Source organism: Epinephelus moara, chromosome 2 (assembly GCF_006386435.1).
Source record: "Epinephelus moara isolate mb chromosome 2, YSFRI_EMoa_1.0, whole genome shotgun sequence".
NCBI classification, from domain to species: Eukaryota; Metazoa; Chordata; class Actinopteri; order Perciformes; family Serranidae; genus Epinephelus; species Epinephelus moara.
The window spans coordinates 26,479,672-26,550,910 of NC_065507.1; the positions used below are offsets into that span (position 1 = coordinate 26,479,672).

The 71,239-nt window shown below is 39.1% G+C and overlaps 5 protein-coding genes across 8 annotated transcripts in view; 4 read left to right on the forward strand and 1 right to left on the reverse strand.

Annotated features, from left to right (window-relative positions):
- Positions 1 to 11,094, forward strand: part of zbtb16b (zinc finger and BTB domain containing 16b) — a 22,402-nt gene extending 11,308 nt beyond the window's left edge. For both annotated transcript variants that reach the window (XM_050063672.1, XM_050063680.1), the window contains 3 exons: positions 5,681 to 5,851; positions 6,940 to 7,107; positions 8,806 to 11,094. In XM_050063672.1, the coding sequence (XP_049919629.1) occupies positions 5,681 to 5,851; positions 6,940 to 7,107; positions 8,806 to 9,035 (569 nt within the window). In that variant the 3' untranslated portion in view covers positions 9,036 to 11,094. The remainder of the gene's footprint in view (positions 1 to 5,680; positions 5,852 to 6,939; positions 7,108 to 8,805) is intronic.
- A 15,027-nt stretch (positions 11,095 to 26,121) lies between these two features.
- On the forward strand, positions 26,122 to 33,296 carry tmprss5 (transmembrane serine protease 5). The gene is made up of 13 exons (XM_050068864.1): positions 26,122 to 26,246; positions 27,035 to 27,173; positions 27,568 to 27,648; positions 28,210 to 28,323; positions 28,698 to 28,839; positions 29,062 to 29,175; positions 29,283 to 29,326; positions 29,502 to 29,664; positions 29,816 to 30,000; positions 31,314 to 31,412; positions 31,536 to 31,678; positions 31,821 to 31,973; positions 33,095 to 33,296. Exons 1-13 carry the CDS (start codon positions 26,244 to 26,246, stop codon positions 33,101 to 33,103), a joined length of 1,389 nt encoding a protein of 462 aa, XP_049924821.1. The 5' UTR covers positions 26,122 to 26,243; the 3' UTR covers positions 33,104 to 33,296.
- Positions 33,297 to 33,388: 92 nt separating this feature from the next.
- Positions 33,389 to 37,587, forward strand: pih1d2 (PIH1 domain containing 2). 2 transcript variants are annotated; one of them, XM_050063896.1, is made up of 5 exons: positions 33,389 to 33,846; positions 34,802 to 34,931; positions 35,020 to 35,250; positions 35,379 to 35,653; positions 35,794 to 37,587. In XM_050063896.1, the coding sequence occupies exons 1-5, from the start codon at positions 33,664 to 33,666 to the stop codon at positions 35,926 to 35,928; spliced, it is 954 nt and encodes a 317-aa protein (XP_049919853.1). In that variant the 5' UTR covers positions 33,389 to 33,663; the 3' UTR covers positions 35,929 to 37,587. The 2 variants fall into 2 exon arrangements, with proteins under 2 accessions (XP_049919853.1, XP_049919861.1); XM_050063904.1 differs by having other exon boundaries at positions 34,805 to 34,931.
- Positions 36,401 to 52,504, reverse strand: dixdc1a (DIX domain containing 1a). Of its 2 annotated transcripts, none has more exons than XM_050063872.1 (16): positions 52,161 to 52,504; positions 51,869 to 52,048; positions 45,694 to 45,851; positions 45,432 to 45,577; positions 42,613 to 42,702; positions 42,310 to 42,363; positions 42,160 to 42,210; positions 41,791 to 41,895; positions 41,615 to 41,668; positions 41,427 to 41,516; positions 39,496 to 39,573; positions 38,941 to 39,102; positions 38,696 to 38,762; positions 38,399 to 38,507; positions 38,054 to 38,162; positions 36,401 to 37,823 (listed from the first exon to the last, which is right to left on the reverse strand). In XM_050063872.1, the coding sequence occupies exons 2-16, from the start codon at positions 51,889 to 51,891 to the stop codon at positions 37,740 to 37,742; spliced, it is 1,380 nt and encodes a 459-aa protein (XP_049919829.1). In that variant the 5' UTR covers positions 51,892 to 52,048; positions 52,161 to 52,504; the 3' UTR covers positions 36,401 to 37,739. The 2 variants fall into 2 exon arrangements, with proteins under 2 accessions (XP_049919829.1, XP_049919821.1); XM_050063864.1 differs by having other exon boundaries at positions 41,427 to 41,519; positions 52,161 to 52,503.
- A 10,527-nt stretch (positions 52,505 to 63,031) lies between these two features.
- Positions 63,032 to 66,636, forward strand: nkapd1 (NKAP domain containing 1). The gene is made up of 6 exons (XM_050063917.1): positions 63,032 to 63,119; positions 63,402 to 63,478; positions 64,399 to 64,484; positions 64,638 to 64,778; positions 65,006 to 65,059; positions 65,639 to 66,636. Exons 2-6 carry the CDS (start codon positions 63,410 to 63,412, stop codon positions 66,096 to 66,098), a joined length of 810 nt encoding a protein of 269 aa, XP_049919874.1. The 5' UTR covers positions 63,032 to 63,119; positions 63,402 to 63,409; the 3' UTR covers positions 66,099 to 66,636.
- The last annotated feature ends 4,603 nt before the right edge of the window (positions 66,637 to 71,239 follow it).

A 71,239-nucleotide genomic window follows, 5' to 3' on the forward strand; every position in this document is an offset into this window, starting at 1 on the left:
CATTTTTCCACAATAATAATGATCAGTCAGATATGAAGCTGGCGAGTTGTAAAGCATTGATAACTGGTTTATTGCCATTATACACAACCTATAAAGCCTTTACAAGAGTGCCTTGTAGCAAAGTGGCACTCTACTCTCGAATATTATCCCATTAGCTTGAAGTGAGAAATACTTAACAACACTTGTTTGACTCAAAACTCTCAAACTGAGAAAAAAAAAGCGACATTGTTGTCAGGCAATACATATGCCCGGTAGTGTCTAAATCCACACCTTTTCTGCTACTGTCAGAGAAAGGTGATAACCCTCTCAGGAGCATTGGCATGTAACTGTAACTCCAGGTGGCACACACAGTATGAATACTTAATGGATGTGGACATGGAGGGGTGTTAACGATGCCCAGAAGTTTCTACCCTCATCTCCCCAAGTTGTAAACATCCACAGCTCGGTTTCAGCTTGGCAGTGTATCCAGAGCAGGGTACGGGAGGGCATTACTCTCTCATTTTGTCGTGATCTCAGCTCGGTCTGCTGTGACGCATGGCCCTTTTTTTACTGACTCTTATTGTAGCTCTCGTAGCCGACGCTGACATGAGCTACAGGTAATTTAATCAGCTGTGTTGAGGATATGCCTCGTGAAAAACTGCATTTAGTACATATAACCTGGGTTTTATTCCTGGTAAAACACTGTATCTTTCCGTGCCGATTGTGCCGCCTGTGCCTTAATTTGCCATGTGGCATAACCAGTGAGCCAAATGAGTTTCCTCTTAGCAGATTAACACTTGTCAGACCTCAGCAGCTGCAACACTGCTGTCCACCTCCTCTGGAAGGGAAATAATACTACTTTTGGGAGACCTTGCTCTGAAGCAATTTGGCAACACTGGCTACAGTGAGAGTCTCTTAAGCTATTTTGATATGTCAGAGGTGAATGGCCGTGGGTTGCTGAAGTTAGAGATCAAAGAGGGGGTGGGGGTTGGGGGCGGAGTGGACTGTGGGAAGGGAAGGGGGTAGGGGGCATGTGAGGACTTCCTGAGGGCAAGAGGATTGCTGCTGGTGTTGGATGCCAGGACTGAGAGGAAAACAACATCATGTGCTGCTGTTTACTCCTCACCACAGCACTGTCATAGTCTCCTCTGACCTACTTGTCAGTGCCCAAAATAAAAGAATGGATCTGTCTCCGAATTGCTCTCACAACAAAGGGGTTTGTTTCATCAGAGCAAGTCAAGGGCTCTGGGGCACCGAGCTCTCAATTTTGGAAAACCCAAGACTGTAGCTTATCTGCAGCACGCACAGAAATTGACTGTATATGCTGCAAGCCATGCTGGCTGACCATTTTGCCACCTTGGCTTCAAGGCAAAGGCCATAAGAGTGCTGCCTTTGTGTACTCACAGCAGCTGCACTGTTTCCACACATTACAGGCTGCTTCATCAAGTGAATAATATTACCTTCTGTCCGAGCCCTAATTAAACAGTCCTGTGGTTCATTCAGATACAGCCCAGGCTTTATAATGCAGACCTTTTAGCTCGCCTAATTGTGTATCCGTCATCATACTGCACCCTCCTGTTAATACCCAGTTGAAATTCATACAAGCCTTAAACTGAATTGAACTCTTGCTCTGTTTGGCCACTCTGCCCCCAGTATTTATTTGCACTGACTGTCATGATACGAAAAGCCCCGGGATGCCCTGTCATTTCACATAAAGCGAAATGTAGTCAATAGAGACAATATTGTAAACGTTCTAGGAATTGAGGCGAATGAAACCGCGTGTGACCTTAATGAACCGATCCATGGAATGGTGGTTAAACACGAGCAACGTATCTCTTGTTGCATTAATTATTAAGTCGGTTGTTCCTCACTCGGGTAGATTAGCAGTCTGCTGATGAGCGCCCGGGGTTGTTTAAGGTAGTGTAGCATTTGTGCATGTGCTTCTCGAGCTGCCACAGCTACAGGGAGCTGTCTGCATGAACGCGTACAGTAGCGTGTCACGTGAGGTCTAGCACATAATGTAGCCTGCCTGTAGCCTGACTGTGTATGTTTAACTGGATGATATCAGTGAGCCAGCAGACGGTGAGCACACTGTATATACACTGAGCAGGGCCTGAGGACATAGTTTATGGTGGACATGATCAGTCATGATGTAATAATGTAAATTGTGAAATCTGTGTGGAATTCTTTGGCCTTTTGGTGGCAGCAGGAGATTTGTTTAGCTTTGACTTGGCTGTCATTCACAATTTACCCAAACAAATAACATTAATAGATGCAATTCTGCAGGCATTTAATAAAATAATGCAGCTCAAATTAAATGTCTTGTAGCCATATATTTTAGCAAATATAAAAGACAAATTATCCACAAATCAATCAGTTTAATTGCTGGGCTCCGGACACTGAAGTTAAGATTAACACTGAAGAAATTATACAGATTTGCGGTCGTCACTGAATACAATCTCTTGTTCAATTTGCAGTGGGTTTACTCCCAGATTCTCAGGGTGGGAAAACTTTTGTTTGCCGCTTGAAAAGAAACAGGCTGCGCTTATTTGTGAATGAAGGGATTAGCTTGAACACTTCACCCCAACAAGGACCATGATCCTATCTGGTTGCCTAGACACATGGTTTTGTTTCTTAGGCAGCGTGAGAGCGTGGCTGGCTCCCACCTCGCTTGGACTGAATAAGTGGCAGATGTATGAAGGCAGACCATGTTAAATCACATGAGCATACACATGGTCTTAGTGGAGATATGCTGAAATAGCATAGCAACCTCAAACCGGCCTGAATTACTAACTGAATTGTGCATTAGACAAGCAGCTCAGTGATATAATGCATACAGTAAATGTTTATATTTTCTGCCTTGTACCAGACTGGCTTAAAGGTAAATCATTATTCCCACTGTTGAGGCTTCCTCCCACTAAACACAATGCTCAGTCAACTCTCCAGCCTTTGAGGGAATACCATTGATTACATGGTATTTACCCCATTGAGGGCCAAGGGTCAGGGGTCATCCTGTGCCTTAAAGCCCAAATCCTGAGCCCATTGTCTGGTTAAGGGTGAGAAAGCAGGGGGCAATGACAGCCAACTTTAGGGCTTATTCTCTCATAAAGAAGCTCCTCTGCACTTATTACCAAAGCTTACTGGAAAAACTCTACAACTGCAAATCCTTTTTCTTTGAAAAGTTAACAGAGCGCAGCGAGGCGAAATGCCACCACTAACGCATACAAACACTTCCTTGCCTCCGAAAGGTTTTTGTTTACACTTCAAGATATTATTTGTTATTTTTATTTTCAGCGTCGCTTGCGCAGAATCAAACCGAAAGCGACTGCTGAGCTGTTGTCACCGCGTGTCAGCCTGAGATCAAGAGTGAGATTCCTGTGACAGATTATTTGTCATATTTCTTTACTCAAGTTTCAGTATTGTTGGTGACAGAAGGATCAGGATATACATCTGTGAGAGTCTGCGAGTGTGTCAGGGAGTAACGGTTTAACCTCCACAAAGAAAGTGGGATGTTAAACTTTCAGAGCAGGCGGAACAAAGTACACACGGCTGCAATGAAACACGCATTTACAATATATGATAGTTAATAAAGAGAGAGGGGAGAGAGGATGATTAAAGTAGCTTTGAAGTATCTACAAGGTGGTTAATATGTTATTCAGCTGGTTGAGGGCTCTGCTGTGCTCAGCCTGCAGCGAAACTATCCTGGACCCATAGGAACAGAAAGCACTCCCCCTGCTGACTAAAGCAAATACTACGAGACAAACTGGTGAAAGTGGATCAAGGCTTCACATCACAGGTCACGCAGAGACTGCATTTTGTGCTTTTTAAATGCCTTTAGCTGTTTTTACATAGATCATTATCCCGACTCGGCTGTAACACAGTGCAAAGTGAACTGGTAATAGTTAGGTATGACTCAGGCAGAAAGTGAAGCTGGTTAGACAGTCAAAGGATTTCCTGTATGGTCAGCGGATAAGGGGAGTGAGGAAGGCACAGAGGCGTTGAGAATGGAGGGTCTTTTGTCTTCAACAAAAATATTGTGATCCGTGGGTGAGAAAGGGCCTTGGTCATTAGGCGACAGCCTAAAGACAGGGATTGTAGGAGTTGCGTGAGGAGCCTATGACTAATGGGCTTGGTCAATGAGGGCCTGAACCTCATTGTGTGCCCTTTGTGCTACAGTCCACAGGCTAAAGCCTCTGAACAGGTGCAGTTCATTCCACTGGATCGCCTCCCTGCAGGATAGTTAAGATCAGGGAATGTCTTTCATCCTGTCTTCTTTCTGTTAATGATTACGAATGATCAGTTCTATTAGTGCTGTTTTTTCGGGGAGGGGGGGATTTCAAAACAAGGTTCAAAAAGAAGCAGCATTAATTTCAAAGTCGAGGCTTTGTGCTTCTCTGCCAAATTATACTTATCCGTGAAATGTGAAGTCAAAAAAAAGCGTCTTGCTTTGTTTGAGCAAATTGTGATACGTGGATTAGTAAACAATACACGGTGAATGTTTCTGATTTATCCCAGAAAATGTGAATTTGCTTGATTTGTTTCCTTTTTCTTTCTACTTTGAACAGGCTTGCCTGTTAACTTGATTGAACCTAAAGCAAGTGTCTGACACTCTTCCCTCTTAGTATGAGTGTGCTGTATCCCTTTCCCTGCGTTAATTCCAATTTAATTGCCAGTTGCCTCAAGGCACTTCAATAACAGTAACAAATGATTTGATTTAGTGGACCTCATCAGACTGCATTTTAAATGCGACACAGCAACCCCACTTGAATTCCAATGAAGTGCTGGCACAGTCCTCTGTTTACTAATGATCCTCCGCTGGAGATGTCTGATTGAATCTGAGTCAGGAGCAATGGGACCTGCTCGCATTGTAAATGATCTGCAACCTGAGCAGACAGAGAAATAAGGACCTCATAATCTCACATTAAAGCCTCACTCTCCAGGACATGCACATTATGTCCAATGCAGCTGATTAACCAGTCCCTCAGTCTTACCGCATATATGAATTTGCATCGGTTCGAATGCCAGAACGGATTTGAGTGCTGGCGTACACAGCCTGTAGATCAAGTGTTGACTGTATGACAGCCAATGGATCTTCTTCACATAGCCATTTTGACTTGAGCTACCCTGCCAGCGACTCCCTATCTGTATTCCTCTCCACACTCTGTGCAACAGGAAAGCAGCCCCAAAGAGATGCCAGGTCACACACAGGATTAAACTGGATTGTGTTTTTTCCTGCAGTCCTGCCTTTAATGGCTTGATATCACTACTTAACATTCTGCACAGAGCGCATAGTGTAGGCATCATTTAGGGTGGAGCTACTATCAGCCGCTCTTTGAGCACAGAGACAGAGGACTTCACAGGCTGGAGCTGACTCCTGATGGGGAATGAAGAGAATAATTACACATCTAACACACCAGGAAGGAGCCATTGATTGTGTGATTGGCATGCTGTGCATTGTGTGGGAAATTCTTAAAGAAAACAATGACTTTCATGGTTTAAAATAGAACGTATAAAGACTCGCAGTTGAAAGTGCCTCTGGGCTTTTAGGGGAGTTAGTTTAGGTAGAGGCACTTGCTCTTTGAAAGAAGCTTTTCCCTCTGAGGACTCACACAAAGTTGAAGTGACCCAGTTTCCCCACTTAAGGCCCTGTCTGTGTATGGTACTGAAATAACTGTGTGTCTGTGTCTTGTGCGTTCTCCAGGGACTGACATGGCGGTGTTCTGTCTGCTGTGTGCAAAGCGCTTCCAGACCCAGAAGGCCCTGCAGCAGCACATGGAGGTCCATGCAGGCATGCACAGCTACATCTGTAGCCACTGTGAGCGCCCCTTCCCCAGCCACACTACCCTCAAAAGACACTTGCGCTCGCACACTGGTAAGAGACGGATCGCTGTCTGTAGTGTTATCTCCTGTGGTAAAACATAAGCACGGGGTGTCAAATGCATGCATATGTTGAAAGGCAGACAAAGACGGCTGTATTTATTTCTGTATATGGGTTAATTTCCTTAGGTTACTGGCTTTAAGGTTTTAGTCAATTTGCATGCATCCTCTCCCACCCTCCTTTTCACTTCTCTATAAGATGACTCACCTCTCTGATGACAGCACTGTACCGTTATGGCCGGTGCATATTTTGGGCAATTTCATCCTGTTTATATTTTGGGTTCTTAGACAGCCTTTGGGCTTCTGCAATTCACGGCTGTCAGTTCTAGTGTGGTTCACCCAAAATGATAGAGGAAACCCAAATATATATTGAAGGAAAAGCAAATGGAAATGACTTGTCTGTGTGTTCTACCGAGGGTGAGTCTTAGTGCCGCAGGAGACGGAGAGATATTTACTGAAAAGATGTCCCCCTTTCTTCTTTTACCTTAAATAACACTCCCAGCTGTCAGGATGGCTTGATGTCTAGACAGGAGAAATACATAATTGATGTGAAGAGACAGAAGTGAAGGGAGATTTGGCCATGGCAGCGTATCTTGTTTGTATGCCATTCTGCTTGGAAGTAACATTTTGTAAATGTCATCTGCTCCACAGTGGGGTGGGGGATTGGGGAGAATCGGCCTGTAATGAGGAGAGCAATGTATCCTCTGACTTGGCTGTTGCTGTGGACACTGAGATAATGAGGCACATAGGTCATTGGAGATGAGTCAAACCCTCAGCCTAGGAGAGAAATAGATTAACTACAGTATAGAGAACAGAGCAGTACATGCCTGGAGGACTTTTATTAGCTATTAGCAGACAGCCAAGAGGAGTGTCCTCATGTCATAACATTAGCAACGTCTGAAAGCACATTATTTCCCTGCTTGATATGCATGTGCAGCGAGGGCTCTGTGACTATTTGACCTACACAGCTACATATGCACCCATAGCATGTCGTGCCAAGGATAAAGTTAGCCTTTAATGCTTCGCACGGTAATGGGCTGTGTTGGTGTTGTGGCCGCTGTTGTGACATGACTGTGCTTTCAGGCGATCACCCGTTTGAGTGTGAATTCTGCGGGAGCTGTTTCAGAGACGACGGCACGCTGAGGGGCCATAAACGCATCCACACAGGAGAGAAGCCTTACGAGTGCAACGGCTGTGGGAAGAGGTTCAGCCTCAAACACCAGCTAGAAACACACTACCGTGTACATACAGGTGAGAGTTCAGAGACGAAAACACGATCGTACAGGCAGGAGCGCTGGGCCTTCAGGGTATTTTAGTTCAGCTAGGGGGGATTTTTTACTGTTACTTAATATCTTTAAATTCAAAAGGATAAGCCTTGTGATATTTTTTTGTGTAAAAAAAATCCCATAAATAGACCAAAACCAACAAGAAATTGATCTTACTGTCAAGAGTGTGTAGCTTATTCCTCCAAAACACATAAGGAAGCCACACTGTTGCACTGCGTGACATGTTGCCTTCATTATGATGAACACAGCCACTGAAGTTTTTTTGACTCAATGCCACATACACCGTCCTGCTGTGTAAGTCACTGTGACATAGCACTAACAACAACATTTATTTCCAGGTTAACCCCTGGCATTTGATTTGAATTGCGGAAATATGTGATATCAGCAAACTTGTTTATTTCTGTTATCATTTTCAGTCGTAACTGTAACATTTAAAGATATATAGTTAAACACAGTGGTCCGACCTGACATTTCTGCTGTGATTATTTAATGTACTATGTTGCTTTGTTAGCGTCAGAAGTTAAGTAGTGTCCTGCTGTGGACGGGCTGCAGCAAAACGTATTTTAGCCACCTAAAAAAATCAATATCAGTTTTAGTGTACGCTATATTTGGAATATTTTTATCACTGTTTAAGGCAGCGGTAGACCAGAAACTTGTGTGTTCTTGTGTATTCAAAGTAAAATGACTGTCTGGTTGGTTTGAGATAACAGCTTTCATTTCCCATTGTAGAGGGCTGTCTGATGCCAAGGAAAAGCGGTGAAAATTGTCAAAAAATGAGCCAACTTTGCTCAACTCTGTTTCATTTTATTTAAGTGTATGTTAATGTACATTACAATTTGGTCTATACTCACATAATGTGAATTAATAGGCAGCTGAAAATGTGTTTTTCCTTTTTGAGTAAAGTTTGCAAAAAACTATAGGATCCAGCTGTTACAGAAAATTACATAGGTTTTTTGAAAAATTTGTAATAATATATTTTTGACCTGTTTTTAAAGATTAATGTCATCTCTCAGAACAAACTGGCTGTGGGCTGATTGCCACAGACAGGGCAGAGAAGTCAGAAAATATTGAGCATTTATGGTTTGGGGTCTTTTGACAATAAGAAAAATACAGAATAATGCTAGTTTTTGTTTTGTTGTTTTACAATTCTTATAGCTAAAATGAGTGTGTATTGCAGAAGTAAAATATGGCATTGAAAAATTCTTTAGAAATTGTGACACATAACAGAAAATCCTAACCACTAAATTTTGATGGTTTAGCAGCTTGTAAATCAATTTAATGGAAGAGGAAACTTACTCAGAGCCTTAAAACTGAATTACTTTATATTAAAAAAACACTGTAGCACTATTGAATGGCATCATTAAGATGTGCAACAGGTTTAAATTTAATTTCAGGTTACATTTTACTGACTGCTACCTGACTCCTCGCTGAGGTCAAAAAGAAACCTCTGTCGTATTTGCAGTGGATGACGCTGACTGGCCAATATCTAATAGGCAAACCGATATAGGTCTAATCCTAGAGCACAGACACACAGCACGCACACAAACACCACACAATACCACGTCAGGTACAGTGGACTGAAATAGAGGTGAGTCCCATTTCACCTGGCAGGCCCTCTGGCTCCAGGTCTACAAGGTTAATGCTGTATTCTTGAATTTTTCAGGTGAGAAGCCATTCGAGTGTAAGCTGTGTCACCAACGGTCCAGAGACTACTCAGCTATGATCAAGCACCTGCGCACTCACAACGGAGCGTCTCCGTACCAGTGCACCATCTGCCAGGACTTCTGCCCGAGCCTGGCCGCCATGCAGAAGCACATGAAGGGCCACAAACCGGAGGATGTGCCGGCGGACTGGAGGATAGAAAAGACTTACCTGTACGTCTGTTACGTCTGAGCAGGACTTGGACCCCCACGCACACACACTGTCACTGTTGGGTGAAAATCTCGTAACTCCAGTGTTGCTGTTTTTTCATGCTGAAAGATTACATGTCTCTCTATGGGTTTAAAAAAAAAAAAAAAGAAAAAAAAAGTCAGACTCTTTTTGGATAAACTGAAAAAAGCATTGTGGGAAGTTGTCATTCTGGGAGATACAAGGTTTTTACCTGACAACAGAGACATGCAAGCACGAATACAAATTTGTGGTCACACTAGGGCTGCAACTCGTGATGAGTTTCAATATCAATTAGATTATTTTTACTACTAAGTGAGAAAATATTAAGCCTGAAAAATGTCAGAAAAGTTTTCACATGTAGTTACAGCCAGTAACTAACAATCCAGTCGGAAAAGATTCAGTTTACAACAATATAAAACTGAGAAAAGCAGCAAATTCTCACATTTTGAATATTTAGCATTTTGCCCCTGAAAAACAAGTAAAACCTTGTTTGCATGGGACTAGTGTTACCTGAGGACCTCATGTGACTGAGAAATTACCCGCCTACATCTGTGTTTCCTGCAGCACGTTCACACGGGATAAGCAAAGTCTGTATTTAACCTGAATTTACCGACATAATCCCACGGTTATGATGCGCACAGTCATTTGTAACTCCACTCTACACTACACAGAAACACCACACAGCACCAGTCGTGTTAAACTCCCTTTTTTGTAATGTAGGTCAGACAAACCGAACCGATACTGCCACACATTATCACAAGTCATCCATCTCATCATCTTTTCAGATTTGGCTCTAATGATAGATTTGAGCTTTCTTCAAACGGGTCTCCATGCTGTAGCGAGATGAGCCTGATGCACCTAAATGCCGTCAAGACTTTCATTTGTAACTGCCAACTCAGTCTCTGAATTTTCAACCAGGAAAAAGGAAGAAACTAAGCAAGCAAACCTAAATATGACCCCAAATCGCATGGGACTAATATTGTGTTTGGCAAAATGTACAGTGTAGGGTAATATGGTAGGTAATTTGCAGTGGATTGTTATTTGACAAATTATGGACATGGCAGATTTGCATGAGATTAAGAGCGCAGACGACCTCCGCCATTATTACATATTACCAGATGTCCCCCAGGTAATGCTAGTCCCATGCGAACAGGGCTTTAGTCCCAAAACTGTCGGCAATAAGTTTCCCGCCGACTTAAGGTTTCAGCCCTAGTGCACACAATCACACACAGATACACTCTCTCCCTCCCTCACACATACAGTTATGATAATAACTGTGTCTCTAATGGAAGCACTGTGGTTCAAATCAAAGCCACAACGGCTGCGACTGCTGACCTGTACGTGTCGTAGGAGCTTTTTGATTGATTGATTGCTAAACCACCAAGCAACCCGAGTCATCTTCTATGATTGTGCAGTAGATGTTGAAAATAATTCCACGAAGGCTTGATTGGCTGAACTCTGCAACATTTTCTCTCCCCTAAATTCCTGTGACTTCTCAGTTTTTTGTTGTTGTTTTTTTTTGTTCTGCTGTTGGAATTTATTTTGGAGTTGTTTATTTTCTGCATGTTTTACTTGAATGGCTGCCACGTTTTGACCTCATAAGCTTGATCTCTTTAATTGCCTTGTCTTTCTTGCAGTGGGTGTTATTGTTTCGAGGTAGCTGGCTTACAATTTGAGTTTCTCTCGCAATGTAATAGGTTTTGCTATTTATATGTTGTTTATTTGTTACCAAATATGTGCTGGTTTTCATCACACAGTCGGCGTCTCTTGGGATGATTTCTAGTAGAGCGAGCTCTACCTCTCCTCACTTTTAAACCTACTGCAAATTATTCATTCATCAGTAGTTTTAATTTTCTAACAGATACATCATAATTTAAATGGACAAGCAGTGTGTAAAAAAAACAGCCTCAACATGGCTTTTGTGTGTAGTTTTTTATCAGTAACTATATATAGATGTCTTATAAAATCACAGAATCAGAATTTTCTAGGAGAAAATTGAAGAAAACATGAGAATAAGTCATTGATTTTCCTTTCTTTTTTTTTTTCTTTCTTTTTTTTTTTTACGAAACCTGAAAAGAAAATTCTGACGTTGAATCACTATGAGCAGGTTATTGTCAGTTGTAGTGTAGCTGTAATGTACAAACTGTCATGGTATGTTATTCCCTTATGTGAGCCTAACACGGGCCTTATAGATTTAAACATGTTGTATTTTTGTATTACAGTAATTTGCTATCTGTTTACATTTGGTATGATTTGAGAAACATCTTAATGTGTGTTTTATAAGTCTCTGATATGATTAAGATCCCTCCCTTGTGCCTCTTTTATAAGTAGAGCATTGATGTGCTTGAGTACATGGGTCTGTGCTATTGGTAGTTGTTTCTGGGTGTTTGTTTATTGTTACTTAATTAAAGATAGACTGCCATGTAGATCCACTTTGTCTGAACATTGCAACTGGAAACAACATACTGTGATAGTGGCTGATACTCTGAGACAAGCGTGTACTTTTTACATCACAATTGCTTGGAACTTGCATCAAATTGTTCCCTTCAAAGTGACAATGGACTGAGATCTTTGGATGAAAACAGTGTGAATAGCAAATCTTGGCGTCTGTGGGCATTACCAATGCCTTCTTAAGTAGCCAACAACACTCAGTGCCATGAAAACACACATTCACTGTATCTATTCTACATGAACATGCACTATAAATGGATTTCCTTGGTGGACCAAAAGAAACAGAGCACTTTTGTTTGAAAAGGTTTTTCTTTGATCTTTCTATGTTGTGATAATGCAGATGTCCTTTTATTTGATGTGTCCTAGAAGGATGTGATTAGCATTGTTTAGATTATGTCAATGTCTGTCTACCTCAGGGCCAGATCAAAGCTCGACCTGGTATCCAATCAGGGTTGTTCTTCTTGCCATGTGTGCAGTAAAATCCCTCTTCATTACAGCTTTGTAACACAGTGTGTGAAAGTGTTTTCTCAGTGTGGATTCAGGCACAACTCTGTATGCGTCAGTGTTCGGTGGCATGGTTAAAAAAAAGAATAAAACAATTTACTATTTTATGCATCTTGTCTCATTTGCCTACTGTTTCTGCTGTCTACATTCATTACTGAAACTCTACATGGCAGTGGCCTTTTTATTCTGATTTACCCTCAAAGCCCCTTACAAATTAAGTTAAATGCAAAAAGATTCATTGCATGGAAAGTCACAAAAGTCATAGTATAATAAGTCACAAAAGTCATAATATACGTCACAAAAAACGTCAAGAAATTTCATTTTGAAATGTTAAAAAAGGTCATATTATATAGTATGTCTTAAAAAAAAAAGTCAAAGAGGTGACAGTATAGTATGTTACAAAAATTAATGAGTTGTGAAAATGTTGTGGTATAGTATGTATGCCATGGTATACAATTTCACAAAAAAAACTCAAAAATTTTTATAGAAAAATCATTGTAAGCTATTTTAAAGAAAATAATTCAAGTTTTTATTAAAAAGTCAGTGAAGTATGTCACTAAAAAAAGAAATAAAATCCTAAGAGATTTCATAAAAAATATTAGTATAGTATGCCCCAGAAATTCATAGTATAGTATGTCGCAGAAGATTTCTTAACAAATTTCCTCAAGAATAAAAATTCATAGTATAGTATGTCTCTAAAACAGAATGTCAGAGTATGCCACATACATTTCAGTGTAGTAGCCTATGTCAAAGGATTTCATGCTAGTAATAGTATAGCATGTCATAAAAAATGTCAGAAAAACAGTCAGTATAGCATGTCATAAAAATGTCAGAAAAACAGTAATAGTATAGCATGTCATAGAAATTGTCACAAAAACAGTCATAGTATAGCATGTCATAAAAAATGTCAGAAAAACAGTCATAGTATAGCATGTCATACAAAATGTCAGAAAACAGTCATAGTATAGCATGTAAAAAAAAAAACGTTGGAAAAACAGTCATAGTATAGCATGTCAAAAAAAATGTCGGAAAAACAGTCATAGTATAGCATGTCAGAAAAAATGTCAGAAAAACAGTAACAGCATAGCATGTCATAAAAAATGTCCAAAAAAAACAGTCATAGTATAGCATGTCATAAAAAATGTCAGAAAAACAGTAATAGTATAGCATGTCATAAAAAATGTAAAAAACACAGTCATAGTATAGCATGTCATAAAAAATGTCATAAAAACAGTAATAGTATAGCATGTCAAAAAAGGTCAGAAAAAAATGATAGTATAGCATGTCATAAAAAATGTAAAAAACACAGTCATAGTATAGCATGTCATGAAAAATGTCATAAAAACAGTCATAGTATAGCATGTCATAAAAACAGTAATAATATAGCATGTCAGAAAAAATGTCGGAAAAACAGTCATAATATAGCATGTCATAAAAAAATGTCAAAAAAACAGTCATAGTATAGCATGTCTTAAAAAATGTCCAAAAAAACAGTCAAAGTATAGCATGTCATAAAAAATGTCGGAAAAACAGTCATAATATAGCATGTCATAAAAAAATGTTAAAAAAAACAGTCATAGTATAGCATGTCATAAAAATGTCAGAAAAACAGTAATAATATAGCATGTCAGAAAAAATGTCGGAAAAACAGTCATAATATAGCATGTCATAAAAAAATGTCAAAAAAACAGTCATAGTATAGCATGTCATTAAAACAGTAATAATATAGCATGTCAGAAAAAATGTCGGAAAAACAGTCATAATATAGCATGTCATAAAAATGTCAAAAAAACAGTCATAGTATAGCATGTCATTAAAAATGTCATAAAAACAGTCATAGTATAGCATGTCATTAAAACAGTAATAATATAGCATGTCATAAAAAATGTCGGAAAAACAGTCATAGTATAGCATGTCATAAAAATGTCAAAAAAAACAGTCATAGTATAGCATGTCATAAAAATGTCAGAAAAGCAGTAATAGTATAGCATGTCATAAAAAATTAAAAAAACAAACAAAAACAAAACAGTAATAGTATAGCATGTCATAGAAATTGTCATAAAAACATCATGGTATACTGTCACAAAATGTTTCACGCAAAAAGTTCATGATAAAATGTCATTGTATACTATGTCAGAAAAAAAGTCATACTATAGTATGACAAAATCACAAAAAAGTCAGAAAAAAGTCACAGTATATTACATAACAAAAAATCATGACAAATTTCATTAAAATGCCATAGTATAGTATGTCACATAAATTTCATAATATAGTATGTTGCAAAAGATTTCATACAAAATTTCATCAAGAAATGTCATAGCATACTTTTCCATTAAAATGTCAGAAAAAAAGTCACAGTATAGTATGTCATAAAAGAATATCAAAAAAAGTCATAGTATAGTATGTTACAAAAAAAAAATCTTGAGAAAATTTTTGTAAAAATAAAATGCCATAGTATAGTATGTCCTAAAATATTTCATACAAAATTTCATCTACAAAATTAAAAGTATAGTTTGTCACAGAAATACTGTGGTATACTATCTTTATTATTTTTAAATGTCATAAAAAATTTCATGAGAAAAATGTCATAGTATATTATGTCATAAAAATGTCATAAAAAGTCATTGCATAGTATGTTACAAAAAAATGAATGTGAAATTTAATTTAAAAAAATGATATTATAGTATGTCACATAAATATTATAGTATAATATGTATCAAAATAATTCATAGAAAATTGTGTTTAAATAATCCAAAAAATACCATGGTTTACAATGTCTGAAAAAGATTTCATACAATTTCATTAAAACATGTCATGCCATAAAAAAAAATGTTAAAAAAATAAAAGAAAAAAAGTCATACTGACAAACAGTGTCATGAAAAATATCACAGTATAGTATGTCACATACATATAGTATGTTGCGAAAAAATTCATACTAGCATACTATGTTACAAAAAGTGTCAGAGGAAAATTCACAATAATGTTTCATTAAAAAAAACAGTATAGTATGTCATAAAATATAAAAAAAAAAAAGTAGTCACAGTATGTAGTACACTGCAAAAAAAAATCATTGTATAGTATGTCACATACATTTTATAATATAGTATGTTGCAAAAGATTTCATACAAAATTTCATAAAATTTGTCATAGTATACTATGTCATAAATGTCAGGGGAAAAACGTCATACCATAGTATGTCAAAAAAAAATTCATGAAAAATGACATACTATAATATGTTACATACATTTCATAATCTAGTATGTGGCAAAAGATTGTACATGAAATTTCACAAAAAAGCATACCATATCATAAATGTCAGAAAAAAAATCAAGGTATGGTATGTCACAAACATACCATGGTACACTATGTCATAAAATGTGGTATGTCGTAAAAATGTCAAAAAAGTCATTGTATAGTATGTAATGAAAAAAAAAAGTTTAGTTAGACTACCTGCTCTGCCTCATTAATAAAAAGTTTTAACAACATGTGCTGTTCATTTTTACACTGGGCAACAACCAGGTAGTTTTTAAATTTTTACTTGTGTCATTTTTTTATGGGAGTAATTTTACTTTTACTTGAATATTTAAGGATAGTATTTCACAAAAAATGTCATAAGTCATAGTATCGTATCTATGAACAGGTCAGTATAGTATGTTGCAAAAAGTTTAATAAGAAATTGCACAAAAATGTTATAGTATAGTCTGTCTATGTCTAAATAAATGTAGAAAAGTCATAAAATATATAATATGTCAAAAATGAATTTGACTGAATATTTTAATTAAACATGTCAGTGTTGTATGTCCCAAAAGGATTGATAATACATTTCATGAAAATATCATAGTATAGTATGACAAAAAAAAAATCATGGAAAAGTCATAGTTTTATCATAAAAACATAAAAGTTAAAAACATAAAAGCAATATAATAAAAATATACATAATAAGTTTCATTAACAAAATCATAATATAATATTCCACAAAAATGCCATTGTGCAAAATGGCATACTATGTCGATAAATTATGTTACAAAAAATTCATACTGAAGTATGACACAAAAAATGTTGTGAAAAATGTCATAGTATAGTATGTCCCATACATTTCATAATATGGTATGTGGCAAATAAATAGTGATGTCGCAAAATATTTCATACCAAATTCCAAAAAAATGTCATAGTAGACAATGTCAGGAAAAAAAACGTCATACTATAGTATGTCGCATAAATTTCATAATATAGTATGTGGCAAAAGATTTCATATGAAATTTCACAAAAAAATGTCATAGTACACTATGCCAGAAAAAAATAGAATAGCATGTCATTAAAAAAAGGTATTTCATATGTTAAATTAAAAAGGTCAGTTAAGCATCTCACAAAAATTTTCATTAAGACAATTCATGAATTAAAGTCATAGTATAGTATGTCACAAAAATGTTATTCAGAATTTATTTAAAAAGTCATAGCACGTGTCAACAAATGTGTGATCCCAACCTGAACATTTCACTTTCACATTGCTGCCTTAGCGCTGCCCAGCATCTGGACAAAGACAATGCTGCTGATCCCTCTTAACAGTTTATTGACTCCTGCCACAAACCTTCACAGTCTCAAGCTGTTTATAGAGTTTATGTGTCATCTGGGCAACTTGCAAACAGCTGGAGTCACTCCAGGCTCTGTGGTGACCTCTGATGGCACTTCGCCAGAGCCACAGCTGGCCCGCGTTTTATCCCAGATGTGAAGGGCGCTAAGAATCAGTACATCAGGTCTGCCACTGCTCTCTGCACAGCACAGTGAAAGTGAGACCTCTTATTAATTACAAGCACTGGCACCTTTTACTGTACATTTGATGTTGAGTTTTTATGTTCGCCTGATGCCTTTGGGATTTCACAGGTTATCGTGCTGGTGCAGTGTGTTCCTTTGGTTCCCTTTTCTATCGCCTTCACTGTACCATAAAGTAGCCTCTGAGTGTGCTGTGAATGTTTTCTTGTGTAATGTATTTGTTAGCTATATTACTTAAACCCCTTTAGCGAGACTGAATTCCAGCCTGCAGTGTTTACAGTTTCTCTCTACAGAGATCACGCTCTCTTGGTTCCCATAGCTCAGTTTCTTCATCTCACTCTGTTTTGCCACAGGGATATTTTAACTTTCATTTTAACTACAGTAGTAGTAGTAAGGGTGGCCTCAAGCTCACCTGAAAAAGTGTGCGCCCCATATAGACTGACTTCTCTGCAGCGGCTCCAGTTCGATTCCAACCTGCTGCCCTTTGCTGTATGTGATCCCCCTCTCTCGCAACTCTCCTGTCTGTCTTCAGCTGTGCTATCATAAAGTATGAGACTCCATTCACTTTTTTCCACTGAGAAGCAGCATCAGCACTGTCAATATGTTTAAACTGCTTCTAGAAGGAAACATTTTGCTGATGCCCAGAAGGAGATTCTGTAAACTGACCAGGTAATATGGCAGCTCATAGACACTTTCTTGTTTATACAGAAGCGTAACACAAGGCAGCGGTTTCCACAATGTGGGTTCAGGACCCTCAGTGGGGTCACAAGGTGTCTGAGGGGTTGCGTGGTGATTAAAAAGAAAAATAAATCAGATTTCAGCTACATAAAATTGTGTATACTCTGCTCTGTAACATTATTCAAGTTAAACAACCTGACAAGGGTAAAATCACTCTTTGCTTGCAGAGCACACAGCTCACAGACATTATGAAACTGCTGACAAGTTGATATGCTTTGTTTTTAAAAGGTCACATGCTGGAAAAAAAATGAACCACTGAAACAAGCAAGGTGGGAGATGGAGGGCGCCAAACTCCTGAACCTGTTTGCAGACATACTTTACTTCAAACATCTTCACAGTTACAGCTCTGTGCATCATCTGCTGCCAACTAGAGCTCCTCTTAGATATAACAGCACACAAGCAAAGTTTTGATAACACAAGATAAAGGACAGAGAGACAAATTTATTATATGTCAAACTGCAATTTCAGAAGAGACAACACTGTTTATTTTACTAAGTAACTAAAAAAAGCTGTTTTTTTACTTTGGTAAAATGAACTGTAAAGGTAACTTACATCATCTGTTATCTATTTAGCTGTTACTGTAACCTGTTTCATTCACCCGCTAATTGATTTATATTTTATATTTAGGCGGATTTATCATTTGATATCTCGTATTATTGTCGAACAAGTTGCTTAATTGATGTTTGTTCAATTAATTTATTGCTTTATGACCATTTGCAAGATTTTAGAGGTGCATAATAAATAATAATTTTATCTGTGCTGCCTGTTAATCTTATTTGTGTGATTTTTTTTCTCGTTATTATTTTTGATATTTTAATGTTTACCCTTTTTTTTTGTTGTTGTTTTACCTTTAATCAGAATCTGAATATGATTTAATACCAAGCAGGTTTTCACTTACAAGGAATTTCCTTCTGTCTCTATTGCATACATTAAACATAGCATAAACATATTAAGAAGAAAAATAGATAAGCATTAAAATAAAAATATGAAAAAGCTACTTTAAAAAAAGTACTATAACATTATGTACAATAAAGCTGTTATCTTGGTGACATTTTATGACACTGTAGGGATTTTTTCCATTTTAAACATGTTTGTTTTGATTGTAAATTGTTGGTATAAATAAAGTTTATTATTACTATTAATTATAACCTGAGAGCTTTACTGTAGCTCCAGTGTCATATGTTGTTGACCACTGAACTCATAACTGGAGCAGCTGGGAGTTGAGTGCCTTGCTCAAGGGCATTTAGAGAGTCAGCAGCAGTCGTAAAAAGTGTGGAAAAAGCTTTTAGATTTTTCTACTTGATCCAACCATCTGGACTGAAGCATTTCTTTCTAACCTTCTCCAGCTTCCTTTTCCTTACTAAGAAGTTAATTTAGCTTTGAAGCAAATATGTAATTTTGACTCGGCAAACTACAATCACCTCTGTAACCCCTCCACCTCCGATCTCCACCCCGCCTTCAGAACCGAGGCCATGCTCAGTGGAGGAGCAGATTGAGTGGGAGCCAGTGTTAATGTAATCTCCTCTGTTTAATTAGAGCGAGCGTGGTGGGCAGCTAAACCAAACCACATTACCCACCATCTGGTGGGGAGCAGCTCTGCTCTTACCCACCCTCACTATCATTAGCCTCTACAAGACAAGACGCAAACACATACATGACAGCTATTTATTCATCCTGCCACTTTCAATACAGACACAACTGCATACCATTTAGCAGCTATGATGAGGCCACACTTAGACCTGTCATAAATGTATTGTTGCATAATTACAATATGCCGCACACAGAGGCATCCAAATTAAAACAGTTGTCATGCTGAAATGTCCAAATTAAAAAAGTTGTCAAAGACTATAAAAGCCACAAACTGTCCAACACAATTTCTCCATCAATGGCTGTTTTCCACAGACATTTCTGCTCCACTTTTTCATCACCCTGTGACCTTCAACAACGACCTTCAACATACTGAAGCAATCCAAAGATCTACATGAGCAAGGATTCATCATATATTTGATGAACATTGTTTTGCTGAATATTTACACAAGCATTAACCCAGTTTTTACTTTCCCTTCACTGCATGGTCGTCAGCAGCAGATCATACATGAAGTCTTCACCTCTACCACAGGAGGGCAGTATGCCACCACAGCTAACATCCAGCCAAGACTGCAGGCAGGGCTCGAGCACAGAGGATTTACTGCTCCAGAGAAGGCAGAGCTCACTGGCAGCCTGCAGAGCAATACAATTATTGAAGCACAGAGGAGAGAGTCTGGCAGTGTGTGTGTGTGTGTGTGTGTGTGTGTGTGTGTGTGTGTGTGTGTGTGTGTGTGTGTGTGGAGATACAGGGGACATAGATTAGTGGTCTCTCCCCGCACCCTGCGCTGCATCATGACCTGGCAGCTTACAGTGGGCTTCACTTCCTGAACAAATGATTGTGTCATGACACCGCATACATGCAGAGCCAACAGCCTCAGCCATGCCTTGGCAAAGTTAAAGGTCCATTCTCTCATTTCTGGCCATATATACTTAAGGTACAGTACATCCATATAATGGAAGAGCTTAGCTCCAGGATCAGATTAAGCATTTTACCCACAGCTGTATGGTTTGGACCTGTCTGTGGCTGGAGGGTAAATCTGAACACACAATGGCATGATACACATATTTTTTGATTTAAGGCGCCTTACTTTTCAAGGATGTCATTATCATCACCATATACAATGTTCATGGTGAAGCTATATCCATAAATCCACACAGAAATCTTAGAAAAACAAACGACATTACTTATCAATCATCACTTTTTAAAGTTTTCTTCAGTATCAAAGCGGTCCGGTCGTAGTTGATTTTACATCCGTGGATACAAAGCAAACGAGTTACGAATGGCTAATTCTTCATTCTTTTAGAGGCGCTATTTTACCAAAATGGTAACAGTGGTGCAGTGCCCACAGCAAAAGGGTTTCTGGTTCGAACCCAGGATGGGGGAGCCTAGGACCCTACAATACCAGAGTGACGACACTTCCATTGACTCCTGTGGTACGCTTAAGTTAAGCCTCACGCGCCCTCTAGTGGGGCATAAGGGCATTATTTGTTGGCACTTGTTTGTAAGTTGATGAAAACGGCCTTGTTTTTGCTTTCAGGTGTCTTGGTCATATTAAGTCATGCTTATAATTTGTTTATTTCAAAATGAAGAGAGAAACATTATGGTAGACAACTTTTTTTTTTTACCTGTAAATGGGTCACCGATGCTCCTATTACGGTAGATTATGGTAGATTACGCTTTTAGGTTTGCTTGACTTTGGAAACGCACAAGAATTCCTGGTCGGCATCAATGCAGCAATACCGAAGTTCAGTCAGTTCTTGGTCGGATATGCAACGCGCTATCCCGCCACTAGAGGGCATGTGACCAACTTTCTGCTTGACCAATGTGTGTCCCTATTCTGGTATTGTAGGGTCCTAGGAGAGCCCTTCTGTGCGCAGTCTGCATGGTGTCCCTGTGTCAGTGTGGGTTTTCTCCAGGTACTCCAGCTTCCTCCCATGCAGACATGCAGGTTATTTGGTGATTCTAAAGCTCCCATAGGTGTGAACGTGAGCATGAATGGTTGTCTGTCTCTATGTGTCAGCCCTGCAATAGTCTGGCGACCTGTCCAGGGTGTACCCCACCTCTCGCCCAATGTCAGCTGGGAAAGGTTCCAGGCTCCTGCGTCCCCAGCCAGGATAAGCCGTTGCATAAAGTGAATGAATAAACAATTTTAAAAAGGAAAGAAAAAACTAACAGTTCTGCTAATTTATATTCTGCAATTTCAATTAAAATCATCAATACAACCAAACCTTTAATAACAGTGTCAGAAAACATTAATAAATTGAAAGACTGTAAATTAATAACTCAATTTGTCTTCAGCCATTAATATTCAAAGACCTGTCAATGTGTAATGATAAGTTCCAGCTTTTATCTTCAAATGTGGACGCTGGGCAAAGCTTTTGTTAACATCAGCCAGTAACAGTATTCATTTTTATATTTCTACCAGTGTTAAATCATTAACTCAACATTTTCTCCTGCAGCAAGTTTGTTCATCAGTGCATTAAAAGTTGTAGCCAGCAGTCAGTTAGCTTAGCCAAGGGTTGATGTTGTTCTAACCAGCCTGAGACTGGGGCATTGTGGTTTAGACAGCTGTTTGATAGTCAGAGGCAACATCCAGACGGCCTGCGTCAGTGTGGAGATATGGAGACAGTCCAACATGTTATGTTCTCTTGTTACAAATACTGAAGTGAAAGGCAACAGTTATTCGGGGAATTGTCAGATATGGGTCTTTCGGCGTTCTCTTTCGAGTCTATTTTCGCTTCTGAAATGGATTTTTCAACTTACTGGTAGAGCAGTCCTCAAATGTCTCCAGGCCACTGGCCTAAAGGCCTATTTAATAATATAGGATGATCAGCAAACTCTTGTCTGTGGAGGGCAGCGTTAAGCTTTGTTCATGTACATGTTCATCCTGATAAAACCACAAATTTGTTGTTTTCACATCCGCTGTTGTACAAACTAAACAAACAAGATATATTATGTTAATGAGTGAGCTACAGAGGTGTTGGTGGGTGGACTTTGTTACGCATACACAGAGCTTGGTTAGCTATACAGCTAAGCCAACTGGCTGCTGACTGAAGCTTCACATTTAATGGAAAAATGTGAGAGTGGCATCAATCTTTTTATCTCACTCTCAGCAAGTAAGTGAATTGTATTTGCCAAAATGTGAAAGTATTCCATTAGATAGTTTAAAATCCATTCAGATATACACATTTGGAACACGACTGATTGTATGAATAAGCTCTCAAACTCATGTGATAGAGCTGTGGTGCGGTGTCAGGCAACAAAATTGCATTTGGATTGTGCCTTTAACGTCCTCCACTCTGCCCCTGCAACTGTGGGCACTCCAGCCCTTAACAGCCGCCTCTGCCGAGAGGTCACGGCCAACAGCATCAATGGCACACCTCTCCTGACAGCCCACACATCAATGAGTCAGTTCTAAATGCCTTGGTGGGCTGGGCTTTTGGCAAAACGCTGTTGAGTCCTAACTTTAAAAAGAAGCTTCCCTCTTTTCTGCTCAGCTCGAACCGACTGTGGGATTTCCGAGCAGGGACCGGGAGACTGCATCTGATGTTCAAGGTTTGGACACTGAGAGAGGCGCACATACTAATGGCTGAGATAAGAGTGGAGCTGATCAAATCTCACTCCACCAAACAGGGAGAGTGCTTCCCCCTCTGAGCAGAGAGAGATAGATGCAGCTCCAAAATGGGCTGCGGCCAGCCTCTTCACAGTGGACTGTGGCACATGAATAAATGAATGAATGTAGTCCACACTGGGGCGTCTGTGACACCAAGGTGACAGACTGTTATTGTTGTCGTTGGAGGGATTTGCTCATGAAAGTTAAATCTCTGATCAAAGATGAGCATAATGGCTTGTGTTCATCTTTTGTGTCAGTGTCTAGTTTTGTGTGTAGTCACTTTATCATTGAGATCTTTATTTAACTTCAGTGGCCTAGATTATTTGTGGTTGTTTCTTATAACATCTAGTGAAATATGTTTGATCACCCACACTCAGTACAATTGTAGTTTCCTAAAAGAGGTGTAGATTTACTTTATGATCATTGTGGAGACTGTAGCTCATGGTGTTGTTAAGTTGTACAAAGCTATACAAGGACAGCCTATTTACATCAGAGGGTAGACTGAATATTAGAAACATCTAAGAATGACTGGGACTGCAACTACTGATTATATGCTTTATTGATTAATCTGTTCATTATTTGTTTTTTGAGTATGTTTATAAGATTAAATCATGAAAAATGTCCTGCACATTTTCCCAAAACCCGACACCTTCAAATTGCCTATATTGTCTGTTCCACCGCATATAGACATATAATTGAGATATTTAAGTTACGGTGATACAAAATGGAGAATAACAGCAAATTCCCTGACTGAAGAAGCAAACACAACATTTATTTTTGGCATGTTTGCTCGATGTCTTAAAATGACAACTCAGTTCTAAAATTGTTGGCGGTTGTTTTGTTTTTTAATTACATCAACTTTTGACACTAAATATATCACAATTAAAAAGCACCACGAACGTTACTAATAAGTTTAAGTACCATCAGTCTTTGAAATCATTTGGGGTCCTTTTTTTCAATTTATGGAGAATGTTGTTTTGAGTATCGTGATAAATGTGGTGTGCGAGTTGTAAATGTAGTGGCCCTCTGCAGCTGCCTGAATTATTTGAACTCACATTAATACTAGATTGTACTGGTATGTTCCCTGTGAACTACGTCTTTGAGTTACAAGATACAAGAGATGCAAGGTGCAAACAATGAAAGCATGACATGAATATAACAATATGGTAACCCTAGTTTTTATATTGGTTTATTTTATCACATATTATCATCAGTATTATAATTGTTGTTTGCATTTTGTAATCTGTTTAATGTCTGACATGTAAGGGAAGACTTCATTTTGTTGTTGGACAATAATCTGTGTGCTTTTGATATTCTGGATGAGAACACAGTTGCTTCCCAGTTCTTATAAGGTGTTTGAAAATTAATAAAGATGTTGCTGGGAAAAAAAGCTTATCAGCACCTTTCTAAGACATTTTTCTTTCTCTCAAAGACAAACTATGGTTTATTACAAACTTGATTTTTGTGGCTCAGTCGGTTCCATCAGTTAACACTGATGAGTAACCTGAGCAGTCAGACAAACAAACAAGTTGCACGCCAAGAATTTGGAAGAGAAACCAAAACATACTGAAAAAATTATTACCGTAATTCTACAAAAATCTCGAAATACCAGGTGCATATGGTCGTGCATGTGAAATTTGAGCTGTGCAGGCAATTCTCAGCTTTACATGCACCGGTGCACATCACTTTGCAGGGCTGCCAGCTCTCACGCACTGACCGTGAGACTCATGCAATTCGCACTTTTCACACGCTCCCACACCACACCACATTTTTGTTTTTTTGTTTTTTTAATAAAACAAAATACAAAACACTAACAAAACTCAAGGAAGACAAGAACAATGAACATTCCCTGTTCTTGTTCCTAAAACACAACAAAAAAGAAAATCATGAAGGCAGGATTTCTTACAAGACTGTTTTATTAAACTGAATCAACTTTATACCTAATAAACTGACAACTGATTGTAAAATACCTATATTATTCATAAGCACCACCTGTTCAGTAAAGACCAGATAATTCAGTAGTCTGCTTTTAAAAGCATGAAGCACAGTGTTGAAGATTGACAGAGGAAAACACAACATATAATTGCTGTGAGACTGATTTAAATACTTGGCCAAGGCACATTTTGTTATATCCGGAGCTACATATAACGCCACAAAACAAGGTTGCACGAAGCATAAATAGCCATTTCAAGGAAAAACTGATCAAGCGATGCATATCCCTGAGTGAGAACAGTTTTATTCATCGTCAAACAACTTCCAACAAAGTGAAAGACAGCTCTGTAAATCACTGTTGACTCTTCTGTCTGAGAGAACAAATTTCACCAGAAGAGGGAGACATCAAATCCCTGTGAAAATTACCAAACAGCAGCTATGTGCTCCTCGCTCCTCTGTTTGCCTCTGCAGGAGAACAATTAAGCGCAATGCAAATATTAACAGACGTCATTAACCTCATAACTCCAGTGATGTGAATTTCAGCTGTTGCTCCATTGCATGCAATTTTCTCCACTGCTGCAATGCTCATTACTCTGTGTTTGATTTCCAAATAATTCCATATGACACCTGTTAGATGAGTCAAACAGATCTAAGCCATTTCTTGGATTCGGCCCCGAAAGTCGGACGAGGAGGAATTTTCTTCCTGGCAGTTGTTCCCTTCACCTGGGCTCGCACTAATCCCACACCACACATATGGGAGATACATAAACAACCTTTGTATCAAGCTTTCGTTTACCTACAAGGATCAAATTAGTCATTTATTTTCAATAATTTATAAATATATTTTTTTCTGAGAGGTGGTGTGAAGACAAGCTTTGATCTCCCTCAAGCAATTTTCTCACCATTTTCAAAGAGCACATCTCAGCTATTAATTATTCTTACTATTCTTAGAGTTAATGATTCCTTTTGAAGCCAGTCAAGCCACCTCTGCTAATGTGTTTAAAACAAAGACAATATTTGAAATACAGACAGAGAATACTGATATAAACTGTCTGGCTGAGAGCTGGTTAAAAGGGTGAAGAGAGAGGAGAAAGTCTCATCTGTCAGCGGGGGGACAGAGCAGACTTCATTTTGGTCTTGACTGTTGAGAGATGATAGCTTTGGATACCAAATGACGGGGATTGACATGATATGAGACTTTTCAACAATCTGCAATAATGACCTTTTCTCCGAACCTACAAACTGTCAGGTAATAACATGTCTTGGGCGAAAATGGACAATCTTTTGGCACAGGTAAAAAGTGTTACCTAGCAACACCCAGTGTCCTGTCAATAGCCGAGCTTGGAGGTATCTCTGGAGATGCTCCCCCCTACAAAGACCTGGTTCAGCTTGCTTCAACAGGCCCCATGACCCCCCTGGACAAACAACAGCCTCATTCTCTGCACCACTGCTGACCTCATTGTCTCTTTGTGAAGAGAAAATCCAGAGTTGCATTCTGTTAAATGGCAAATGGTGCATCCACTGCAAGCGGGACGGACCTCTCCACCTCCAGTGCAGGCCTACAGATGAGCACGGACACCGCTGCTTTTTCCTCAGGACCGTACGCAAGAAAAACATGGTAAGAAAAGGAGGCTAAATATTCACCACACTTTGCTCCATCTGTCTGATGTATGCAATCCTGCACCATCGCAGTTTACAGTAACAGCTGCTGTTTACACATGTAGCGTTCACTTCTAACTTGTATCACGCTTGTTTCTGTCTCATTTACTTATGTTTTATTTTTGTTAGATGTGCATTATGACCTATGCTGCACAGCTGTACTGAATTTCTAAAGTGCTCTTGCACTATACAACTCATGCTAATCCAAAATTACATGTTTAGCTACACTCAAGTGCTACAGTGATACGAGAGAGCAGATGGTGTGGCATTTATTTAGATGGATTTTGTACTGTAATTGTAAAATATCAAGTCTGCATCTCACATCTAAGGAGAGCTTTATTATAATTACTGTATTACTCTCAATATGTTGCTTATACAAACAGCTGCTCCTTGGAGAGGAGGCCCAACAAAAACACACACACTCCAGAGTGATGAAACTTTCCTGAGAAAAGTAGCAGGAAATGTGTTTTAAGAGACATGCCAAGGCTTCAGCTTGCTCATTATACCTTGCACACTGATGGGATAGATGACACACACACCTGTGCACACCTACAGCAACATCCAGGATTAATATCCAGGATTAAAGGGCTCCTAATTAAATGTGACAAAGTCTGACAGGTGCACTGTTGTAAAGGAGCAGATGGTCAGCAGGTAGTTTTTGTCACAAGTACGCAAACTTGCCGAGATTCTAACAAATAGGAACAAGCTGCAAACGAGGTCTGACGTGCTGCACTGTACTCCTTACAGAGTCTTGATGGAGACACATTATCAGTGATTGAGAACCCAGCGGCTGTCAGCCATCCTTTTCATTCAGAGAAAACAGCAGGAGTCGCGGGGACCAAGGGAGTGCAGGGCTGGTTAAAAGGAATTCACTCTACGACTCATGGTAAGCTCCAGTGAGTGCGCCATTTGGTAGGCATCAGACTACAACAGCAATTGAGCGTCATCAGTGCAAAATGACAGAAAGTGGGTAGAAGCTACAACCCTAAATATAAAGTTTATCATGACATTGCACTGAATCAAACCATCTACAGTTCAATGATATGAAGTAAAGCAGTGCTTTTCTATAAAAATGTCACCGTCTAGATTTGCTTTTCAACTCTTAAGTGTCGTGCATGTACAGAATACAGCTTATTATTTTCTGCCTCCGTCTTGGTGCCATGTGCCATGTATATATATATATATATATATATATATATATATATATATATATATATATGTAACAGCAGCTCATATCTGGGATCAGGAGGCATTAACTCTAGTCTTAATTGTTACTTTAGCTCACAGGTTGCTGAGGCTGCTGGCAGCGGTGTGTGCAGTTGGACTCCTGGGAGGTTTAGCTGTAGGTGTCTGGTTTCTAGGTGAGTCATTGTGTTGAGATAGAATCAGTAAATTAGCCTAACTGTGACCGAGAACTGTTGAGACGAAAGAGCAAAATGTCTTGTTACAGCTACCCAAGCTTCTGTACAGTTTCAGTTCGCAGCAGAGGCTGACAGATATTGGATTTTTAAGGGCAATACAATATCAGAGTTTGAAAGGGTTTAAAAATGTGCTCCAGGGCTACAGCTAACATCGCATGACATTATTGTCATTACCGTTTGTGTATTTTATCCTACTAAGAGTGCCAAAGATATTTAATATAGCTTAATTTAAGGCAGAGAAAAGCCGCAAATTCTCCTACACATGCATAGTATTCTTTGAGTCAGCTTTTTCCTTCTAATCAGCACATCCCTGATATGAAAATATTTCATTATGTCCTCTTCTGCAGAGTATAATTGCATCGCTCTACTTGACAGGGTTTGTCTCTTCTGGATAGTAATTCAGATAATCTGGTAACACTTAAAAGAAATGAACATTTTTTATGCTGCCTGTCTCACTGGCTAATTAAAATACTGATTAACTACATCTTCATCTACATACAGTCAAACTTCTGCTGAGGCCTTCCTATCCCCAGAGTCCAGTGGGACTTGGGGACACAAAGGAGACACCATTCTGCAATGTGACAGAAGATATTTCCATCTCTGACCCCAGGAAAGGTCTGTGTTTCCTCCTCTCTTTGGTGTTCGCTGGGAGGTATTTGTTTCACTAATTTATGAATAAACAGAACAGTGCAGGATTGTATGGCTGCACATTGTTATGCGATTCATCATGTCGGATCGTGGTTCACCTCTGAAGTGATTTTTTTAGTCAAACAGTGGGAAATTTAACATTCAACAGCTGCTTCTTGTTGCCTTTTGTTCGCTCTTGAGAGATGCCCATTGACTGACATGAAAAACATCACACATAATGATCTGTTTGTATTGACTTCATTAGCATAGATGTGTTTTTCCTAATCATTTCCCACTCATAGAAGAGGCTCGTTCATTACTGTTGACTGAGCTCGTCTCTAGAGGGATTTTCAATCAATCAGGTTCAGTGTTTTACAGAATCAGCCCGGAGAACTCCCTCCTGGAGATCCAGCTGGGGAAGCTGCCCACCTGGCTGCCAGTGTGTTACGAGAGGTGGAACTCTTCATTGGGGACGCTGGTGTGCAGACAGCTGGGTTATCTAAGGTTTGCACTCCTGACAGGAACACCTCAGCACCCCTAACATTGATTGAGACTGAAGAGCCCACACACTAACTTATAGTTTAATCTTACTCTGCTTTTCCAAGGTTGACGGCTCGGCTTATTTATGATTTGCTAATACCTCATTTGCAATCTTGCCTCACGCCTTATGAGTCTGAATTATCTTAACACTCACTCCCACCCATTTTGCATATGTTCTCTTACCAGACTGACCAAGCATAAAGGCGTGAATCTAACTGATATCGGGCCAAACTATACTGATGGCTTCATACAAATTACCTCAGAACACAAGAGCGATCTGGAAAATATATGGCAATTCAGGTAAGGCAATTTGTCTGAGGACATCATACTCATAATGATGCAGAGAAAATTGTGGCTACTAACACATTAATTATGCATCATTAGTCACACAATTTATTTTCATTTAGGGGGAACTGTATCACAGGGAAGGTTATCGCTTTGCAATGTTTTGGTGAGCAAATTAAACTTAACTTTTTGTTTGACTTTGCATCAACGCCAAGCCCTGTAGTTCCATAATAAAACTTCACAGAGGCTTCATATCAGAGGCAGACAGAGTGAACGATGCCTCTAGCTGCAGCACTTTCTGACCAATCCAACTCCTTTTTGATGAATGGATCTCTGTGCAGAGTGTGGGACACGAGCGAAGCTGCCTAGGATAATCGGGGGAGTGGAGGCCACGCTGGGCAGGTGGCCCTGGCAGGTCAGCCTCTATTACAGCAACCGACACACCTGTGGAGGCTCCATCATCACCAGTCAATGGGTCGTCACAGCTGCCCATTGTGTGCACAAGTAAGACAGCTGACCTTACCAGCACTAAAAGGTCTGGGGCTACAGACTCCATGAAGGAGAATAATCAGTCATTAACAGCTGCACCAAACTGGACACATAACAATTCTGTCTTATCAGCCTCTGCCTCCTCTCCTCTGTTCTCAAATGTCAGCTACAGGCTACCTCAGGTGTCCAGCTGGGTAGTCTACGCCGGTATTGTCACCCGCAGCTCGGCTAAAATGGCTCAGCACACAGGATACGCTGTAGAGAAGATCATTTACAACAAGAACTACAACCACAGGAGCCACGACAGTGATATAGCCCTGATGAAACTGCGGACCCCTCTGAATTTCTCAGGTCAGTGCGGGGGGCTTCTTGCAAGCTTTGCACACAAAAGAAATAGCAGGGATCCGAAAGATAACAAAATGTCAATACTATGGCCTTGGTTTACTGTTTTATTTTGTTAGGCTGACGCATTTTAGCAAACACGTCTTCGTCAGCCCAAGGTTATTAAAGTTAAGTAACTCTAAACTAAAAACTAGGTGTGAACACATTTGGTTAACTAAAATAAAATTAAAAACTGGACTTAAAATCTAATTGAAACAATATTGTGCTTTTACAAAATTCACTAAAATAAAATTAGAAAAAAAATATACAGGAAATGTCTTTATGTTTTTATCAATTTGGTCTAATCTGTGAACACAACAGGCATGAAGTATTGGTGCATATTGGTGCATTGGTGTATGTTTATACACTATAAGAAATAACCCACTGGTTCATCTTTAAAAACTTAAGGTAACAATTTGCATGCATCTTTTTAAGTTATTCACAAACATATTTTTTTATGCTGAAAAACTCTGTTTCAAACATTATCCACAATTAATATGAATCATCTTTTAGAGTGTAGAGGCTGGGATGTCTACATGACTGTGAGTCAGCTGGCTTCACAAAGTGTTTTGTTTGTATTTTAATACCTATTCTAACCTTCTTAAACCTTAGCCCTAATAAATACCCTCAAAATTATAATTTTCAAAACCTAAAACTAAACATTTTTAAACAATAGAAACTGAAAACTGAAATGAGCAAACTCACCCTGGAAACTAAATGAAACTGAAAAACAAAAATCGAAAATTAATTTATTTTAATTCAATTTTTACATACCTTATTAATCCCCCTGAGGGGGACTGAGCTACTGCCGCCCCAATGAATAAAAATAAAAATCTAATAAAAAAATACAAAACTGTAATAACTCTGCATCAAACCACCACAAAAGTGGGATCCTCCTCCTTTAAAAAACATGGTGATCATAAGTGATCATTGCCAGGTGTATGGAGTCTTCTTACTTTTCTAACTATAATAAACTTTGATAAACACTTTTAATCAAATGAATACAAACACATGTTGCACCGTAACACAAATCCTCTCTGCGACCACAACCTCAACAAAGTTTAAAGATCCAAACATATTCACAGTATACAAGGTAAACCTGAGGGAGCCCTTCACAAGACAAAACCACTATACGGAGAATAATGTAGCGTGTGTACGTCACTCAAACAGTGTGGGGAAAAAACGTCTTAATAACTATAAAAATTATCTGAATGAAAAATCATAATTTTAACCAAGTTGTCATGTTCCAACTGAATTATTATGTAAATTTCCTCTTTAACTAGATACAATTAGGCCTGTCTGCTTGCCTCAGTACGACTATGATCTTCCAGGAGGTACACAGTGCTGGATCTCTGGATGGGGATACACACAGCCTGATGGTGGTAAGACGCTACTGCACTGCTCTCAAACTAATTTGCATCTGTTGCAGGTCTAATTCACACATGATGGCAGAGTGTGCCAAGTGTATTGACAGAACAGCATTAAATGTGTGTCTTCTCGCGCAGTCCACTCACCTGACACCCTGAAAGAGGCGCCAGTTCCCATAATAAGCACAAAGAAGTGTAACAGCTCCTGCATGTACAATGGAGAGATCACACCAAGGATGCTTTGCGCCGGATACACCGAGGGAAAAGTGGATGCATGTCAGGTCAGATGCATGTTTTGAAAAGTACCTTGCAGAGGTGTTTTAGAGATTCATCCTCTCTTGTGTGACTTGTTAGCAGTGAAACGTTGACATAATGAAGGCCGGGTGAGTCTGTAATGAACACTGTTTGTGTCTACCTCTCCAGGGGGACAGCGGGGGCCCTCTGGTTTGCCAGGATGACAATGTGTGGAGGCTGGTGGGGGTAGTCAGCTGGGGGACAGGCTGTGCTGAGCCAAACCATCCAGGGGTTTACACCAAAGTGGCTGAATTCTTGGGCTGGATCTACGACATGATCGAGGTAAACAGACTTTGTAGAAATTTTGTGGCATAAAGTATTAGCACTTTACAGTGTTTAATCTGAATATTTCCATTTGATGCTACTTTATACTTCTACCCCAACAACATTTCACAAGGGAAATATTGTACTTTTTACCCCACTACATTTGCACTTACACTGGTGATGAAGATATTACACACAAAACATAGAATCACGTTATAAAATATGACGTATTATGGACTAGACTAGAGTGGGGCTGCAACTTATGACTATTTTCATTAAGGATTAATCTGCAGATTATTTTTAAAGGAACTGATTGGTCCCAAAAATGACAAAAAATAAATAAATAAATAAAGTGAAAAAAACAAAAACAAACATCTTATAAGACACACATGCAAAGTAAATCCATTCATTTGAGATGCTGGAACTAGCACGTTTGACATTTTTGTTTGAAAAATGACAAAAAAAAAAATAAAAAAATAGTTATCAAAATAGTTGCAGATTTATTTATTTTTTATCAGCTAATCAATTAATAGACTAATTTTTGCAGTTCCAAAGTACCCGAAAGTATGTAAAGTCTTTAAAAATTAGCTACACCTCAACCAACATTAATATGATGCTTACACACAAAGTAATACACCAATAATAAAGATAATCACCTCCGGGGTCATGAGAACTTTAATTTTGATTTGCTGATAATTCAGATTCAGAATACCTTATTGATGCCTGGGGGAAAATAATTGGGAGATGCTGCTATTGCTCTTATGCTCTGAAATAGCACTAGAATAAGAAATATCAAGAAAAAAATTGCCACAATATATACATATAATTATAAAAAATATAAGACAGACATGTTATGATAGAAATATAGGTATAAGTATATACAAATATGATTATAAGAAATATATGAAATATGTACAAATATATGCGCATCATACTACAAGTGTGCTAAATAATACAAGAGTAGGATAGGTAAGAATTTAATAATGCTTCTGTTAGGAATTTAACTCTTTAAATGCAGGATTTGTACTTATAATTGGGTATTTTTACATTGCTATTTTCACTTGAGTCCTAATAAATTCCTTGCAATGCCATAATCATGTTTTTTACTAATGCTAATCATATCTGTTTCTCTTTTACAGAATTACTGAGGAAAGCTTTGAGAAGAACGACAAGCAGAGGATGCTACTGATATTACTGTTTGAGACATCTGAGAATCATAGTTGATATTTTTACTTTAAATGTCCGTTGTATCATGTACACATAAAGACAGACTGGATACATCAAAATGCATTTTTACGTTATATTTTCCATGTATTGAATATAAATTATGGCTCTTATAAACCTGTGTCCGGTGTGATTATTCAGCTGCAGCTCTGCTGTTCACCACCAGGTGGCGTCTATGTAACGTCTCCTCTCATCTTGTTTCCATAGCAACTGACAACACTAGCTAAACTGACATTAGCTAAACTAGCATTAGAGATATTAGGCTGTAGTAAACACAGGAATAGTTTTGTTACGCTTTTTGTATACTTTCATGTTTATAGAGTCTTTTTAAACTCATTTAACACTGCAGACAAACTCATTTTTCTAACTTTAACTCACAAACTTCAGCTTTCGTTTTAATATCAGACAGCCAGCATTAACTAGCTAGTGCCTTGCTAGCGTTAACGTTAGTTTGCTAACTCCAAACTAAGACAGTCACCTGAAGATGTCCTCCACCGGCAGTACAGGAGATGTTTTACAGCAGGTCAACCAGTTCTGGTCCATGTTGGATGAGCTTTCTGAAAATGACCCAGCAGGTTACCGTAGCTTCATGGAGAAACAGATGAAGGACGGTGCTGCGTTCAGGTCACCGCCTGAGCTCCACTCCTGCTTGTGCACTGAAATACTGGTAAGTTAGCCTACATCAGAGGTAGCAACTTAATAAGAAATGGTAACCAGTTAACTTTAGCTGTCAAGCCTGCATAATAGATTTCTCACAGGAAATACTTCGTGTCACAGCAGGGAAAGCGCAGGTGTGTCTCATTAATATTGACCCCATTGCTCAACACAGGTGTGTTCCTTTATTGTGTTTTGATTGGGTCACAATTTAGCTATTAAGATTAAATAAAAGGTACATAGAGGGTAACAGTTTTTGATAGCTGTGTCAGCAGAAATTGTAGTGTATAGGTCTGTGTACAGAACACTAATCCTCTGATATTTTTCATGTGGTTTATCCTCTAGCATTACAGGATCTGACAGGTTACATCAATATGTCTTACTCTTATCAAAATACATTGAAGGCGACATGCTGCTATCAAAAAAAAAATGGGATAAAGACACAGAGTCTGAAGGGTCACAGAGTTTGGTGACACCAAATTAAATGCAGCCATTGTTGATGATAAAATAAATGTACACACCTTTTTTTATTAAGGGAATAAGTCCACTGTGACAAAGGTCTATCAGGTAGATCTGAGTTCCACCTGCCTGTCTGTCTACCACAGCTGCAACTGATCAGTATTTATTGACCTCTTCATTATTCTATCGATTATTTGTTTGGTCTATAAAATGTGAGAAACAAACATCACAAGCTCCCAAAGCCCACTGCAATGTCTTTAAATGTCTTGCTCTGTCCAGCCGACAGTCGAACACCCAACAAATATATTCAGTTTGCTGTCATATAAGACTGAAAACAGAAAATATTCACTTTTGAAAAGCTAAAATTGAATTCATTTTCTGTTGGTGGACTAATCACTTCATTGACTAACTGCCAAATACAAAAGCTGCCACAGCAGTGTGTGTTTATAGATTAGACATAGGGTGTGATTTTACTTTTTTAATGACAGACGGTACATCTGTGTCCTCAGCAGGAGCCCAAGAAAGGGTCGTTGTACATCAACATATGCAGCTGGAAACGTGTGCCTGCACCTCAGGATCCCAGCAGGCCTTTACCTGTGTGTGCAGGAAAACTGGAAACAGACACAGATGAAGGTCGAGGTAAAAGACAAAGCTGTGCTGCATCACAAGCACAACTGTTACATGATGTAAACAAGGAAGCTCATAAATTGATTACTTTCCTTTGCAGGCGTGTACACTGTGTTGGATGTGGCATTAAACCCTACTGTGCTGCAAGAAAGTATGAAAGACAAAACAGAGGTGTATACACTGGCCTTGAGCTTTGCCCAGCGGCAGTATGGGATGACGTTATCTCAGCGGTATACTGTCGTCAGCTGTGGCCCAAAAAATAGCCTAGAGGACTTGTACCGCCGGCTTGGGTTTCAACAGTGGTCTAACACCTCCAAACAAGCAGGCACAGGTAGAGCAATAAGTCTCATACCCCAGTAAGCTGCTACAAGCCCTCTGTATTTTTCTTTGCTGCTGCAGGTGAATCATCTTTCACCTTCTACAGCAGTTTCTAATAATCCATAGTGTTTCTTTTTACAGCCAGTCAGACCCCAGCTGCCCTTCTGCAGCAGATCTCCTCTCTACGCTCAGAGAAACAACACGAGGACCCGGCAGCTCAAATTATCTGCAGACCTGTGGAGCACAAAAAGAAGGATTTGATCCAGGTCATCTCCACTACATTTGTGCAGCCTCAGAAGCCAGAGTACCAACTCGAGGTGAAGACCGATACAGAAGGAGTTGCTCACAGCATGGAGCTGACAGTGGAGCTGCCAAAGGTTTGCTCCGTGTCAGAATGCCAGCTGAGAATCTCCAAGGTTAGTGGTTACACACTCCCTTGAACAGTTATAATGAACCACTTTAGGATCCAAAGTGTGTCAGTGTAAAGTTGGATGTCATGAGGAAAATATATAATTGGCTAAGTCAAACAGTGTGCTGAATGTATTTTTCTCCACAGGACGACATCTTACTGGAAGTGGAGGATGTCTACTATTTACTTCTGGAATTCCCCAAAACTGTGATCGAAGATACTGCGTCTGCCATTTTTAACAAGAAGAAACGGAGGCTGACTTTGAGAGTGGATGTTTTCTGACAATTTGCCTTGATGGAGACACAAATGCACAGAGAGGTGAACAGTCAAGCTGGGAACGAGCTGAAGAAACCGTAAAGCTCGGAGTAAACTCTGACACGGAGGATACCTCAAAGTAAACAACCAAAACAAACTAAATTCCTGCTATGCAATCTGAAAAGCCTTGTGAGCACATTATGCTATGCAGGGACTTCCAGCTAACAAACAATAAACAGCTCCCCTGTAAACTGATCTGCTCCCTGATCAAAAGTAATATTTTTACTGGGACAAATGTGCCACTGTGTCCCTTTGTGCTGTGTGGGCTGATCTGCAGCAGCAAATATAATTCTTAACCCCCCAAAAATTAACTGACTTTAATAACAATCTGTGTGTTTTGTTTATTAATGTGTGGGTGTACGAGTGGAGGTGTATAATGGCTCCGAGCTGGAGTACAGTGTCATTACTGTCAGCCCGGGGAATAATTGAGAACAAAATGATCCATGCAATAATTCATGTTTATTAAAACATCAAAATTGATGCAGAACAACAACATCACTGTTTGGCAATCTGGAACGTGTGAAAAATGTCAGTAAACACTTTTATTTTAAGGTTTGCATACTATGCACGGATTACAGCTTTATGGAGCACAGTTCGGGTTATTCATCGTAAATCACGTTGGCTTTATTTTATATTTCAGTTTCAAGTATCACATTACTGACCATTAATTGGCAGTCGCACATATTAATTCATGAGCTGCAAACAATGTCTAATATCCATCCCTTAAAAATAATGTGGCACCCAAATGTCAAGTCAGATTCTGCTTATGAAACATTCACTTTTAAAACATGGTTTTGTATCGAAACAATGTAAGATCCATTGGTCCCAGTTAGCTGTATTATAACTTTTCTCTATTACAGGGAGACACCCCAGGTGAACATTTTCAACTCATCACCATGAAACCTCCCCAGTTGATTACTTACAGTAAGACAATTATCTCTTTTAATACAAGTTCTGAAATGTTATTATGCAAATGAGGCATTACATAATTAAATATTCATTGATATGTGTACATTTCCAGTACAAACACCTGAACATTGGATAAAGCCAGCTTCAAAATCCATTTTTTCCTTTTAAAGTCAAAGGTTTTTACAGAGGGAATTCTTTTTATCCATCCATAAATCTGAAAACACTGTCAACAGCCATTAAAAAATCTACTATCACCCTGTTTTTAGGAATAAAATGTTCTATAAATCAGGCTATGAATGATATATTAATAACCCCCCTCTGTTAAAACCTTAAATAATATAGAGAGGAACAAAACAGGAAACTTTGGTGTATGTAAGTGCGACTGAGGTTAAGAGTTTTTGGCTCAGAGTATGAGAAAAACTCCTTTTGAGAAAATGGCCTTTAAAGATACGTATTTAAAATTCCATACATTTTTAAACAAAGACACGACACCAGGGTGAAAATTTAAATAATAGATATCACCATGAAACTTCCCGTTTTCTTACATTAAGACAATTATTTTTTTGTACGACCAGTTTTCTGAATTTTTATGTTTAAATATGCAAATTAGACATGATCTAATTAAATATGTGCTTTTTGCATACATCACAGAATAGAAATCTGAACTAAAACATTTTTTGGGATGTTTTCTTTCCACTAGCCTGAAATAAGGCATGAAATCAAAAAAGCCAAAAATCTCAAAATTGACCAGTGCATCTATGTCACCTGGGGTGTCTCGATTTATGGCATCACAAGTATTTTCAGTGAAATCCTGGTCCAGTGGGAACAACTGAGGTTTGTAGTGGTGATCTGTGGTTTTTTTTTGGGCTCTACCTCCTTTCTCCGTGGTCCTCCTCTACCCACGCTACAATCTTCCCCTCCCAGCCAGGCACGACTGCTCCGTCCTGGAATACCTGAACATCCAACAACCAGCATTTACATATCTGAGAGATACTCACATGCATAACGTATAAAGGTCTGGATAGAAAGTGAAAATGACTGCTCAGTTATCCTGCAGTGTTTTGAAGTACAGCACAGCCATAGCTATTATTAGCATATCTCACTCCACAACTGCCATTTTATGTTTGCCTGCTGAAGCTGATGTGAAAAGAAGTAGGGGCTATAATTTTGCTCCCACGCCTACCTCCTCTTTCACTGTGCCAAACTCTGGGTCGAGGGCCTTGAAGTGGTATCTGAAACTGCCCTGTCTGTCCACAGCGGCCTTGAAGTCTCGCAGTGTCACCTCACCCAGCCTGTGGGAGCACACTGTCAGTCATGATCTATGCACACAAACACCCACATAGATACTCTCTAAGATAAACATTTAACCAGCATAAACACTAAAGCAGCTATATGTAGCTTAGGTCATGCCTGCATCAAGATGTGTCCTCAGCGTGTAGCACTAACCTAAACAGCTGTTAGCTTAAAATGAATGCACACTACAGTGGTGGAACAGCAACACTGTTATATAAAGTGTTTTTATTTTCACCTTTTTGGGATGTTAATCAGAAATGGAGTGAGCGAGCGATCAGTGAAGTAGAGCACTTTAGTGGAAACGGCGGTGTCCAGTCCTGGGCTGCTGTGTGAGTGGGCCATTTCTGGAATTAATGACAAAATCACAAACACTGTTTTTAGCAACTAGAGTCTAAAATGGCTCCGGTCTCGCAGCCAGTAAGAACCCTCTCCATACATAGCTGTGTAATGCACAATTAGATTTAACAGGCAGAGTTGAGATGTTGCAGAGGATGGCACATCCTAAACAAAACAAGGATTTTGTTTGTCTTACTTGAGCTTTGCGGCCAGGAGTCACGGTCTGTCGAGTTGGCTCTGCGTCCCGGTGATTTAAATTCCTCCTGGAAGAAGAACCAATTGCTCATGGTAAACAGCTGAATGCCATTTGTTGTTGACTCACTCATCAGGTGGCAGATGTGTTGCTACTTCTTAAGATTTACTCTGAAATGCTCTGCGTGTGTGTGTGTGTGTGTGTGTGTGTGTGTGTGTGTGTGTGTGTGTGTGTGCGTGTGTGTATACCCCTCTGTCCTGTCTGCGCTGGCTGTCCAAAGTGTGCAATCTGTCCATGAGGCTGGCCACACCCTGCTCCAAGGTGTCCAGGGTGTGATGTTGGGGGTCATGGCCAGAAAAGCTGTCCCTCAGGCTACGCAGTGCTTCCCTGACCAGCTGCAGCTCTTCCCCCTGTGACAAACAGCATCCTGATAGTCAAATAATTTCTATAAAAACTTTGCTTTTCATATAAGACAAGAAGTATGGAAGCCCATTCCCGTCAAGAAAGATAAAAATGCATAAAAAGTCACACTCAAAGATTCAAAGTTTTCACTCAACTGTGCCTCAACATTTTAAATTATCTCCTAATTTAATATGGTATATCATAATTTCGACTAAGTCAACATTTTCATTTTTCTCATAATTCTGACTGACCATGAGTTTGGTATTTTTTGTCATGCATTACTTTTTATCAATGTCTTTCCTACCAGAAATGAGCTTCCACACAACAAGCCATCGAAATATGACAATAAACAGCAATTGAAAGTATTGATTAAAGACTAAATTTTAAAAAAGGGTACGTACTGGTGCACTGTGTTGGAATACTGCAGGAGATGTCGAAGCCACCGAGTTACTGTAACCACCACTTTCACTCCTGAATGACTGCAAATGGACAACAGTACATGTAAATATGGTGGATGAAGCTGGTGATATTCTATAATTATGTAATTATGAACAAACACAATGAAAAGAACATCAGCCCAAAGCCTGATAAAGTTTATTCCTCTGTGCATTAAGCCTCCATTGTTGTATAAAAAGCTATTTAAATTGCATAAATGAGTCACTGTTTCACTATGTGACAGGTGTCTTCATAACAATGAACACAGGCGCACTGAAGTTTATTTTTGAGAAAATCCCTCACACACCATTCTGCTGCTGTAAATACAAATTTGTAATAATCCACAGCTGAAAATAGTCCTCAACAAATGCACTTTTTACCTCTGTTTGAGTAATGTTTGTTAAAAACCACAGTACCCAACTTTTTTAGGAAAATACTGAGAAGACTTGAGAACGTACACCAACCAGCCAAAACATTAAATAACAAGTAAGTAAACAACATTGATCATCTTGTTACAATGCAATGTTCTGCTGGGAAACTTGGGGTCCTAGCATTCATGTAGATGACACTTGACATGCACCACCCACTCAAACACCACTGCAGACCAAGTAAACCTCATGGCAACAGCACTACCCACTGGCAGTCGCCCCCCAGCAGGACAATGTGCCATGCCACACCGCAAAAACTGCTCAGAAATGGTCCGTGAAATTTGACAAAGAGCTTAAGGCCTCGACCTGGCCTCCAAAGATCCAAATCTGATCGAGCATCCTTGGGACATACTGGTACGTCATCTCGCAACCCACCGGACTCGAAGGATCTGCCATGAAGACCCTGGTGCCAGACACCATGAGGCATCCCCTGACTTCCTGTGTCCATCCCTTGACATGTCAGAGCTATGTCCAATCTATAGAGGCCCCACCGTGGATGGGCAGTACGTCTGGGGTAATGGCACGTCCCACAGATGCTCAGTCGCATGGGGTACTTGGGAATTTGGAGGCCATGTCAATGCCTTGAGCTCTTTGTCACGTTACTCGGGCCATTCCTGAGCAGTTTTTGTGGTGTGGCATGGCGCATTGTCCTGCTTGGGGGCCACTGCCATAGGGAGTGTTGTTGCCATGAGGGGGTTTGCTCGAACTGCAACCATGTTTGGGTGAGTGGAGCGCGTCAAGTAACATCCACATATATGCCAGGACCCAAGGTCTCTCATCAGAACATTGCACTGTAACAAGATAATCAATGTTATTCACTTGACCTGTCTGTGGTTTTAATGTTTTGGCTGATCGATGTATCTGTGACTGCTTTTTAAAGATTTACAAGTTCAGTAGAAACCAACAGGCTTGGGACTTGGTGCCACAGAGACGGTAGAGTTGTTGGAAAGAACCAAGAAACCGAGCAAGACATTGTTGGTCATGATCTTATTTTAAGACTTGTCGAAAATAACAAATATAAACAACCTTATCCATTAAATTTCTTTTCATAAAATGTACTATAATCATAGAGCTACGTGACTTGAAGGTTTGTTTTTAGTTGAATTGTTTATACTTGTTTTATTCTGATTCACTTAATGTCTTTTGTTTCCTGTTTTGATGTTATAATTTGTTGAGTATAATTTGCTGTCTTGTGTGAAGTAGTTTGTGCGGAGCCCCTAAAGTCTTGAAAGGTGAATTTTATTTTTATATTGTGCGCGCAAGTTAATTATGTTGTGTACACAAATTGTTGTTAAGGTTAATTACTTGTTCCCAAAAAAACTATACATATTCCTTTTGGGACTTGTTCAGCTCGGTAATTTTGTTACCTTGATTTTGCTCTATTAATTAATATTATTCTTATTACGATACATGTAATTTACATCCAAACATATGTTGTTGAAATATTTGACACGTATCATGATCCCTACCCGTCCAAGACTGACTTCATGTGCTCTATGTTGAGCTTCATCAAGCTTCTGCTGCTGTTGCTGCAGTATCCTGTCCTTCCTCCCAAGCTGCTGCTATTGTGACAAGAGAGATGGATAACATTAAGTGAGTCTGCACACGTGTGTATGTATAAAAAAAAAAAGCACTGAAGTGTAAATAATAAGGATACCTCGTATTCACTGAGTAATTTGTTTCGTTCACTCAGCTTGTGTTTGAGCTCTGCCTGCAAACAGATAACACCGGCATTATATATGAGTGTTACATTGCTCTCCCATAAACCCACATCGGCGGGTCAAGCAAGTCAAATATTTTATCGTGTCAAACGGAAATCATCGCTTGTCTCACATTTTCCCCTTCCAGCTGATCTTTGGCCATGTTGCACCTCAGTAGTTCCTGCTTTAGCTGCAGCACGGCATCCTCCTGCACTGCCAGACGCTGCTGCAGAGCATCCTAATGAGAAAGAGGGGGAGATCAAAGAAGCGACCAGAGAGGACCTGAATACAGATACACTGCATCCACCTGCCTCATCAACAGCACACACCACCCTCTAAACTTTATTATCTTCATAAAGAAATGAAAAAAAACATTCATTCTGTGCAATGGAAACTGCAGAATCATTGGTTTGGGACACCGCAAGAGTGGAATAGATTGAATTATATCCTTTAATCCATTTTAATTCACACACAAAGGACAAAATTGGAGTAAGAGGTTTACCTTGATGGCCTGAAGGTGGCGTGCCTCCTGTTTGTTTCTCAGGAGTTCCCTCTAAGAGCCACAGAAATGAACAGAGGCATTAGAGAAAAGGGCTCTTCGCTTGCAAGACAGCTCATCTATATTAAACCTAATTACATTAACTAACTGTACCTTGAGATCAAGGGCTTCCTCCATGCTTTGGTCCAGGCGACTGCGGATTAGAACCTTCAAAGGGAGAGGGTATGAGCAGCGTAATTAGAGAATGGAAAAATGTCAGAACGTATGAGGAGCCAGTGTGCCTGCATGACAGCGGCCCCAGCAGATCAGAGAGATTCAATTGTGCTCTACAGTAGCCACTCTCAGGAGGAGTGATGGCTGCAAACATCATCACAACAGAAGGGCTGACACTGACACTTCACACAGAGTGGCGAGCAAGTGTTGGTTTCTCGAGTTAGCAGAGAGAGGGCACTGTACCAGCTGCTGTTCAGCGTTAGCCCGGTTATCTCCGAAGCTCACAGATCCATCCTGGTCCTCCTCAGGGAGGGAGCCGTGGAGCAGCAGCGCCTGAGGACAAAAACACACACACATATAAAGATACACAGTGAGTGAAGGCCTGAAAGCAGTTATAATTAAATAAACATGGCAGAGAAGCCTAATTTATTTCTGTATTTGTATTCGTAAATACAGCAGTTTGGGATTTTTATACTTGGCTGCACAACAAGGTTTCCATTTCAGCTGATAGAGACGGTGAATTAAACTGGATTGAGCTGTATCAAATTGAAATACTATTGAAAAGCCTGGAGGAATACATACAGACTTCCGCCTCTCATCTGCTCTAACCCACAAATACAGTACACAGCTATATGCCTCGACATATTCAAAACATAACACAAGATAATCAGACTGAATAATGAAAACTATTGAAGGGTTCAGCAATATTGCTAATCTTATTAAAATAGAGGCCTCTTTTAAATACATAAATACTAGTTACTAATTTATTTTTCTTATATATTACTGTATTGTTTTCTTCCTTTTGTATCACAGCTACTCCGAATTTAATATCAAATACCAGGCCATAGGGATCACTGTATACCAACTTTATTTCTGTTTCTTTTCTTTTTTTTACATGAACATAGGTGTAGATTTCAATGGATGGCGGGGGCACACGTAGGACATGTGCTGTATTGAATTGCTGAACAAATATTAGATGTAAGTGGTGATTCAGAGGTCTGGAACCAGCCTACAATAACTAAGACTCAAATATATAAAATCAAAAATGCGTTTCGCTAATTTGTACCTCGGGAAGACAAACACAAAGACAGCTAAGCATAAATATTGCATTAGGTTTGAAAATGACAGTATGGGGTATCTGTAAGGACTGCACAGTGTGTTGACTTGTTGCAGCTGTGCCACTAACAGGCGCGTCGTTGTTATTGCAAAATATGAGGAGTGTATATCACCAGTACAGTCATTATTTCATATCTACATATGTATTGTTCCCAGAGCTGCAGTTGGCGATGTCTGATGTGGCCCGAAGAGATCTCGAGCCCAGACCCGTGCTTTGGCCTTTTCATCATTGCTAGCAAGACTAACCCTTCCATAAAGTATGGCAACTATTCCTGGACTATTATAATAATGTCTATACGTCAAGAAATGTGATATAATGCCTGTGCGTGCCTATCATAGTAATTTTTTCCTTCTTTCTTCACTTGTTCAGGTCCACTCTGTTACTGTTAATTCACTTGCAACACCCGATTATTATCATCAGTCTATCTTGACTCTGTATATATTGTGTATTCATGTGTATTAAATATATTTAGCAGTTCATTTGTTTGTATGTGCAGGTCAGGCTTCAGCAGAGGCAGGGTGGGTTTGGATGTTGTGGGTTCAGAGTGTATACGCTCCATGCTTTTGTTTCTTGGTTATAATATATAATAATAGATATGTACTGTATATTAAAAATGTGGACAATATATGTATTCTATAATTTCATATAACCCTTTTACAAATTTAACATACTTTTTACCCATCTGCAGCAAAACCACTGTTTACAGGTAGTGTGTGTTTATACTTTTATAAATAATTCACGATATACTAAAATAGTGGGCTGCACGGTGGTGTGGTGGTTAGCACTGTCGCCTCACAGCAAGAGGGTTCCCGGTTCGATCCCGGGTGTGGGAGCCCTTCTGTGCGGAGTTTGCATGTTCTCCCTGTGTCAGCGTGGGTTCTCTCCGGGCACTCCGGCTTCCTCCCACAGTCCAAAGACATGCAGATTGGGGATTAGGTTAATTGATAACTCTAAATTGTCCGTAGGTGTGAATGTGAGCGTGAATGGTTGTCTGTCTCTATGTGTCAGCCCTGCGATAGTCTGGTGACCTGCGGATTACCATATACTTAACCTGTAAGCAGCAACTATATTTTACAATAAAAGCACAGATTTTGACATATTTTGCAAATTTTCCAGATATTAGACATTAAAACCATTTTTTGTGGAAGAAAATGAAAAGGCAAAAGTAATCTGAGGCACAGAACAATAAAAAAAAATAAAAATACATTAAAATAAAATAAAATAAAATAGACTGAATTAAAATAAAATGAAATGAAATGAAATAAGATACGATAAGATAAGACAAGATAAGATAAGATAAATTAGATTAAATTAAATTCAATTAAATCAAAAATGAATTGAAATGAAATGAAATAAAATAAAATAGAATTAAAATAATGATAATTTTCTTTGGGCAGGACTAGCTTGCCTAGGGCGCTGAATGTGTGTGGCACTGCATACACTTGGACCAGCTGTATATTGATTTTACAGTGGAAAAATGGAGGTTAATTGTCAGCATGACCACATGTTAAAGAATTATAAATAGTGTCACATTAATATGAATAAATAAAAGTCTGGTGAGGTGATCATTGTGTGCCTTGATGTAGTCGAGACTTTAAGTGGGATGTAGCATGTCCGTTCTCAGCCAAATGTTTCACAAAACAATTGAGTTCGAAATGAATTAGGCGTTTATTTGTTTCCTCGTTATTTGAAAGTGCTTTTATAATTTTATTCATGTTCTCTTAAATTCATTTAATGTATCTGAACCCCTGAAAAACACTGGAGGTGTGAGAAGAAGATCAAAATCTCACCGTGTGCTATATTTGAGCTGTTACCTTGCATCTGCTGCCGCTATATTCTGTGTGCCTTCTGTCAGTGTGTTCACATTAGAAGTGCAGTCGTTTGTTTTTCAAGTGTGTCATCACCAGGCAGTTTGGTTTTTAAGTGTGTCATCACCAGGACTTACCTGTAGGCGGAACACCATCCTCCTGGCCTCCTGCATCTCCTTCTCCAGCTGCTCCTGGTGGGCGTCCAGCTGCTCCTCCCAGGACTTCTCTTCCTCCTGCACATCGTGCCCGAGGGAGGGACACAATCCACACAGAGACACATCCTCTGAAAGGAAGAGAGGTACAGGGGGAGATGAGGCAAGGGAGCTTGTTTTTTTCCCCTTTGTAGCGATTCATTGCTTCGTAACTTGCTCTACAAGAGTTGATGTGCAGCCAACCAACCTGTGACAGATTTCTTCTCTGTCAGCTCAGATTTGTCATCCTGAAGTTCCCCCTGGTCCTCAGACTGATCATGGAGTGTTTCTTCTTTAGGGGTGTCAGCTGACTGGGTGATAACATACTCCTCTTTGGGGGAGTGAGCAGGGCTGGCTGAGCTGAGACTGAAACAGATGGTGGGCACAGGCAGGAATGAGTGTGTGTGTTTGCATCTCTGCCAAATGAACGACAGTAAATAAACCTAGCAACATAAAATGGAGATATACACTTTAATAACCCCCCAAAGAGCATAAAAATGTGAATTAATCACATCTGGGCTAAATATTTGAAACCATATTTGTTTTTAAAACATGTTATGCCCATAGGAATAAAGTGTATCACGCATTATTCACCACATAAAAAAATAATAAAAACACGCAACAGAAAGGGATTGAAACCTGTTCAGAAAATACGCAGCAGGAACAGGAATGCACGCAACACTGTCATTTTTCCCACAGGAAATTCTTCACATAGTTTGCTCCCCCTTTGGCCATAATTTCAAAACATAATGCTCGTACGGTTTCTGAGTGGCTGGTTTTCTTGTAGTTTGTATGAATATGCATTTTGTGTTTTCTGAGAGCATCTCCAGCCGCCTGAGGTTCAGGCCGGCTGTCATCTTCACTCTGCTGTGTTTGTGGAAACAGGACACAGCTACTGCGACCTGTGACCTATGGCATTATGCATGGTCTTTTAGCATGGGATTCCTTCTTTTTCCCCCTCTGTGTCTGCATGGGAAAACAAGCCTGCGTTTGCGGAAACAGATCTAAACTCTACGATGGAGAAGGGAGAGAGAAGGAGAGCAATTCATCACCCTGCTCCTGAGGCCAAAAAACTAAGAGGGAAAAAATAACTGTGGACTTAACTATGGGGTAAAAAAAAAAAAAAAAAAAAAAGCTGTGTTTAGAAACCAAAGAATGTCCTGAGGGATTGCATTTGCACAGTTTAACATGTTCTTCCCATATGCAGAGAGATTTAGATTGCAGCCGATGAGATTTTCTGCTTATCTAATAGCATTACTCAGCGCAAGCTAATATCACAACAGACAGTTAACAGTTGTATTATCTGTCACTTCTGAGCTTACGCTGCCTCTTTATTGAATAACTGTGCATATGTTCCCGTGGCTGCTTACCATAATGCGTACCTAAGTTGTATCTCTCAGACACCAAACAAGCTGGAAACAAGACAAACAGTCTGCAGCCTTGCTAGCAGCTTTTGAGGCTGTAATAAGGCACAACTTTGGCCTAAATGCTCATATCAGCATGCTTAAATGCCTAAAATGACAATGCTTATGTGCTGATGTTAAGCAGGTTCAAAGGTTTTCCATGTTCATGTCCTTGGGTCAATGGGTATGCATCCTAAAATTTACGTAATAGCAGGTATAGCAGGTATTTGGTCAAAAATCAAAGTGTTAAATGTGTCTAATAATATTAGACAATAATTTGACCTGATACTGCCACTAGGTGTAAAGTTAAGGGATCACAAAGTTTTTTGAATTTATCCTGACAAAGAATGAATACCTGTGCCACATGCCATGTCGATCCATCCAATAGTTGCTGAGACGTTTCACGAAAAACCACAATGCCTCATGGTGGCGGTATCACCAAAGTGATTATGATTCATCATCTGGGCACCATAGATATCTGTACCTCATTTCATCACAGTGGCGAACACGAGGGCCAGCCGGAGGGGGCCATCGCCCTCCTGATACAACTGCTGCCCCCCTCACTGGACCCCCCTTGCAAAAATAATTAAAGGCTGACATTACTATTTTTAAGAGGCTGTGGCCCGATACAATTTTTTAAGATAGCACAAAAGTTCGGAGGTCTGTTGCAAAAAGCATCTTAAAGGGATAGTGCACCCAAAAATGAAAAGTCAGCCATTATCTACTCACCCATATGCTGAGGGAGGCTCAGGTGAAGTTTTCGAGTCCTCACATCCTTTGTGGAGATCCAAGGGGAGAGGGGGTAGCAACAAAACTCCAACTAATGGAGGCTTAAGGCGCCCCAGATTCAAACGTCCAAAAACACATAATTGTGTTGCACAGAGAAGCAGTTAGAGCTGCAGGCTACAATGAGGCTTAAAACAGAGTTTGACGTTTTTCCAAACAACTTCTGATGTCGGGGCTTCAGGACACTTGGATCACTACGGACGAGCAGTATGGAGATATTTTGTGCTTTCAATTATGTGTTTTTGGACGTTTGAATCTGGGGCGCCGTAAGCCTCCATTAGGTGGAGTTGTGTTGCTACCCCTTCTCCCCTTGGATCTCTGCAAATATTGTGAGGACTCTAAAACTTCACCTGAGCCTCCCTCCTCATATAGGTGAGTAGATAATGGCTGAATTTTCATTTTTGGGTGCACTATCCCTTTAAGTGAAGATTTTCCTTCAAATCTGAGTTATGGTTTAAAGTTTTTCTCCTTATATTGGTGTTATACTTAAGGAATTGCCTAAAGTTCGTTAAACTGTTGCACAGAGGACCTTAGCAACCAAAGAAAAACAACATAAGGTACCTCTGACTACATCTTAACCACACCATGGCTGAGTTGATGGCAATAAATAAGGAAAATGAACGCATCCTGAGAAGAGTGTTTCATGGCTGGGAGAACCCGATGAACACTTTTAATGATGAGCAATTGATTTTGCACTATAAATTTGGCCAGAGGTCAATTTATATATTGTCTCAACGCCTGGAGTTGGATCACTAGACCTTCGGAAGTCCCTTTACATTTAATGATTGCTCTCTGGTTTTATGCGACAGGACCTTTCCAGTCAGTTGTTGGCGAGGTATAAGTCAACTGTGTCATGCATCATCCACCGGGTTTCAAACGCCCTCATCTGTCTGCTGAACACCGTGGTGAAGTTACCATCCAGATGTTGCAATTGCCTCCCTTGTTCGTTGCTTCATGTTTGCTGTTATTTTCAGATCGTATTTACTTTTCAGTTTGTTTTTTCCTTCATTGAATTTCTTTAGAAGTAGGATTCTTTCTTCCTCCAACCAATTTGGTTTTCATGTCATTTTATCTTCTGCCATTTTTTTTGCTATCAGACCAAGTGCATAAGTGCATGTTCAAGCAAACAAATGATCTCCACGGAAACAGCAGAATTTTACCACTATAAAATCTCTTCAGTGCAGTTAATGCCTCGACGTCTTTCCTTGACAAAGGAAACCTAAACCTAAACTAAACCTTAAGCGTCATACTTAAGGAGCAAACTTCAGGTAGGCTACCTTGTGCAACCGGCCCCTGATACACTGTGAAGCGAGACAAACTAAGACATCCGTTGGTACCATACATGTCGGCATAGCTTGTCAGGATGGAGGATAAATAACGCTCCAAAGTTAGGGGGCACTGGCACGGCCATTTTAAAGAAGTTTCTTAAACTCTCACCTCACCTCTCACCTGAACTTGAAAAGGCTTGTTCCCAGTAAATATTTTGTTCCTTACAATCAATGTACTCCTTCAAATCAAAGCTGTATATTTGTCTTTTAAGGGAAAGCAACAATCAATTGCCTAATACATGTGTATGCAGATACATAACACATTAAAACAGGAATTTTGGGGATCTCAAAATGTTAACTGTACCAGTATTAGTCTATGCACATCAGATAATAATATCAACAATATGACAGGAAACCAAGGTACATCAGTATTATTACCTCTCCATATTGACATAACTTTTAACTAGCCTATATACTTCAACAGCGTAATCAAATCCCCGAAATTCACTTCTGGCTTTTGGTTTTAGTGTGCCAGCCCTAAGATTTTCAGTGGCCCCATCTGGCCACTCCAATAAAAGAAATCTCTGGGGGTGCCATTGATTCATGGCACTTTATCCATTAGTTGTTGAGTTATTTCAATCTGGACCCAAGTGGAGGAACAACCAACAGTTGCTATCCTGCTGCCAGCATATGAGTGAAGACATTATTTCAGTTTTTAATTTACGGGAGTGTTGTCACATGGAAATTGGCTACATTCACACACAGAGAAACTTTAGATAATTTGGTCCTCCAAGCTTCTCAGAAGTAGTAATTGCACCAGGTCACATAAAAACATGAACTGAGAGTCTTATCAGATGCTGCTGTGATTATCCCTAAGTGTTTCTGCAAAGGGGATCAAAGCAGCTGCCTTCGACTAATCTTGTCATTGCAGACGATGACATTATCAAGATACCCTCTATCGTGGTCTCTGCCGGCTGCGGCAGTTCAATAAACTAACAGATTCGTTTTCAATGCTCGCTGCTGTCTGCTGCACCAAAAGAACACATACGTACAGATAGATTTGGAACATGTGAGTTAAGCCATAGATTAAGCGCTGGGATTTGCAAGAGATGAGCTTCAGTGCAACAGATTAACATCATTTGATCAGCAGTGGTGGAAAGTTACTAAATTCATTTACCCTGTACTGTGCTTATGTGCAATTTTGAGGTACTTCACTTGAACATTTCTATTTTGTGGTATGGTTTACTTTTGATTCACGACATTCGACAGAGAAATATTGTACTTTTTACTCTACTACACTAATCTAACAGCTGTAGTTACTCAGATTAAGATATTACATACAAACATGGTAATCCTATAAAATACAATACAATGTTAATGATTAAACCAGTGCTTAGCTCACACAGGGTTTTTACAGCGTAAAGCAAGTTAGATTTAAGATGTTTTAAGACTTTTTAAATGCTGGTCGGAATGAAATTTGAGACCAATTTTACAACAACCAAAACTGGGGAAAAAATAAAAAATAATAATAATATAAAACACAATACAATACATTGTTAATGATTAAACCAGTGCTTAGCTCACACAGTGTTCTTACAGCTTAAAGCAAGTTAGATTTAAGATGTTTTAAGACCTTTTAAATGCCGGTCCCAATGAAATTTGAGACAAATTTTACAATAACTAAAAAAAAAATAATAATAATAATTTAAAATTCAAAACAACAGATGACAAGTTTTAAGAGATTTTGCAATGCAACGTCAGAAAAATAAATAATAAAATCCCACTTTGATCCTATTTTTTAATACCTTGGAAAGATTGATACAACAATTTCAATACAAATTAAGGCCTTATTTTTAGATTAGTGAATATACTACTAAGGATTAGCGGGATCCTGTCATGGTGATTCCTTATATCTAAAAAGCAGTGTCTGTTTGGGGCCTTTTTTTCATGTTTAAGATGTCTTTGAGAGATTTAGCGTCTAAACTTCTCAGATAGTTTAATTTCCATAACATTCCGAGTATTAAAAAGGTACTAGAGTTAAAATGAACCAATATCTCACAAAAAAGCAAAGAACAGAAGATGAACTCCTAAAAATAAACACAAATATGTGTGGTAGCAATTTAGATTTTTCTTCTTTTGTCCTCCATTAATCATCTCATAATCGCTCAGATTTATCCTGTAACCCTTTGGAAGAACCCGACCCAACAGTTTTTCTGCAGGAGTAGTTTTACTTCTGATACTCTAAGTACATTTTGCTAATAATAGCCTACCTCTGTACTTTAAATGCAAGACTTGTAATGGTTTAATTTTACATCATGTTTTAGTGCTTTTCCAAAGTATCTGAGTACTTCTTCCACCGCCGCTGATCAGCAAGAAAAGTCTATTCATTAACCAGTTAGAGGTTAATTTCAAAGGATTAGTTCAACACAGTAGCCCTTTGGCCTGTCTGGTACATACTGTAGCTAGTCTAGGCAAAGACTGTGGCTTCTAAGATGTTTACAGTCCAAAGCAAGCCTTAATGTAGAATAAAAAGGCATCTTGTATTTGTTATGTGAATATAATTTAATATGTTTGATCCTTATCTGAATCATGAAACAGAAGAGCCGGTAATGAAGTGAGACAGTGGTTGCTAGGCAATAGCAGCTCAGCTCACACAGACAGGGAGGGACACACCCACACCTACTGCACTGTAAACACTGAACAATAACCCGCTCAGTTAGGGTATCAGCGTCATTTTGTTGGTGGAATGCAAAACTAACACGAAGACTGAGCCCAACATGCTGATGAAGATGATAAAGATGATGTATAGTGTTCTGAATTTAGGCCTGATGTGTTGTATATCTGTGCTACTGATGCACACAGTGGACAAAAATGGCAGCCTGCTTGGCATAGTGTGAAAATAATCATTTATAAAAACAGCACTTACCATTTCATCTGTTTGGCTCCCATGCTGGTGTTTACAGGCTTAACCTCCCATACAGTCACAGCCCCGCATCTGGGTGATGCTCTGCTTCTCAGTCAGGACCATAGCCCCAAACACAGCCAGAGACAGCAGGGAGGGGAGCAGCCCTGAAAGCAGCAACCAGAGGCGTCTCCACGTCGCACACTGTGTTCAATCAGAAATAACAGCACGTTCAAATCCTCTCCAGCAGCATATTCCTAAAACATAAAGCTCCAAATCCTAATCAAAAGCCCTGAACCCTTCGACTAAATCATACCAAGGCTCAGTCCTGGCTGGCAGAGAGTGACAGACAGAGACAGAGGGAGAGAGGACTGGTGCTCAGCAACACCAGAGACTGAAGTCTGCCTGGTTTCTCATTGCACTCGCCTTGTGCTTGAGCTCACCAGCTCCCATTCAGGAACACAATGTTTTTTGTTCCTTGCGGACGAGAACTGATGCAGCTCTTGTGCATCTTTTTCACCCCTTTTTTCTCTGCCGGTCGTTTTGCATTTATTCCCTCTGCCCTCCCTCCCTCCTTCCCCTCTATCTCTTCTGCTCAGTCGCACTGGCTTTGTATCAGTCCTTCCTTCTTTTCAGTGAGCGAGGATGTCAGACATGGCTCTGTCTGGGTGTGTTTACCCTCCCCCCTATCCCTCATTCCTCCTCCCTCCTTTCCTCACTGCTCTCTCCTTTCACAAGGAGGAGGAGGAGGAGGGAGATTTTCTCCTCCTTTCTCCTTTCCCTTTGCCTTTTTGTGTACTGTATGTCACTGCAGCTACAAAGAGAACTAGCACGTGGTTTGACAAAGAGATATGAAAATAAATGTGGTTTGTTGGCTATGTCACAGGCTTGCATAACAACAACATACCAAGCAAGCTGAGACATGTGAGATGTTAATGATATATTTAGAGTCAACAGAAGTCAGGAGTTACTTAGGAAAAAAAGCAAACAGAAAATGCTATTTATAGAATGCAAACATCAGCCTACAATTACAGCTCTTCTCAAAAAATTCATGCGGTATGCTGTGAAGAGTATTTTTACTGCAACCGGGACAAAAAGCCTTAAAAAGATTCTAGTTATTTAGAGAATGCTCTGAAACATCTGAGCCATCAGATTCAACCACAATGTAAAACATGCCAGATTTATAATTTTAGCAGCAGGCAACAGAAACAAAAGGGTTTTTTTTAATGACATGTGCTGCTAAGTGTTAAATCCTCTTTTCAAAGGCGTTTTGGCACGCTTTTATTAATCTGTTAGAAATGTTGCTGGTGTCATCAGTTAGGATGTAAAATAGGTCTTTGTGTGGCAGCTTGCAGTTCTGCCCAGAACAAAATGACAGTGTCTTAAATTCTGCATGAGTCCCATCAACACACGCTTTAATGAGCTACTTTACTGTTCAGCTATACAGAGCCATGAAAGCGACCACCAGACTAACACATTAGATTTACACTGTGTCAAACAGCAGAGGCGAGAGCGGTTAGACACTTCTCCTCACATTAGAGTATGAAGAAACATTTTTGCTATAACTTGGAAAACATCACACTAAAGACGCTGATAATAATTAATAAGAACAATAAAAAAAATGAGGCTCTTCAAGTGTCATATTCCTATTCTGTTTCATAAGACTGCCAAAATATTGTAAATACAAACACTTGGCAACAATGGCATTTTATTGAAATCAATATTTTGGTGCTGTAGTAGCTCAAACATAACATCTACTACCAGTATTTATGATCACGGATAGGAGAGACCGGGTATGGTTGTAACAATAGAACCTGTCTCTTAGAATTTACTTTTATATTAAACTAATTTGAAACAGCAAATATGTTTTAAGGGAAACGTATTGCTGAGCAAACTAGGTTTTCTATGAACATAAAAAGGAAAATTTGACTAATTAATGTAACTGACAAGTCGCAAAAATGTTGTAACTGAACAATCAGTAAAATGTTTGAAAACATATTTATTGGTCCTATCTGCCTATTTGCACTTTTGTATCATATTGTTTAACTGTATATTTTTAATGGTGTTTTGTGTTGTGTGTCTGTACCTTTGATTTTTGAGAGAAGCCAAAGACAAATTTCCACTGAAATGATCTATCTATCTATCTATCTATCTATCTATCTATTTTTCACCCATTAGGCAATCGAGCAATACAGCATCCACTTGTAGTAACTGCATCATCATCAAATTTTTCACCTTTTTATTGATATCGAACTGAAATTATGATCTTTAAATAACCTTTACCAAAGTGCTTCTGATGCCTAACCCTAAGACAAAAGTCTTTATTATTACATTTCTTATCAAAAGTAACCAAAATCTCAATCTTTTCCTACCTTTAACCAAAGTGCTTTTGAACAGGAGTTCGGACAAAAACCTAGAGTTCTGGTGTCAAGGTCCTGCGCTTTGCACATCCGTCATCCTCTCTAACCACTTCTTGTGAAGCCTTTGCAGTACATTAATGTGTTTTACCTGAAAGAATCATTGTCTCTAAATGTAATTCATTACATGCTTTACGGTGCCACAAGACTGTAATTAAGAAAGCAGGTTAGTAACATACAAATGTAATTTCTGGGGGACAGGGTGGAACAATGAGATGGTTGTAACAGCACCACCTTGAAACCTTTTTTTTTATTAACATTTAATTCAAATTGGGATCTTTTACTAACCTTAACTGAAGTACATTCGTTGTCTGAACCAAAGACAAGAGTCTGGACGTGAATGCAAAAGTTCTGATGTCAAAGGTCCTGCGCTTTGAACATCCACCACCCTCTCACACCACCTCCTTCTAAAGCCCATCTGGTACACCTATGTAGTATTTCGTTATCTGAAAGAAACATTGTCTCTAAACATAATCTAGGTATCCATTACATTGCCACAAGAATGTAATTACGAATTACTATTACTAGTTTAGTGACATACAAACATAATTTCTGGGAGACAGGGTGGAACAATGGGATGGTTGTAACAGCACCGCCATCACTTAAAAGGGATGACCTATGAGTCATGTAATACATTCAATGTATAACCCCTCATTCCTGACCTGAAATGTAAAATGCCATATCTGTGTGAAGAAATGTGCAGAATTTACAGCCAAAAATACTAATTTTCAGGTTTGAAAGTATTTTTTTGGGACCAAGTCTTTATTTTGATCAGTCCTCAAACTGTTGAATTGAGAATTGTAACTTATGAAATAGGAGAGAAGTCTCCGGGGTAAAACGTGAGTCATTTCATCTTTATTCATTTCAAACCACCATGATGCTTCAGCTAGCTAAACAGTGGCTGACAGAGGTGGGGATGGTTGTAACAGATATTTAGAAAGTGTTACAACTAAACCCAATAACAGCTAAACACATTTTCTGTCTATTTTACTTATTTTTTCCGAATGCGGGGAGAGTTGGTGAGAAAAGCTGACAGGGGTGTGCTTACACACGTGCTTAAGTGAGGCAGAGAAAGACAGTAAGGTCTGTCCCCAGAGAATACTTTATCTGCCATGTGACATTGAGCCGATACTGCAGTAAATAAATAAATAAATAAATAAATACAAAACCTCAGAGAAAGACGATCAGCTCAGCTGTCCTGTGTGGGCTATCACAGCAGTGTAAAAGTCTTCAATGTGCAGCAAGAGGATGTCTTGATGGGTTACTTGGCTGAGGCAGCACACTCTTACTTTGGACTCACTCCATGTAAGTAACTTAACATCTGGCATGTTAGACCTTGGTATGAATTGGTTATTAGTGTATGTATCAGTTTTTATGTGTGCTTTTCGTAAACGTGTAATTTTTAGTTCTTCACTCCTGTTGGAGCTCCTTGTATTTTGACATCAGTTAATAAATTATGTGATACAGACGGAGGAGTTGGAAACACTGCTATTTGTAGTAGAAAAATTAGGGGCCTTTGTGTCAAAATTTCAGAGCTTTGACACAAAAATTCAGCAAGTTATAGATGCTTAGACAAAAAAGTTGTAACCATCAACATGACCCCTACAATTAAAAACCTCTATAGACTGTTATTAACTTTCTAGTTAATAATATACACTCTCTGGCCACTTTATTAGGTACACCTTGGTAGTACTGGGTCGGACCCTTTGGTCCATATTGACATGATAGCATCACACAATTGCTGCAGATTTGTCAGCTGCACATCCATGATGTGAATATCCAATTGCTGCAGATTTGTCAGCTGCACATCCATGATGTGAATATCCCATTCCACCACATCCCAAAGGTGCTCTATTGGTTTGAGATCTGGTGACTGTGGAGGCCATTGGAGTACAGCGAACTCATCGTCATGTTCAAGAAACCAGTTTGAGATGATTTGAGCTTTGTGACATGGTGCGTTATCCTGCTGGAAGTAGCCATCAGAAGATGGGTACACTGTGGTCATAAAGGGATGGACACGGTCAGCAACAATACTCAGGTAGGCTGTGGTGTTTAAACCATGCTCAGTTGGTACTAAGGGGCCCAAAGTGTGCCAAGAAAATATCCCCCACACCATTACACCAGCAGCAGCAGCCTGAACTGTTGGTACAAGGCAGGATGGATCCATGCTTTCATGTTGTTTATGCTAAATTGCAGAAATTGAGACTCATCAGACCAGGCAATGTTTTTCCAATCTTCTGTTGTCCAATTTTGGTGAGCCTGTGTGAGCTGTAGCTTCAGTTTCCTGTTGTTAGCTGACAGGAGTGGCACCTGGTGTGGTCTTCTGCTGCTGTAGCCCATCTGCTTCAAGGTTTGACGTGTTGTTGGTTCACAGATGGTCTTCTGCAGACCTTGGTTGTGACAAGTTGTTATTTGAGTTACTGTTGCCTTTCTATCACATTGAACCAGTCTGGCCATTCTCCTTTGACCTCTGGCATTTCATTAGCAAGGCATTTTCTCCCAGAGAACTGCTGCTCACTGGATGTTTTCTCTTTTTGGGACCATCCTCTGAAAACCCGAGAGATGGTTGTGTGTGAAAATCCCAGTAGATCAGCAGTTCCTGAAATACTCAGACCAGACCATGGTTGGCACCAACAACCATGCCACATTCAAAGTCACTTAAATCACCTGTCTTCCCCATTCTGACTTTGAAGTTTTAATTACAAATTCTGACATGTTTTGATGTTATCACATTAATCAGTACTTTTATAATCATCATATAAACTAACAATACTCACTGAGGATCCAAAGCTCAGAGAGAGCCACTTAGGTTGTACTGGCTCTCATGCTCCTCAGATGTTTGAATATGTTACACTCTTACTGCCTGGCAATCTGGTTTCGCATCAAATTTGGGTAGAAGTTTGCAAAACTGCATAAAGAAACACGCAGGAAAAGTTTTCTTTTTTTCTGTCAAGCCTAAAACAAAAAATGTCCCAACAGGCGAGTAAATCAAAGTGATATGCACATCCATCCATTTGATGGAAGGATCAAATGGCTAAATTCAAAGTATCTCCATCCAACACTGGAGAACAAACACTATTGTTTCCAAAGTGGCATGAATATTGGGCAGAAGGAGCTGCTGCAGATCAGTTTGGCAAATTCAGTAGCTTCTTCAAAACCTTTCCAGGAACAGCCTTCATAAAGTTTTCACTGTTTCTTCGTGCGCTCGTTTCTTTTCTTTGAATGTTGTCGCTCCAGTATTAAAAAGACAAGGACAAACTCGAGTACAGGACAGGCAGATGATAAAGATTTGGCAGACCAAGATGTGACTAAGGGAATTGGGGGAAACAAAGTGTTTCTTGAACAGACTATATTCTTGTTATGCATGGATGATATATGAGGAGTGACTTTGCTGTTCAAAGTGTGGCGGGAAAGTCATTCCACCACTGGGGAGCAAGGAGGTGAGAAGAAAGTCGGCTTGCTGCAGGGACGGCATGCAGTCGACAAATTTGTAAATCAAATGAGTTGCTAAAATAGAACAGATTGTTTGTATGGTCACCATGGATTCTGATTGTAAATTATCATTATGCCCGCCATGAAATAAGAGTTACCCATCTTTTTTATTTCAGTGACCTTCAAACAGATATGCATGAAGCATCACGGACTGATAAGATTTTGTCTCTGAGAATCCCATCTATTTTTGTTGTCAAATACAATTTAGAAAAGAAGTCTGCGGCTGTTAAGGTTCATTGTTCAGGAGATAGCACCGGAGAGAGTAAAAGATCAGCCTCTATCATTACAAATCAGCTATCGTCCAACATATCTGTGCAGTAAATATATATCTGTCATAGTGAAATAAACTAACTTGCTCTGAAATTGTCTGAAAATTATCAAGCACTCAGAGCTCATACCTCTGCCAAGGCTGCACAACCTCCCACTATATGTGTTGTCTTGGTAACAGAAAATGTTTGGAAAATGTAATCTTTATATGAATAAGACTTTTTGATTGATTCAGTTAAGAAGCTGTAATAGTTAGAAATAACAAATATGTTCAAGAATGCCTTGTCTTAAAGGGTAACTTCAGCATTGTTCAACCTGGACCCTATTTTGTGTCTAAACATAGGAACAACAATTTTTGACATTGGTCCACTTTTAAGTTTTGGCTGCAATGCAACAAATGAGGGCATTTGTTCACTGTCAGCTTACATCCACTAAAAGTTCTTTCTTTTACCACTGACAGGCTCAGATTGTTAATATAAATTACAGACAACAAAATGTAAAGGATCCCGACATAGACAGACCTTTTTGTTGAAGTGTAAGATCCTTTTTGTTTAACCAGAAACAGCCCCGAAATCACTATCGCTAAACAAACCAGACTCCATTCAAATAAACACTAATTCTATCATGTAAAACACACTTCATTCAAAATCAACAAAAACAAAATAAAATCCATAAAAATGGTCCTGCTTCATCTTCCCAATGTTCCAACAATCGTCACCTCTGTTTAGGTTAAAGGAACCCTTAATTTACCCAGTTAGGTGTGAAAATATGCTGACTCCATACATTGTAAAATTACTGCTTATTTAAATGGAGTCTGGTGGGTTTAGCGAGAGCAATTTCAGGGCTGTTTCTGGTTAAACAAAAAGAATCTTACTCTTTAACAAAATGTCTATCTCTGTAGGGATCCTTTCCATAATGTTGACGGACACTAATACTGTAATAACAAGCTGAGCCTGTCAGTGTCAAAAATGCCAGTGAACAAATGCCGTCTGTGGTCACACTGCAGCGTGTTTCCCAGGGGGCATCTGCAGTGCTTTCGCTCAATAGTGGCCCAATTTCAAAATTGGTTGTTCCCATTAATCATATAGATACAAAATACGGGAAAGTAGAGTTTAAAAATACCAAAGTTACCCTTTAAGAAAGTCTGGATCCATTGGATTAAAAAAAATATTTCCATTAAATTTCACTAAAATCTGTTGTTTTTTTCCTCCTAAATTTTGCTTTTTTAATTGCTTACTTACAAACAACAAATAAATATGATACCTCCAAAAGTCATATGGCAGTACTGGGAGAAGTATTCAGGCGTATCTTACGAAAAAGTAGCGATAAACAGCAAACAAATACTACTGTGCATTACAAATCAAAGTCTTGCATTTAAATCCCAATTTAAGAAAAAGTATAGGAGTATTATCAGCAAAATATACTTAAAGTTCAAGTATTCATTATGTATCTGAATGGCCCCTGTCAGTGTTACATTCACAGAAAATGGAAAACCTTGTCTAGTGTAGAAGTACCAAACTTGAAATAAACTGACTCTGTTTGCTGCTTTAATTTACGACAAATGCCATGCTTGTTGTGACAGTAAATCTTGACCATTATTTTCAACAGGACAGTACTTAAAGTTGTACATTAATCTATTTTGACACCACTGCTTCACATCTGGTTTGATGTGTCTAAACAGACAAAGACTGAGCACCCTTAAATAGTGAAGTTAGAACCAATGATCTATTTTTAAAGAAAATAACTAAAAAAAAACTAAAAAAACCCAATATTTTTTCCCTACAAACATTTTCTAGTTTTTCTGTTGTCAATGATTTGTGTCAAAAATTGTTCACAGCGACTGGTGTCTGAATGGCCTTCAGTCGGCATCAAACGTCTTGCCAAAAACTGATCCACAGTGAAGGAGAAACAAACAAAATTCAACAAGGTCTGGCCATTTAGTTTAAAATCGCACCAGTTTCTGTCAGTGTGACATTTTGGTTCACGCAGCACAGTCTGGTGAAACGCCTGTAGTTTAACAGCAGTTTTAAAGTCAGCTTTTCTCATTTTAAACTTTCTATATCCACTCTAAGAGTGGCATTAAGCTGACAGGCATTTATCTAAAAAAGGTCTGGTATATAAATATATATATAAATTAAAATAAATTAAGATGAAACTTAAATTCCCAGCGGGTAATATTGAGAGCACACAATCATCTTCTCAGTCGGTGGCAATATGGAGCAACTTCATACATGCAACCAATTAGACTACTTATAACCTCTAACTAGGCTACCTCTCAATTAAGCACCACTCACTTTTCATCATACCGTGCCTTTAAAATGTTGGCTTGCATTACTGCCAGGGTATTTTAAATAGGCTGAAGCCTAATTCGTTTTTACAAAGTGATTCATCTTCCTGTATGTATGTGCATATATAACTGTTGATCACGACTCAGACGGCCGTTGTTGCAGCTAGGTCCTACTCAATACAGCATCCTGTGTGCGCCTCTGAGGACTCTGCATTGGTGGAACTGGGTTGTGTGGGGTGTAGCTACTTTTAGATGTAGCTTGTTGTTATGTAGGCCAGATATAAGTCGAGCCAGTACCTGTCTAGCCTAAATTAGCACAAAGCACAAAGACAGGAAGCAGGGAGAAAATAAAGCATACGTTTGTAAATTCAAAACATGTCCATTGTGCAATTAAAAAAATCTATTGTATTTATATTTACTTTTAATTAAGGGGGGAACAGCTGCTCTAGATCTATTATAAGAATTCAAACAAACCAGAAACTGCTGTATTTATAGAGCATGTATTTACATTTACATGTATCCTATAAACTGAAAAGGAAACTCAAGCACTAAACTTGCTGTACTGTGCTCTACAGTTTTTGAGGTAGCAGTACTTGAGTATTTCAGTTTTCTTCTACTTGATATTTCTACTCCACTACATTTGTCTGATAACTTTAACTTTAACTTACTTTCCAAGATTAGTTAAAAAAATATAATCAAAAAATAAATTAGGATATTACGATATCAATGACACTTTATTGAACCCCAGGTGTAAATTCACAAGCTACCCAGCAGAATTTAAAGTAATAAAATATATTTGAATAAATGAAAATCAGCCCTATATTTACCACCTGCAATATTAATGTTACGTACACATAAAAGTATCGACACTCATAATCCAATCACATAATAAACATTATTCTGAAATTTACTATTCTGCAAAATTAGTACTTTTAATTTTGGTACCATGATACTTTAGTACAGTGATGTGAGTACTTTTTCCACCACTCACAATGTCCTGAAATCTTATTTAGCTGTCCTCAAAGTGTAGTTGTCAGCTTTGCACATCTTCATAATGGTAAAAACCAAGGTGATTCTTAAATGCATTTGTGATCAACTTGCTGCTACAGTAGCTAGGCCTAACAAGATTTAAATTGTAATGCTACACTGTTTCTGAGTTGTTTTCACTTGGCTTTCGACTTAGTTAAGGCAACAGATAGCTAAGTTCAGCCCATGTGGAAAGCAGAGGAACTCCAAAACTAACTCACAGGATCAAGACTTTTATCAAGTTGTTATCATCAAGTTGTTTAGGCAAATGTGTAGCGAACAGGTGGGTACTACTTACACAGCAGGAATGAGCAACATGGTCCTCTCCTCCACTACTTTGGTCTTCTCTGATTCAGTCTGCCCAAAAGTAAAAGCAGAAACAATATATATTTATGCAGGGGTTTTTTTGATAAATGTTTGACTTTCATGCTGTTCTACTTTGTTGTTAAATCTAACCTTAACAATTAACAGGAGCATATTTTTGTTCTCAGGCCTCTGTGTTCCCCAGCTCACTGTCCTCCTTACATGACACATTAAGGAGACCTTTCAAAGGGTTTTATGTTCTCAGCATTTGTTCCCCTAGGTCAGTTGTTTAGTGTATGTTTCCCTGGGTCAATATGTTGAAACCAAGCCTAAAGTCTACAGCCTACTGCTGTTATACTCCTGGAAACTTATTCCTTTAAATTTGTGGGCTCGACAGTTTTTATAACTTTAGACATGAATATCTCAACAGAGACTGAATGCATTTTTACTGTTCAAACTGCATTTTAAATGTCCGTCTCTCTTTGTTCTTTTGCAATTTGAATTTGCAAAGCTAACCCTCCCCACTCTGTTTCAACATGTTGGTTTATACCAGAAAATATCGGACCATGGAAACACTGAGATATACCCACAAATACCTGGAGCGGAGTCCGGACTCTCAGTGGGACAATAACACAAGCATCCATTTCATGTTATTGTGAGCCATTTGATTCAATGTTTGCATGAAATATTTTTTATTACTGATGTCTAAAATTGTGTCATTCATAGATAATTATTAGTTAAATGATTAAGGTGAATGCTGATTCAGGAGCATTCTGCATGCATTCAGATTCAGAGCCATTAAAATATATAAAAAATAGGACATTGTTTTTATATTAAACCTTTTTTGTCCTTTCCTGCTTTTTTAGAATAATGTGCATCATTTCTTATAATGGTAGTAAAATTAAGACGAAGCATTTCTTATATCAGCCCTTTTAGGCAAGTCAGTTTAATTTACATCTTTGATAGTAGGCTATTAAAGTTTACCTTCCAACTTTCATTGCAATGTATTTCAACTCTTAGCTTCTTTAGGTGATGAAGTTCAGCCTCCAGTTCGGGCAAATTTACAATTCGGTTTCAACTTTCTTTTTTGGCAGTGTTATCAGCATTCAGTCACCTATATTGCAGGAAATGCATTTTCTAATTTCATTCAAAAACCGGTATCAATACTTTTGCATTTCCGGTGTTGAATCAAGGAAAATATATTATATTGCCTTGTGTTGAACAAGGACATCATAAAGTCTAAAAATATAGAATATGAATGTAATACAGAATTTATATTATCCTTGGTGTTTAATAATCAGCTCGAACTGTATACACCGTCCCCCACGGTGATTGATGGACCATTGGACCAATCACAGTTCAGTCTTTCCGACGTCCAGTGACGCAAGCGCGCAACAACGTTACGTATGTCACTAAAGCGGAAGTACCGGTACAGGCTGTACCTTGTGTTGTGTTCCTCTTGAATGCTACTCATTTTGAAAAGGTACATTTTGTACACATTTACGAAAGAAAGATAGACGTGAAGTAGTAGTAGTTTATACAGATTTAAACAGGTTCATTCTTGCTGCTTGAATTATATTACTGTTTCTGAATATCTAACAGTGATAGCTAGCGAGCTATGCTAACAGGTGATGTTGAGTGTTCGTGTAACAGTGTAATTACAGCGGTAATGTGTAAGAAGATAGTCGGTTTACACTGTTATCTTTAGGTTTATTTACCAACGATGGGTTAAGTATATGTATAACTTACATTTGCCTCGTGTCAGGTGTCATCATGTCAAAGCAGCCGCTGGGAAAGACGCTGTTGAGGAATGTAATCCGCCACACAGATGCCCACAACAAGGTGCGTTTGAGTTCACGTTTTTATGGGACAACTGGGGACTCACATACATACTCACATACTCGGTTTATTAAGTACACACCTTGTTAAAGCTAATGCAGCTTAATACAACAGCCTTGCAGAAAAAAACTGCATTGCAACTGCTAAAGATAGCCATTGTTTTAATATAATGATTGTATAGGAGGCTGTAGTTTGTATTGCTGTTGAATGGTGTTGTGTTACAGTAATGTTTTCTTGCTTTTTGTCTACCCTCATTGATATAAATAATAGTAGGCAATTGAGTGTAAAGACTGGACTAAGAATGTAGAAAAAATCAACCTCGGTTTATGAAAACAACCATTCACATTGTCTGCAGCTCTCTAATACACAACCTCTATAATCAGTTGTAGGGCTGCCTGTTGTCTTCATCACTGAGTTATTGCGAAATATTTTCTAGATTAATACAGTGTTCTATGAAATGCACAGATAGTGTGAAAATCTCTTAAGCCTAAAGTGATGTCTGCAGATTGCTTGTAGCACAGGATAAAGAAATGCTGCAAATCCTTACATTTGAGAGGCTGGAACTAGATAACGTTCGGCATGTACGTTTTCTTAAAAGAAAAGTTGTGTTGTGTTTTTTAACTGAAGCTTTTTCTGATACACTGATCCAGTTTGAAGCCCTAGCTACATATATCATTGAGCTCAGATGAGTGTGTACTGATATTTGGCAGCCTTTGCACATTCACAAACTGAATGTTTCACAGACTCCTTTGCAAGTTTTTGTTCCCCTTTACCCATAGGCTGAGGAATGTCTATAACTTTTGTAAATATCTGAGTCCTGTGCACTCAATGAATCCAAATGAAGCACTCACATTGTGTGTGTAAGTGTTAGTGTTTGTGTCTGGGCAGTCTTTAATGTACTTACGCTTGTTGACCCACCGCAGATCCAGGAGGAGATGGAGATGTGGAAAATGCGGAACTGGGAGGTCCACCGGGCTCACAAACATTTGTCAGATACAAAGAGTCTGAGGTAGGAACAGCAAATGTCCCAATTTAATTTGTGCCAGCCCAACACAAGTGATACCAAAGCTCATTTGGGAGTATGTTTCATAAAGCAGCAGTTAGTGTAGAGAGCTGCGACTGTATGTTGCCGTTTGATTTATTGATGGTGGTTGTTTTCCAGGGGGCAAATGCACTGCGATCGAGTTCCAGATCAGCCTAGAGACCTGAGCCGAAGCAGAGAGCGAGTCTCACAACATGATGACAGAGAGGCCAGATACTGGAGTCGCAAGCTGTATGAATTTGAGGCCGGTGATCCTGACAGGTAGAGTACATGACTCAATCTTCATCTACTGTTGAAGATGTTTTGTTGTTGTTTTTTAAGCACTTATTGTGAAATTACTTGGGAAAATCTCAAAATTGCTCATTTCTGAAAGAAGAAAGTGAAATGGTTTTCTCATTTGTATCCTGGACAGTGCACATGTATGTAATTTAACTGATGGGGAGTCAGACAAGCTTGACAAATCTTCATCCTGTGTGTTCACAATACAGGTGGGGACATAGTGGCTTCAAGGAGCTTTATCCAGAGGAGTTTGAGAGTGACAGGTAAGCAAAAATGCAGCAATGCAGCAAATAAGAGGAGATAAGAAGTGAGTCACAACTCAGATTTTTAAAGCGGCACTCCAGAGATCTGGCACCGTACTTGCAGAGTTGTGGCTCCTGCATGAAAAAAGGTTTAAAAAATAACTGTCATTATCTCACATCAACCAACAACTGTCATTTAATGTAATTAAACCCAAATTTAACAAATATTAGTCTCTGCACAACCAATTCTGTAGACATCGTGATGACATAAACTCTCACAGGTTGTTAACATGGGAATCTTTTGCACCTCCACCATTCATGCCATATGATGTGAACATGGCATTACTGTGGCTCCTCCTTGATGGATGAATACCATGTAATATTTTTTTAAGCAGGCTGTCTGTTAAGTCTTAGAGTTTAGAGAACTTCAGAGCCCTAGAAGAGATTACACAATTGTTTTCACTAGCCAAGTAGCACCGCCTATGACACGTAAACTGATCTTGATGCATAAAATCGGTGGATGTCTCTATAAATATTTTTTGTCACACCTACTATACCTGTCCAACCTAAATTTATTTGTTCAATTTGTCTGTTCTTTAGTGAAAGAAACAGTGGCACAAAGAAGATCGGCCGCCACAAGATGAAAAAGTCCAAGTCTGACACAGAAGCGAGCTTATCAAAACGATCAAAAAAATCCTCTCGAAAGAAGAAAAAGAAAAAGAAGAAAAAAGATGAGGAGGAAAAGCACAAGAAAGCTGAGTGCTCGAGCAGTGACAGCAGCAGCGATGACAGCAGTGCCACCAAAGACAAGCAACGCAGGAAAAGGACCAAAAGTCGACATAAAAACAAGAAAATTGCAAAAAGTAGAGGGAGAGATGAGGACAGCAGCTCAGGCGACAGTGATGATGAAGGAGAGAGGGAGAGACGGACTCAGAAACGCAAAAAGCGAAAACAGGACTCCCACAAAGACTCTGACTCAGGTCCAGACTCCAAAAAGAAGAGCAGGAAAAACTGGAAAGCAGCAGGTGAGGGGGGCTCAGATGATAGTTCTAGAGACTGAGATTCAAAGACATGAACAGACACAGAGCTCAGTTAACGACCAGGAAAACTACTGCTGGCTCCTTTGTTCGCCTTAACTTCACAGAGGGCTTTTCTCTGCAGGGACGTTCTGTATTGTACTTTGTTAGACATCAACAAACCTGTGCTGTCGGCGCTCTCTGTGGGCGTTCTGTGTAGCAATACCTCATCCGCCGCTGCAGTGGTTTGAAGCACACTGTACGGCAGTACAGACAGCATGAAGGGGGAAGGTGGGTTATCCACCACCTGCCTCATTAGGAATTCTGTCAGCTGCAGGCTCATTGATTGATCATTGACACACGCCTCACACTGTCTGCCTCACATGGAGACCTGTCCTGAATTGACCAGTGTTTTTTTTTATAGCACATTATTTAAGAACAAAGAGAAATTATGCAACTTTCCTCATCGGTTATGATAGAATGTGCTTTTATTGTTATTATTTTTTAGTTTTGTAATTTTTTGATATTTGTACTGTATGCAGCACATTGTCATAGTGAAAAATAAATGTCTATTTTGCTGGTGTTTTTTTAAACATGTTTTCTTGTTATTTAAAAATAGTTGACTATACACAAGTCTGGTGATATACTATGTTTTTCTTTTGTCAACAAATCCCACTCAGAGTATAAAACCAACTGTGAATTTATCTGGTCAACAAGTATCATCTGTGTAGCCTAAGGATGATATAGTTGAGGGACTGCACAGAAATATTGGAAGGGTCAAAAAGGGTAAGGTATGGTTATTGTATTTTGCTTGAGGTATTTTGATTTTTTTCTTCTCTGGAGAGCAGGAGAGTCTTTTTTCTTTTAACAAATCTATATTTAATTTTCCCCTAACTTTGCAATATAGTAAATACTTGTTTTAACTAATTTTCACTTGTGCCAGGCTTCATAAATGTGCAGTTTGCCACATGGAGAGGAGAGCAGTTCTACCTTAGTGGTAGCGTTCAATCAGTGTACACTGGTGACAAACATTTGATGTACCATTAAGACATTAAGGGCTGTCCACACCAAGAATGATAAGTGTAATGATAAAAATGTGAACATCCACACTGCTGAATAATAACATTCTTCAGCACATGTTGCACACTCCAGCTGTCGCCTTGTGAAGTTAGATGGATTTTGATCTAAGGTCTGTGTTTCCATCATCAAATCGCTCTGACAATGATCCCAACAATATCGTTTGCCATGGTCGTTGAGGTGTGGACTCAGCCATCCGCTTGAGTTAGCATGATTTTTATAACTGTATTTATAGTTGTTGTCATTTGTTGTTCACACTGCCAATCAAAATTGGGTTTTTGGGCATATGCAAATTGTCTGGACAGCAAAAAGACACATGAAATTTTTGCACACTTGATCCAAACTACATTTGGAGGTGGTTTGAAATACAATTCCAATCAGATTTCTACAGACATGTCACAGTCTGCTCACATTGGATTTCAAAGTGTCTTTGAACACAACACACAACAACAACAAATTCAGAGTGATGGAAGGGAAGTGCTGAGCAGATCCATGCTGCTACTACCGGAGCACTGAAGAGGACAACATGAGGAGCAACAGTCAGCGGACAGACACCGAAATAAAGTGTTTGCAGGGTGAAATGATGGACTCCCATTTCTTATACTTAAGTGTTGGAAATCTGTGTCACCAGTATTACTGCAAGGTTACTGAAACCTTTGTCAGTACCACAGAAATGCATGCAGAGGGGTTGGTGATGTATGGACACACAAATCTGATCTGAATTCTTCTGTCTTCAAGATCTGGTATAAGAGGGTTTTTTCTAAGATTAAAAGAAAATATTAATATAACTTTTCCTTTTAAAAACAAGTGAAACAATTTTCACACAGTCTCTTATTACTCTCTCCGTTTGACCCCTTTGTTGATAATAAAATATCAGAAGAATACACAATATCACCAGACACTTTAACAGCTAATATGTGTTAAACAGCGTGTCACAGACCTGACATTGATCCATAAACTCACTGTGATATAACTGTAAGAACCAGTTTCCTCCCGTCTGTTAACAGAACATTCATGTGTTTGGGGCCAAATACAGCAATATAATGAGGTGGAAGTTAAAATCTAGATAGGTGAGTTTATTCATATTTTTATACTTAAAAACTACCTCCAGCATCAGAAACATTACATTCCCAATTTGAGTTCTTGTGATATTTTTTTTTCATTAGTCTGGCTGTTTGTGAAGAAATACACAGAGGGCGGCTTCCTCTCCATCGGCCATCGTTGATCAAAGACCTCTCCGCAGTTTTGTCCCAGTTTGAACATCTTTTTATGATGCAGGAGATATACCTTAATAAGCTGCTATTCATGATCAAAGTGAATAAATGTAGTGATTTGCACAATTTCTCTCTGCTTCTGGTGAAAGAGCGCCCGGTGGTTCAGCTCTGTGCTGAAGAGCAGTAAGACCTTATTGCCCAGGTAATGTAATACTCAATTTAATGCCTGAGAAAAATATTAAATCACAAAAAACAGCCCTGTGCATAAAAATAAAACACAACACTATCATAAACTGCACTATTCAAACCATATTCACATCACGTTCTGTGCCGTTGGTCAGTTTCTTTCTACCACACTTGTCAGACTACATTTGTACTTTGCTTTTTTTTCCCTCGTTTTTTTTCTTTAACAAAGTCTAAATAAGCCTGGTAAAGAGTAGTAGGCCTGTGCCATCCAGATATTTTTAGATAATCTGATGCTGAAGGAAGTGCTGGTAAACCGTTTTGAAAGTGTGTGTGTGTGTACTGGAGAAGCCTGAAGCACTTTACTGAGTCTGTGTCAATAGGCTAAGTGTTTTCTCTAAGCAGCAGAGTGTGGGTTGTGTTGAGTTTGGCTGCAACTGCCCGAATCTTGGAAAAAGAAAAAAGCAAACAAAATTCGACTGGTCAAATCAGTGTTGACTGAGGTTTATAGAACATGTTGTCAAGGTTAATAAGCATTTGGCACGAGGGCAAAATCTTAAATTGAGTGTGTTTTACGGCTGCATGTTAGGACGACGTATTCATAAAATAATTATCTAGAAAAAATAACCAATAAATGGCATTTTTTATTCGTGCTACACTAAAAAATGACAAATATATGTGGACTTAATACTATAGTCCTCAAGAATGAGTGCAACTTTTTGCTGCAAGTCTACACAGAAGTAATGGTGTTGTTTCCTCTGATTAAAAGGAGGTTTTAGATGTACTAACAGAAGGTTCAGTCTAATACTTTGGTCCAGACTTAAATATCCCTTCATTTACTGGATGGATTGGCACTATATTTTACACAGACATTCTTGGTTCCCAGAGGATGTACCCTCTTTACCACCTGGTATGTAGTTTTGAGTGACAAGTCTCAACAACTATGGACTGCAATGAAAAAAATTGTCCAGGCATTCATGTTCAAACACTTAATTTCTTTCAGTGTGGGGAATTTTCATGCACCAGTTTGTGCCTTTTCTGCATCACTTTACTGATTAATTGTATTTACTGAAGTGTTCCTCTGACTTAAGTGCTAATAAGCACATGCTGGCAGGCTAACACCCAGGCTAAGGTGGTTATCATGGTACACATTATCTGCAAAACACCAGCATCTCCTCCCCTCAGCAGCTACACTCATGTTTCTGTGCTATTCTTAAAAGCCTCCCTGTGCTCGGCTCTTGCTACTGTCACAGCTCCTAGCTGAATATCTGTGGTTTGGAGTTTAGTTTCACTCCTGTGTTCCAGTTCGTGGTTTAAGATATCAGCCTTATTTTACTGTTGAGTGACCGATTTCAGCCGTATAGGAGAGCGTATTAAGTTACTGCTGATGCAAACCTGCACTCACCGCTTCACATTCAAAGCTTTTCGCTGTCAAACTGGCGGAACGTTTTTATTGTGATTCTGCACTATTTGGTCAGCAGATCAGTATGGGGGAGTAGAACAAACAGTAACAGCTACAGCGAGGCTGTGAATGGCTGCAGGCGACAGGCTCTACTGTGGTTTGTGACCAGCACAGCAAGGTAAACAACTTTACCTTGCTGTGCTGTGCAGTTCATTGCATGGTCCTGGAAAAACCCAAACTGTGAGTGTGTTAGTAATTTACCTCTTCAATTACAGTCTCTCCACAGAAACTATATATAAAGTGTCTTGATTTACTCCATTTTCAGAAGACACAGAATATTTGCTGAAAACAATGGACACCAGAAATTATAGGAAACATCACAAGCATGGTGGAGGCTACTGTAAAACCAGCAGCACAAGGATCCCGTAGGAATGGAAACACAAAAAAAAAAACTCACCCGCACCAAGTCGAGACACTTTTTTTTTTCTTGCAGTCACTCAGAAGTGCTGATGAGACACAAAACGCTCTGCTGTACCCTCAGTGTTTGCTAGTTTGACTGCTCTGGCCAATTCTGAAGACATGGTGAAGTCTCAGCCTCCTTCTGCCTAAGCAGATTTTGTGTTGAATAATGGTTACATATAGGAGCAGAGAGGGAGAGAGAGACACTTCTCCCGCTGTGAGAAACGGTCAGCAGCATATTCTCCCACTGGAAACCATCAGCCGTTAATGAGGAGACAGGCAGGGGCTGAAAAATGTGTGTGCCATAAATTGACAGCTGAGCATTTAGCCCTTACGTTAAAGTGACAGTTCACCCGCAAATCAAAAACACATTTTTCCTCTAACTTGCAGTATTTTCAGTCTAGATTGTCTTGGTGTGAGCTGCTGAATGTTGGAGATACTGGCTGTAGAGAAGTCTGCCTTCTCTCAGCTGTTTCTAATCAAACTACATGGCCCTCGGCTTATAAGAGAAATATGTACTGTATGCATTTTAGATTTTGGTGTGCACTGTCCCTTCAAGTCTTCTGGCTGGACCCCCCCCCCCCCACACACACACACACACACACAATATTTAAGGCTGAAAACTGGTTAAGAATGATGAAGAAAAGAAAGGGATGGCCCCGTTTTGAGACCCAATCCTTTCTGTCACTGAGGATGCAAATAAGAGATTCAAGAGGATTGAAAACCTCCAGTGTGACTTATCTCTCTGCTCCACGTTTTATCTCTTTGCTGTCCACGCAGCTCGGTTTCATCTCAGCCTGTGCTAAGTAGCTGTAATCAGAGGGAGAGGGTGGCAGCAAACAAATATCCC

What these genes read in the sequence shown, in the direction of transcription:
- tmprss5 (XM_050068864.1), top strand. An exon ending in TGTAGGTGTCTGGTTTCTAG is followed by an intron (nt 27,649 to 28,209) that starts GTGAGTCATTGT and finishes ATCTACATACAG; the next exon opens with TCAAACTTCTGCTGAGGCCT. An exon ending in TATCGCTTTGCAATGTTTTG is followed by an intron (nt 29,327 to 29,501) that starts GTGAGCAAATTA and finishes ATCTCTGTGCAG; the next exon opens with AGTGTGGGACACGAGCGAAG.
- pih1d2 (XM_050063896.1), top strand. Translation starts at nt 33,664, where the DNA reads ATGTCCTCCACCGGCAGTACAGGAGATGTTTTACAGCAGGTCAACCAG. An exon ending in CTCCAAACAAGCAGGCACAG is followed by an intron (nt 35,251 to 35,378) that starts GTAGAGCAATAA and finishes TTCTTTTTACAG; the next exon opens with CCAGTCAGACCCCAGCTGCC. An exon ending in GCCAGCTGAGAATCTCCAAG is followed by an intron (nt 35,654 to 35,793) that starts GTTAGTGGTTAC and finishes TTTTCTCCACAG; the next exon opens with GACGACATCTTACTGGAAGT.
- dixdc1a (XM_050063864.1), bottom strand. Translation starts at nt 51,891, where the DNA reads ATGGGAGCCAAACAGATGAAATG. An exon ending in ATCAGCTGGAAGGGGAAAAT is followed by an intron (nt 41,669 to 41,790) that starts GTGAGACAAGCG and finishes ATCTGTTTGCAG; the next exon opens with GCAGAGCTCAAACACAAGCT. An exon ending in CTCCTGGCCGCAAAGCTCAA is followed by an intron (nt 38,508 to 38,695) that starts GTAAGACAAACA and finishes CATTAATTCCAG; the next exon opens with AAATGGCCCACTCACACAGC.
- nkapd1 (XM_050063917.1), top strand. Translation starts at nt 63,410, where the DNA reads ATGTCAAAGCAGCCGCTGGGAAAGACGCTGTTGAGGAATGTAATCCGC. An exon ending in TCAGATACAAAGAGTCTGAG is followed by an intron (nt 64,485 to 64,637) that starts GTAGGAACAGCA and finishes GTTGTTTTCCAG; the next exon opens with GGGGCAAATGCACTGCGATC. An exon ending in GAGGCCGGTGATCCTGACAG is followed by an intron (nt 64,779 to 65,005) that starts GTAGAGTACATG and finishes TTCACAATACAG; the next exon opens with GTGGGGACATAGTGGCTTCA.